This window comes from Rutilus rutilus, assembly GCF_951802725.1.
Source record: "Rutilus rutilus genome assembly, chromosome: 13".
NCBI lineage: Eukaryota > Metazoa > Chordata > Actinopteri > Cypriniformes > Leuciscidae > Rutilus > Rutilus rutilus.
In genome coordinates this window covers 10926413-10998501 of record NC_140218.1, presented here as the reverse complement: position 1 = coordinate 10998501, position 72089 = coordinate 10926413, and the positions used below count along the sequence as shown (strand labels likewise).

Below are 72089 nucleotides of genomic sequence, written 5' to 3'. Positions count from 1 at the left end.
TCATCACTCCATCATTCTCGGTTTTCCCTGGTTATCTACTCACAATCCTCACATCTCCTGGAGAGAAGGTCAGATTATTCAATGGGATACCAATTGTCAAAACCGCTGTTTGTCCAAAGTCACTCGTGTTCCCTGTCAAGTTCCAGATGTCTCCACACCCGATCCAGAAATGGTAGATTTGCCACCCGAGTATGCCGATCTCTCCGAAGCCTTCAGCAAGAAAAAAGCATCTCAACTTCCTGAACATCGACCAACTGACTGTGCCATAGACCTCCTCCCCGGTACCACACCTCCAAAGGGTAGGATATTTCCTCTATCCCAACCTGAATCCGAAGCTATGAAACGCTATATTGAAGAAGAGCTAGTGAAGGGTTTCATCAGACCCTCCACATCACCAGCAGCCGCTGGTTTCTTCTTCGTGAAAAAGAAGGACGGGGGATTACGACCCTGTATTGACTACCGGGGATTAAATGAAAACACCATCAAGTTCAGATATCCACTACCTCTTGTTCCAGCCGCACTAGAACAACTCCGTCAAGCCAAGTATTACACCAAACTGGATCTACGCAACACTTACAATTTGATTCGTATCCGCGAGGGTGACGAGTGGAAAACTGCATTTTCAACCACTAGTGGGCACTACGAATACTTGGTTATGCCCTTCGGCCTAGCTAACAGTCCTTCAGTCTTCCAGTCATTCATGAACGACATCTTCCGGGACATGCTGGATAAATGGGTAATCGTGTACATTGACGACATTCTGATTTACTCAAACTCTATGGAGGAGCACATCCATCAGGTCAGGTTGGTCTTACAACGCCTTTTGCAGTATCAACTGTACGCCAAAGTGGAAAAATGTGAGTTCCATCGAACAAGCATATCCTTCCTGGGATACATCATTAGTCAAGAGGGGGTAGCCATGGATAAAAAGAAGGTAAAGGGAGTTCTGGAGTGGCCACTACCCCAAACCATCAAAGAACTCCAACGGTTCCTAGGGTTTGCAAACTTCTACAGGCGATTCATAAGAAACTTCAGCCTCATAGCCGCCCCTTTAACTGCCATGACCAAACGACACACTACTCGGTTGAACTGGTCCACAGAAGCACATCAAGCATTCCATGAACTGAAAACCCGATTCACAACAGCTCCCATTCTACGTCACCCAGATCCCGATCATCAATTCATTGTTGAGGTGGATGCTTCCAACACAGGAGCTGGAGCCATACTATCACAACGACAAGGTAATCCAGCCAAGATGTACCCCTGTGCATACTTTTCCCACAAACTCTCCAGCAGAACGCAACTACGACGTGGGCAATAGAGAGCTTTTAGCAGTGAGGTTAGCTCTAGAGGAGTGGTGCCACTGGTTGGAGGGAGCGAGTCAACCGTTTGTCATTCTCACCGATCACAAGAACCTTGAATACCTACGATCAGCCAAACAACTAAATCCTCGTCAAGCCCGGTGGGCACTGTTCTTTACAAGATTTAACTTCACGGTAACATATCGACCAGGCACCAAGAATATCAAAGCCGTCGCTCTCTCTCGTCAAACCGAAGAAACCGTCCAAGTTTCTCCCCAGGAGAACATCATTCACGAGAACCTGCTGGTAGCTCCTGTACAATGGGACATCATCACTGAAATTCAACAAGCCAATCAACAAGTTCCAACCCCTGCAGAATGTCCAGCGAACCTCCTCTTTGTCCCAGATCAATTACGCCCAAAACTCCCTGATCAAACCTGCCACGGGTATTACTCCTTTTAAATGCATCCTGGGCTTCCAACCTCCTCTGTTTCCCTGGTCCGGCGAACCCACTGAACTTCCTTCCGTCACTGAATGGTTACAGAAGAGCGAAGAGGTTTGGGATCAAGCTCATACCCACTTACTACATGCAGTCCGGAGACAAGCTCAACAGGCCAACCGTCGTCGCCGTCCAGCTCCAGAATACCACACTGGCCAATGGGTTTGGCTCTCCACCAGAGTTCTGAGACTTCGACTTCCATGCTGCAAACTCAGTCCCAGGTATGTTGGTCCGTTCCAAATTATTAAACAAATATCTCCTGTATCATTTCGATTAGGTCTGCCCGCTAATTATCTCATTTCTCCCACTTTTCATGTTTCTCTACTGAAACCTGCTGGTGGTCCGAGAGGAGAGCCGGAGAAGGGAGCCGCCTTTCAGACTCCCCCACCTATCTTGGTCGACGGCGAGGAGGCGTATCGTGTGCACAAGTTGCTTGACTCCAGACGTCGGGGTAATATTCTCCAGTATCTGGTGGACTGGGAGGGGTTCGGTCCGGAGGAGCAATCCTGGGTCAATTCAGTGGACATCCTGGACCCCACAATCACTGAGGAGTTTCACCGGATGCACCCGGAGAAACCGGCCCCTCGACCTCGTGGAAGACCCCGGCGTCATTTGCCTCCTCGCGTCAGGAGCCGCTCGCAGGGGGAGGGCTCTGTTACAGAGGCAGTTCCCGTACCGCCTCCTCCGCACCACCAGAGGGATCCGTCCCCGGAATATTAACCGTGAGAATTCGTGAGTACGGTTTATAAACTGAGCGCAAGGGATTGCAAAACCGTCGCCACGGATTGTTTTTTTTCTCCCACAGGTGACTTCCCGGGCTCCGTACAGATCAATAATATTGTTGAATATTAAATGTCCCCAACTAAGCAAGCCAAAAGCCAAGGCAATAGTGGCAAGGAACCAAAACTCCATCAGTGACAGAATGGAGAAAAAAAACCTTGGGAGAACCCAGGCTCAGTCGGGGGCCAGCTCTCCTCTGGCCAACGAGCGAACAGTGTATGATTATGATCCAGGCAGCATTACAGGTCAGAAGTCAGATTGGTCGTGTCGATGAGGCCTTCACAGGGCTGATGAGGCTGGCGCTTCAGGGATGCATCATAAGATGGGTCCAGGTGCAGGTCCACCATCTGATCTGGATACAGCCTGGATCCGGCGGACTGCGGTAAACCTCGGATAAAAAGAGAGACTAATATTAGCGTAGACGCCATCCTTCTTAATGATGTAACAAGAACATTAGGATTTATGGGGAGTGTTCCCCGGTTCCGGCTGACCTAAACTATGCAGCCTAACATTGAATTATAAAAGTCTATAAAGTGTTGTGTATGCTAGGTCAAAGAGATGTGTTTTTAGTCTAGATTTGAACTGGCTGGCAGACGGTCGGTTTAGCCAGTCTGTCTGCTTTCTGGCCTGAGCCCCAATTCATGTTTGAGCTCTAAGACTATGTGCCATATTACTAGAGAGAAGAGCAGCACCATCCCAGGAGGGATGAATACCAAAACACAGTGTCATTGAGCCATTGAGTGAGGACAATCTACTAAGATCTATAATCTCATCACTCCTGTGAACAGGAAGGGGGCCAGAGCAAATTACAGTGCCTGACATCGTACTTGTGAGTTCACACACCTCTTTAACGTTAATTTTAGTGATCTCCGATTGGCGGAGTTGAACATCATTAGTGCCGGCGTGAATAATAATCTTAGAGAATTTACGATTAGCATTAGCCAGCACTTTTAAATTTGCTTTGATGTCAGGCGCTCTGGCTCCCGGCAAACATGTGACTATGGTGGCTGGTGTCTCTATTTTCACGTTCTGTGTAATAGAATCGCCAATAACTAGGGCACATTCAACAGGATTCTCAGTGGGTGTTTCACTGAGTGGGGAGAATCTATTTGAAGTTGTAATCGGAACGGAAGTGCAGTGTTTTGTCCCGCGACTACAGCGCCTCACCGTCACCCAATTGCCCTGCTGCACGGGCTCTACTTCAGCCGGAACCGAACAATGTAAAGAGTTCACTAAGCTAGTCACATCCAAAGCAGTATCTAAAGCTGCATTTAGCAGTAAAACAACAAGGAATGATAGTAAATAATGATTAAAAACAGAAAGATATACAAAGCTTTACAGACGCAAACCAACGCAGCAGCAGGAGCAACGAGGTAGACAAGAGCAATCGACAACTACAGTACACTCCAATCAACAACTACAGTGCACTCCTAGAAACTCCACAGATCAGTTAAAACTAAATGAGAAATATTACAGTCAAATGAGGAAGAAGATTACTAGTTGTCAACCAAAAATCCAATCTAGAATGTTGAATGCACCCTGAAAAGGACACCATGTAAAATGTTTTTGATTTGGGTTCTTTACACGCCAAATATCAATCAGATCAAGAAACTGGGATGTATTATTAATCAGGGGGTTACAGGAAAAAGTGTTGAAAGGAATGGGGTATCTATCCTGCCATTCATCTGGAACAGAGTTAAAATCCCCTCCTATAATAATTTTGTTTGTAAAGTATGTGTTCTTCCAGGCTTCAATTTTGGTAGCCATATTCTGAAAAAACAACTTATTAGCGGCCTTGTTAGTGTAACCATAAACATAAATCAAGATGTAATTACATTCATTTGATTCAAGAACCACCATAATCCAGTGACCCTCCTTAACAACTGATAGTTCAGGGTTAATCTTGCTTTCTGGAAAACCCCCAGGAAACTGCTGCCATTAAAACCAGATGTCAACAACCGACGAATTTTCTCACCTTTCCTCTTCATTTGCCTATATCATGATTTTTTTTTTTAACAATATACTGTATTTATAGTTTATATTTTATTTTAACACTGAGAGTTAGCAAACTACTTTTTAAAAACTTTGGTGAATAGCACTTATTTTCTAAAAAGTTTGGTATTTTTTGTGTTCTTAGAAAAAGACATTAGTGTGAAGACAGGTATCATATCAAACACACACCACAAACAGGTTAAGGAATGATGTAAGGAATGATGAAATAAGGAACAGTGACAACACACTAGCCTAGAAATCTAGACGCACCCTAGCAGCAGCAAAATGTATTTTGCAGCCAGGGCAGTCTAGCAACTCTCCATTGACTTTCGAGCTGCAAAAACCTAAATTGCCAATCACGCCAATCACGTCGTGTATAGAGTAGGCGGGGCGGGCTTAACATAATGACGACAGAGTTGCGACGGTTACCTGCCACTTGAAAACAAAGAATGGTTGCTGCTGGCGAACATCCGTGACTCTGGAGGACTTGGAGTTAAGTTTTTCTTTGAGAAAAGAGCATAGAACGGCACTTAAGTCTTTCTTAAAAAAAGGAAGATGTGTTCGTAGTGTTTTGCCGGCCAGATATGGCAAAAGTTGAATCTATCAACTAGCTCCGCTGTTGGGAAAACGCTCTGGTTGGTTGAAGCGCTGTCCTATTGCGTGCAAAGTGAATTTAAAAGACAGCCGTTTATCCCGCCCCTCGGATTGAGCGTGTCTATGGTGAGTTGCCAGACCTAACATCTTGATGTAGGTCTGGTTTGCCAGGCTAACAACACACAACATCTCCAATTGTAATATTTTTAGTGAAAAATATTTTATTAAAATTAATGTGCAAAGGTTTAAGGTACATTTTTTTTTTAATTATTGAATGATTGTCCTTATTTTGCTCATGATTGTTCTTTTATCTGTGCTGTTTTTTATGGGGATCCATTTGTGCCAAAAAATGAGTCGACTACTTTATGCTTTGTACAATACATTTGTCCTTGACCACAATCATTGCCTAGTTGTTCAGAAAGATTAGTATATGTTGATATGCATGTTCTCCGTTAATGTCATCTTGCTCTGTCGTCTGGTTCCATCATCTATCTAGATGTCGTCTTGTTCTGTCATCTTAACTGTCGTCTCTTTCTGTCATTTGGTTCTGTCGTCTCTTTCTGTCATCTGGTTCTGTCATCTTAACTGAACTGTTGAGATGACAGAACAAGATGACAGAAAGAGACAACAGTAAAGATGACAGTACCAGATGACAGAAAGAGACGACAGAACCAAATGACAGAACTAGACGACAGTAAAGATGACAGGACCAAATGATAGAAAGAGACGACAGAACCAAATGACAGAACTAGACGACAGTAAAGACGACAGAACCAAATGACAGAACAAGACGACAGAACCAAATGATAGAGAGACGACAGAACCAGACAACAGTTCAGTTAAGATGACAAAACTAAATGACAGAAAGAGACGACAGAAAGAGACGACAGAACCAAATGACAGAAAGAGACGACAGTTAAGATGACAGAACAAGATGACAGTTAAGACGACAGAACCAAATGATAGAGAGACGACAGAACCAGACAACTGTTCAGTTAAGATGACAAAACTAAATGACAGAAAGAGACGACAGAACCAAATGACAGAAAGAGACGACAGAACCAAATGACAGAAAGAGACGACAGAACCAAATGACAGAAAGAGACGACAGAACCAAATGACAGAAAGAGACGACAGTTAAGATGACAGTTAAGACGACAGAACCAAATGACAGAAAGAAACGACAAAACCAAATGACAGAAAGAGACGACAGAACCAAATGACAGAAAGAAACGACAAAACCAAATGACAGAAAGAGACGACAGTTAAGATGACAGAACAAGATGAAAGAAAGAAACGACAGAACCAAATGACAGAAAGAAACGACAGAACCAAATGACAGAAAGAAACGACAAAACCAAATGACAGAAAGAGACGACAGAACCAAATGACAGAAAGAGACGACAGAATCAGATGACAGAAAGAGAGACGACAATACAAGACGACAGTTCAGTTAAGACGACAGAACCAGATGACAGAAAGAGACGACAGAACCAGATGACAGAAAGAGACGACAGAACCAAATGACAGAAAGAGACGACAGAATCAGATGACAGAAAGAGACGACAGAATCAGATGACAGAAAGAGACGACAGAATCAGATGACAGAAAGAGACGACAGAACCAAATGACAGAAAGAGACGACAGTTAAGATGACAGAACAAGATGACATCTAGATAGATGACGGAACCAGACGACAGAGCAAGATGACATAAACAGAGAACATACATATAAACATATACTAATTTATCTGAACAACTAGGCAATGACTGTTGTCAAGGACAAATGTATTGTACAAAGCAGTCGACTAATTTTTGGCACAAATGGAACCTCATAGTTTTTTTTAAAAAGTGCACAGATAAAAAATAGAGCAGAGATCCAAATCTTTTTTTTTTTTTTTTTTATGTAATCTTTTTTTTTTAATTTGTGCACTTTAATCTGTGCTCTGGTTATAAAAAGTTAAAAGATACAAATAGAGCAGATGGTTCATCGATCCCACTGCTGCTCCCTGTCACTTCTGTTGGTGACACCAACTCTTTGACTTCATTCTCCAGCTGCTCATCTCTCTCTCCACACGCTGAGGTTGAGTCGATCATATCCAAGTCAGCCTGCACAGCGTCGCCCTCTAAAAAGCTGTAAGTGACTAACACGTCCTCAGGCAAATCAACCTCCAGCTGGGCACTGATCACTGCCGAGCTACCGAACTGGTCGTAGATGGCATCGGTGATGGTAAACTCCAACTGCACATCTTCCTCTTCTGGTACCCAGCGACTGTCATCGCAGTAGAACTCGCCGTTGACGTATACCTCCAGACACACCTCTCTGAGGTTGGTAGGCATTTCGAGTTTTGGGTCTACTGCTGTCAAATCAAAGATGAACAGTTGTTAAAACTTGAAAGACATTTCTGTTTGCATCTTATTTGTTCTGAACACACACAGTTCAGTAATTTACCAGAGTGACAACTGCATGTACAAAAATTCTACACAGTGTGTACGGAACCGAACCGGACAACTAGTTGTTAATGACGTACGACGATAGATATGAGAGATGACAGACGTGTATCTCATCTTTATGTGCGGTGCAAGAAATCATAGGGGAAAGTGGGATAAGCCTTGACTCATTCTTGTTGCCAGATCTTGCAAGCAAATTGGTGAGCAAGCCCATAAAAAAGCGAAATAAATGAAATATTGCGACCTGCATCTGCTCACTTTAATAACGCCATAAATTCAATCGCTGTATGAGCCAAGCTTAAACAAAAACGCTTATAAAAAGTGGATCTGGCAACACTGCAAGAGTGAGTCGTGTTCCAAACACACATGGAATGATAATTTAGTGGACTCGCTCGTGCATTTAAATGTGGTTGTCACTCCTGAAACTTTACAGAGTGTACATTGTAATGTTGCATCTCAAATGCTCTGTTGACATTCACCTTTTGGGCTGATCTTTTCAGGGGTTTCAGGAGAAGCATGCATGCCACCCTGATCGATCCCACTGCTGCTCCCTGAAGGCCCTGCTGAGTCGCTCAGGGGTGCGTTTCCCGTACAACTATATAGCTCGCTGCTTAACTACCATAGTACGATGCATCGTTGGAGAAATCAACTAGCTAGTCACGACTGTTTCCCGGAACCATATGTCGCAAAGTATCGTTCAACCACGTTGGTTTATGAGGTCTCGCACGTGGTGGACTAATAACTTATTTTAATTAATCTGTTTGAGATCGAATTAACGCTAGATTTTGTCATATAAGTTACAGACATGGCATCTGAAGACTATTTCTTAATTTTTCTCAGATATTTTGCTTTATTACCAGACTCAATATTTGGCTCGTTCTTACATAGTAGAGCACGTTCGCACATGCGCAGTCTTCAAAAACGGTGCTTTAAATCTCTTGACAAACTAAAAGACATAAATTACATTTGTATGTATTCTAAATAAATAACACTGGTTGTACTGAATGTCAGCTTGCTTATCTTGCTAAAGATAAGGATTTATTCAGTCAACATCTCATGTAAACTAGAAACTATGCTTCTAACAGTTCCAACCACACAAGTTTGCGATGCTGTTTGCGAACGTTCGTTGGAACGATGGTTTCGGGAAACACCAAATCGTTGAACTATGCTGATAATGACGGAACTTGCGACCATAGTTGGCTAACGATCCTTTCGGGAAACGCACCCCAGATCGTCACACACCAATGTAGGGCTTCCTGGACTTCAACTGCCTGACCTTCAGAGGACACTGGTTCTGGCTCAGAACGGTTTAGACCTGGGACACTGGACTCCTCTGGATCAACCAGATCCACTTGAGGTTCCTGCTCAGAAACTCTTGGAACTGGGACACTTGATTGCTCGGTATCGACCAGATCCGTTTCAGGTGTTGGCTGAGGAATGACTGGGACACAGAGTGGCTCTGGAACACCAAAAAACCTTTGAAAGAATCCACTCATTTTCTTCATCATCCACACTTTGGTACTTTTTGAAAAACATAAGTTATTACAAATATCTCAAACCATTAGACATGAAAAATGAGTCTGACTTGAAAGACATTTCTGTTTGCATCTTATTGTTAATGTTACATTATACTCGACGCGCTCACCGTCGTACAGTACTACAAATGAAAACCACACTACAAATGAATAGTGTAAAACCCAGTAAACCTTAAGATTATTACTTGACATTAGTACACAATAAATGGATATGAGAATATATGCATACAACTAAATTAACGATCTCTTAAATAATTTTCTAATTTCACTGACCATTTAGCTTTGTGAACATTTTTTAATGAACTTGGAACTTAATAAAAAAAAAGTCTTATTATTCTATTGTAGGCTCATTTTGTAAATGTGATCAACTAATTTCGACATTCGCAAACTGGGTGCTGGTGTGATGAGACATGCTCGGCCAGATTCGCCTCGAAGTCGTGCATCTTCGGAACCAGAGCCGCGCGGAAAACTTTTTTTAGAGCCCACTTAAACTGTTTATTACAAATATATTACTAAATGCTAAAAATTAATAAATGTAAATTAATTTTTTTCCCACGTTGCGTTTACAATCCTGTGAAAAGCTCCCCCATACTTCCCGCGCCCCTGCCCTGAATATATATATAGAAAATGTATCAGTGGTGCATGTTGACCTGTTGTGCATGTTTAACATTCACCTGTTGGGCTGTTCTCAGGGGTTTCAGGAGAAGCATTGATCCCACTGCTGCTCCCTGCCACTTCTGTTGGTGACACCAACTCTTTGACTTCATTCTCCAGCTGCTCATCTCTCTCTCCACACGCTGAGGTTGAGTCGATCATATCCAAGTCAGTCTGCACAGCGTCGCCCTCTAAAAAGCTGTAAGTGACTAACATGTCCTCAGGCAAATCAACCTCCAGCTGGGCACTGATCACTGCCGAGCTACCGAAATGGTCGTAGATAGCATCAGTGATGGTAAACTCCAACTGCACATCTTCCTCTTCTGGTACCCAGCGACTGTCATCGCAGTAGAACTCGCCGTTTATATTAGTCTATATTAGGTTTATATTAATGTGTTGTAGACTTACTCATTTCCAATGAAGATGTTGTCCCAGACCTGAGTGACAGGTTTCCGATGCTGTGTACAGCTCTTCACACGCTCCTCCAATGGGAAACAGGTTTCTTCTTGAACTAGCTCCTGCTCGGAAGTGCATGCATAAGGAACGCTTGGACCTGGAACACACAATTCATCTGAATCAACCAAATCCAATTCCGGTTCCAGCTCAGGAACTCTTGGACCTGGAACACATGATTCCTTGGGATCGACCAGATCCAATTCAGGTTCATCGATCCCACTGCTGCTCCCTGCCACTTCTGTTGGTGACACCAACTCTTTGACTTCATTCTCCAGCTGCTCATCTCTCTCTCCACACGCTGAGGTTGAGTCGATCATATCCAAGTCAGCCTGCACAGCGTCGCCCTCTAAAAAGCTGTAAGTGACTAACACGTCCTCAGGCAAATCAACCTCCAGCTGGGCACTGATCACTGCCGAGCTACCGAACTGGTCGTAGATGGCATCGGTGATGGTAAACTCCAACTGCACATCTTCCTCTTCTGGTACCCAGCGACTGTCATCGCAGTAGAACTCGCCGTTGACGTATACCTCCAGACACACCTCTCTGAGGTTGGTAGGCATTTCGAGTTTTGGGTCTACTGCTGTCAAATCAAAGATGAACAGTTGTTAAAACTTGAAAGACATTTCTGTTTGCATCTTATTTGTTCTGAACACACACAGTTCAGTAATTTACCAGAGTGACAACTGCATGTACAAAAATTCTACACAGTGTGTACGGAACCGAACCGGACAACTAGTTGTTAATGACGTACGACGATAGATATGAGAGATGACAGACGTGTATCTCATCTTTATGTGCGGTGCAAGAAATCATAGGGGAAAGTGGGATAAGCCTTGACTCATTCTTGTTGCCAGATCTTGCAAGCAAATTGGTGAGCAAGCCCATAAAAAAGCGAAATAAATGAAATATTGCGACCTGCATCTGCTCACTTTAATAACGCCATAAATTCAATCGCTGTATGAGCCAAGCTTAAACAAAAACGCTTATAAAAAGTGGATCTGGCAACACTGCAAGAGTGAGTCGTGTTCCAAACACACATGGAATGATAATTTAGTGGACTCGCTCGTGCATTTAAATGTGGTTGTCACTCCTGAAACTTTACAGAGTGTACATTGTAATGTTGCATCTCAAATGCTCTGTTGACATTCACCTTTTGGGCTGATCTTTTCAGGGGTTTCAGGAGAAGCATGCATGCCACCCTGATCGATCCCACTGCTGCTCCCTGAAGGCCCTGCTGAGTCGCTCAGGGGTGCGTTTCCCGTACAACTATATAGCTCGCTGCTTAACTACCATAGTACAATGCATCGTTGGAGAAATCAACTAGCTAGTCACGACTGTTTCCCGGAACCATATGTCGCAAAGTATCGTTCAACCACGTTGGTTTATGAGGTCTCGCACGTGGTGGACTAATAACTTATTTTAATTAATCTGTTTGAGATCGAATTAACGCTAGATTTTGTCATATAAGTTACAGACATGGCATCTGAAGACTATTTCTTAATTTTTCTCAGTTATTTTGCTTTATTACCAGACTCAATATTTGGCTCGTTCTTACATAGTAGAGCACGTTCGCACATGCGCAGTCTTCAAAAACGGTGCTTTAAATCTCTTGACAAACTAAAAGACATAAATTACATTTGTATGTATTCTAAATAAATAACACTGGTTGTACTGAATGTCAGCTTGCTTATCTTGCTAAAGATAAGGATTTATTCAGTCAACATCTCATGTAAACTAGAAACTATGCTTCTAACAGTTCCAACCACACAAGTTTGCGATGCTGTTTGCGAACGTTCGTTGGAACGATGGTTTCGGGAAACACCAAATCGTTGAACTATGCTGATAATGACGGAACTTGCGACCATAGTTGGCTAACGATCCTTTCGGGAAACGCACCCCAGATCGTCACACACCAATGTAGGGCTTCCTGGACTTCAACTGCCTGACCTTCAGAGGACACTGGTTCTGGCTCAGAACGGTTTAGACCTGGGACACTGGACTCCTCTGGATCAACCAGATCCACTTGAGGTTCCTGCTCAGAAACTCTTGGAACTGGGACACTTGATTGCTCAGTATCGACCAGATCCGTTTCAGGTGTTGGCTGAGGAATGACTGGGACACAGAGTGGCTCTGGAACACCAAAAAACCTTTGAAAGAATCCACTCATTTTCTTCATCATCCACACTTTGGTACTTTTTGAAAAACATAAGTTATTACAAATATCTCAAACCATTAGACATGAAAAATGAGTCTGACTTGAAAGACATTTCTGTTTGCATCTTATTGTTAATGTTACATTATACTCGACGCGCTCACCGTCGTACAGTACTACAAATGAAAACCACACTACAAATGAATAGTGTAAAACCCAGTAAACCTTAAGATTATTACTTGACATTAGTACACAATAAATGGATATGAGAATATATGCATACAACTAAATTAACGATCTCTTAAATAATTTTCTAATTTCACTGACCATTTAGCTTTGTGAACATTTTTTAATGAACTTGGAACTTAATAAAAAAAAAGTCTTATTATTCTATTGTAGGCTCATTTTGTAAATGTGATCAACTAATTTCGACATTCGCAAACTGGGTGCTGGTGTGATGAGACATGCTCGGCCAGATTCGCCTCGAAGTCGTGCATCTTCGGAACCAGAGCCGCGCGGAAAACTTTTTTTAGAGCCCACTTAAACTGTTTATTACAAATATATTACTAAATGCTAAAAATTAATAAATGTAAATTAATTTTTTTCCCCCGTTGCGTTTACAATCCTGTGAAAAGCTCCCCCATACTTCCCGCGCCCCTGCCCTGAATATATATATAGAAAATGTATCAGTGGTGCATGTTGACCTGTTGTGCATGTTTAACATTCACCTGTTGGGCTGTTCTCAGGGGTTTCAGGAGAAGCATTGATCCCACTGCTGCTCCCTGCCACTTCTGTTGGTGACACCAACTCTTTGACTTCATTCTCCAGCTGCTCATCTCTCTCTCCACACGCTGAGGTTGAGTCGATCATATCCAAGTCAGTCTGCACAGCGTCGCCCTCTAAAAAGCTGTAAGTGACTAACATGTCCTCAGGCAAATCAACCTCCAGCTGGGCACTGATCACTGCCGAGCTACCGAAATGGTCGTAGATGGCATCAGTGATGGTAAACTCCAACTGCACATCTTCCTCTTCTGGTACCCAGCGACTGTCATCGCAGTAGAACTCGCCGTTTATATTAGTCTATATTAGGTTTATATTAATGTGTTGTAGACTTACTCATTTCCAATGAAGATGTTGTCCCAGACCTGAGTGACAGGTTTCCGATGCTGTGTACAGCTCTTCACACGCTCCTCCAATGGGAAACAGGTTTCTTCTTGAACTAGCTCCTGCTCGGAAGTGCATGCATAAGGAACGCTTGGACCTGGAACACACAATTCATCTGAATCAACCAAATCCAATTCCGGTTCCAGCTCAGGAACTCTTGGACCTGGAACACATGATTCCTTGGGATCGACCAGATCCAATTCAGGTTCATCGATCCCACTGCTGCTCCCTGCCACTTCTGTTGGTGACACCAACTCTTTGACTTCATTCTCCAGCTGCTCATCTCTCTCTCCACACGCTGAGGTTGAGTCGATCATATCCAAGTCAGCCTGCACAGCGTCGCCCTCTAAAAAGCTGTAAGTGACTAACACGTCCTCAGGCAAATCAACCTCCAGCTGGGCACTGATCACTGCCGAGCTACCGAACTGGTCGTAGATGGCATCGGTGATGGTAAACTCCAACTGCACATCTTCCTCTTCTGGTACCCAGCGACTGTCATCGCAGTAGAACTCGCCGTTGACGTATACCTCCAGACACACCTCTCTGAGGTTGGTAGGCATTTCGAGTTTTGGGTCTACTGCTGTCAAATCAAAGATGAACAGTTGTTAAAACTTGAAAGACATTTCTGTTTGCATCTTATTTGTTCTGAACACACACAGTTCAGTAATTTACCAGAGTGACAACTGCATGTACAAAAATTCTACACAGTGTGTACGGAACCGAACCGGACAACTAGTTGTTAATGACGTACGACGATAGATATGAGAGATGACAGACGTGTATCTCATCTTTATGTGCGGTGCAAGAAATCATAGGGGAAAGTGGGATAAGCCTTGACTCATTCTTGTTGCCAGATCTTGCAAGCAAATTGGTGAGCAAGCCCATAAAAAAGCGAAATAAATGAAATATTGCGACCTGCATCTGCTCACTTTAATAACGCCATAAATTCTTCAAGATCCAAGATGGCGGCGCGAGTACATCGCGAGGCTCGCGGTCTCTCCAGATTCTGTAATTTAGCAGTATTTTTCTTGCTCATTTCGGGTCTGTTCGTCCAGAACAGTTGTGCCTTAACATCGTACACCCAAGGTGAGCTTTTGGATATTGGTTTGCGAATTTCCGACAGTTTTATGGACAACCTTCGACTCCTTCCTGAGATCGCCAGATCACCCGAGGCTATGCACTCTGCCCGGCCGGGCGGAAGTGCTCGCAGGCGGCGGCGAGATCGTAAACAAAGGCGGGGGAAGCGCGGAGGACTAAGAGCTAAGCTAAAGCTAACACCACACCGGCTCTCTTTACCCAGCATTTTCCTTGCCAATGTACGGTCGCTGTTGAACAAAATGGAGGAGATTCGACTCAACATCACATACAGCAAGAGACTTTTGAACTGTAATGTTCTAATTTTCACGGAAACATGGTTAAACAGCGGAATACCGGACAACGCTATTGAGCTAGCGGGACGCCATACATTCCGGGCGGATAGAACATTAGATGGCTCCGGTAAGACCAGAGGTGGTGGATTGTGCATTTACATTAACAAAGCTTGGTGCACAAACTCTGCTATTGTTGGGAGACATTGTTCAGCTAACCTTGAGTTTCTCATGGTTAAATGTAGACCGTTTTATCTACCGCGGGAGTTCACTTCCACTATTATAACTGCAGCCTATATTCCCCCGGATGCTGATGCCAAGTTTGCTATGAAAGAACTTCACGCAGCCATCAGTAAACAACAGACCGTTCACCCGGAAGCTGCGTTTATTGTGGCGGGTGATTTTAATCATTCAAACTTAAAGTCAGTGCTACCGAAATTTCACCAGCATGTTTCCTGTCACACCAGAGGAAACAAAACCTTAGACCATGTTTACACAAACATGGCTGAAGCTTACGTCGCGACACCCCTCCCCCACTTGGGACAGTCAGATCACCTTTCTTTGTTCCTCACCCCCAAATATGCACCTCTGATCAATCGCGTGAAGCCATCAGTGAAGACCATCAAGGTGTGGCCTGCGGGGGCAGATTTCTCACTCCAGGAAAGGTTTCTACACACAGACTGGAGTATGTTTGCTTCTCAAGCCACCAGTGGCTCTCACACGGACATTGACTGCTACACCTCCTCTGTACTGGATTATATTAACACCACCATTGACAGTGTTACAACCCAGAAGCAGATCACCACATACCCAAATCAGAAGCCATGGATGAACAGGGAAGTGCGACTCCTATTGAAGACACGCAATACTGCCTTCAGATCAGGAGATGCACAAGCCTATAGCACATCCAGAGCAAATCTGAAAAGGGGCATCAAAGAGGCCAAGCACTGCTACAAGCTTAAGATAGAGGGACACTTTTCCAACGCTGACCCTCGGCGCATGTGGCAGGGCATTCAGGCCATCAGTGACTACAAACCCTCTCACTCCACCCCCGCAGCCACTGATGTCAACTTCCTGAACGAGCTAAATGACTTTTATGCTCGCTTTGAAAGAGACAACAGAGAAACTGCCACCAAGCTCAAATCCTCAGCTGACCACCCACCGATCACACTCTCCTCCACAGATGTCTGCAATGCACTGAGCAGGATCAGCGCGCACAAGGCTGCTGGACCAGACAACATCCCTGGACGCGTACTCAGGGCATGTGCGGAGCAGCTCGCTGGGGTTTTTACAGACATTTTCAACCTGTCTCTTGCCCAAGCAGCTGTACCAACATGCTTTAAATGCACTTCCATTGTGCCAGTGCCAAAACACTCCAGCCCGAAGTGCCTTAATGACTACCGCCCTGTAGCACTCACACCCATCGTAATGAAGTGCTTTGAGCGGCTGGTCCTGGCACACCTAAAAGACTCTCTACCATCCACATTGGACTCACACCAGTTTGCCTACCGTAGCAATAGGAGCACAGAGGATGCAGTTTCCATGGCACTGCACTCTGTGCTCACACATCTGGACAATAAGAACACTTATGCACGCATGCTGTTTGTTGACTTCAGCTCAGCATTCAACACTGTCATCCCAACTAAGTTAATAGCCAAACTTGGAGACCTGGGCATCAACACCTCCATGAGCAACTGGATTTTGGACTTTTTGACCAACAGACCCCAGAATGTTCGATCAGGCTCCAACTGCTCCACATCCATCACACTCAACACTGGTGTACCACAGGGCTGTGTGCTAAGCCCGTTCCTCTACTCCCTCTTCACCTCCGACTGCAAGCCTGTGTACGGATCTAATTCCATCGTCAAGTTTGCGGACGACACTACGGTGATTGGTCTCATCAGCAACAACGATGAGACTGCCTATAGGGAGGAGATCAAGCACCTGGCCACATGGTGCACCGAAAATAACCAGCTCCTCAACACCACCAAAACGAAGGAGCTCATCGTGGACTTCAGGAAAGTGTCAAGAGGCACACACGACACCATCCACATCAATGGAATGGCTGTTGAGCGTGTCTCCAGTTTCAAGTTCCTGGGGACCCACATCTCGGCGGACATGACCTGGACAACCAACACCTCCAGCCTGGTCAAGAAGGCTCACCAGCGCCTTTTCTTCCTGAGGACACTGAGGAAGAATCAGCTTTCCTCCACTATCCTGGTGAACTTCTATCGCTGTGCAATAGAAAGCATCCTGACCAACTGTGCTACAGTGTGGTATGGGAGCTGTTCTGTTGCAGAGCGCAAGGCACTGCAGCGGGTGGTGAAAACCGCCCAGCGCATCACTGGGACTCCACTACCTGCCATCGAGCACATCCAGAGGAAACGCTGTATGCATCGAGCTCGCAGCATCCTTAAGGACTCCTCTCACCCAGCCCACAGACTGTTTTCTCTCCTGCCCTCCGGCAGGCGTTTCAGGTGCCTCCGGACCAGGACCAGCAGACTAAAGAACAGTTTTTTCCCCAGAGCTGTCTCTTTATTAAACTCTAACCCTCATTGATCCCACTCCCCTCATATACTGATTGACTCTCCTCTCCCTCCACACACCTGCCTCCATTTTGTTATTTGCAATACTATAATGTTCATTTGCACTGCTGACTGTTATTACAGTAACAACTGTTTACATATGCATCTTGCACTACTACCTTGACTGGAATATGCTCATTTGCACTGCCGACTGTTTATTTACAGTACCGACTGTTATATATATACATTGCAATATCGTACCTTAACTGTAATATGCAATTACTTTCCACTGCACTCACTCGGATAGCTTCTGTCCAAACTTTATTTGCACTACTTTAAATCCATTGTTATACTGCTCATTAGCCTAACTATACATATATCTATTTGTAAAATTCTGTTTATAGTAATAGCCATCTGTATATTATGCTCACATTCTGTTTATAGTAACAGCCATCTGTATATATATTCAGAGTACATATCTATCTGTAAAATTCTGTTTATAGTAACAGCCATCTGTATATTATATTCAGTACATATCTATCTGTAAACATTCTGTTTATAGTAATAGCCATCTGTATATTATTATATTCAGTACATATCTAGCTGTAAATTCTGTTCACAGTAATAGTTATCTGTATATTATATTCATAGGACAATCTATCTGTAAATTTTTGTTTATAATAGTATTCAACTCTATATTTATTCAGTACATATCCATGTTCTGCACTTATGGAACCACTGTATATCCTGCACTTGCTGCTATTGCACTTCTGGTTAGACCTAAACTGCATTTCGTTGCCTTGTACCTGTACTTGTGTAATGACAATAAAGTTGAATCTAATCTAATCTAATCTAATTCAATCGCTGTATGAGCCAAGCTTAAACAAAAACGCTTATAAAAAGTGGATCTGGCAACACTGCAAGAGTGAGTCGTGTTCCAAACACACATGGAATGATAATTTAGTGGACTCGCTCGTGCATTTAAATGTGGTTGTCACTCCTGAAACTTTACAGAGTGTACATTGTAATGTTGCATCTCAAATGCTCTGTTGACATTCACCTTTTGGGCTGATCTTTTCAGGGGTTTCAGGAGAAGCATGCATGCCACCCTGATCGATCCCACTGCTGCTCCCTGAAGGCCCTGCTGAGTCGCTCAGGGGTGCGTTTCCCGTACAACTATATAGCTCGCTGCTTAACTACCATAGTACGATGCATCGTTGGAGAAATCAACTAGCTAGTCACGACTGTTTCCCGGAACCATATGTCGCAAAGTATCGTTCAACCACGTTGGTTTATGAGGTCTCGCACGTGGTGGACTAATAACTTATTTTAATTAATCTGTTTGAGATCGAATAACGCTAGATTTTGTCATATAAGTTACAGACATGGCATCTGAAGACTATTTCTTAATTTTTCTCAGTTATTTTGCTTTATTACCAGACTCAATATTTGGCTCGTTCTTACATAGTAGAGCACGTTCGCACATGCGCAGTCTTCAAAAACGGTGCTTTAAATCTCTTGACAAACTAAAAGACATAAATTACATTTGTATGTATTCTAAATAAATAACACTGGTTGTACTGAATGTCAGCTTGCTTATCTTGCTAAAGATAAGGATTTATTCAGTCAACATCTCATGTAAACTAGAAACTATGCTTCTAACAGTTCCAACCACACAAGTTTGCGATGCTGTTTGCGAACGTTCGTTGGAACGATGGTTTCGGGAAACACCAAATCGTTGAACTATGCTGATAATGACGGAACTTGCGACCATAGTTGGCTAACGATCCTTTCGGGAAACGCACCCCAGATCGTAACACACCAATGTAGGGCTTCCTGGACTTCAACTGCCTGACCTTCAGAGGACACTGGTTCTGGCTCAGAACGGTTTAGACCTGGGACACTGGACTCCTCTGGATCAACCAGATCCACTTGAGGTTCCTGCTCAGAAACTCTTGGAACTGGGACACTTGATTGCTCGGTATCGACCAGATCCGTTTCAGGTGTTGGCTGAGGAATGACTGGGACACAGAGTGGCTCTGGAACACCAAAAAACCTTTGAAAGAATCCACTCATTTTCTTCATCATCCACACTTTGGTACTTTTTGAAAAACATAAGTTATTACAAATATCTCAAACCATTAGACATGAAAAATGAGTCTGACTTGAAAGACATTTCTGTTTGCATCTTATTGTTAATGTTACATTATACTCGACGCGCTCACCGTCGTACAGTACTACAAATGAAAACCACACTACAAATGAATAGTGTAAAACCCAGTAAACCTTAAGATTATTACTTGACATTAGTACACAATAAATGGATATGAGAATATATGCATACAACTAAATTAACGATCTCTTAAATAATTTTCTAATTTCACTGACCATTTAGCTTTGTGAACATTTTTTAATGAACTTGGAACTTAATAAAAAAAAAGTCTTATTATTCTATTGTAGGCTCATTTTGTAAATGTGATCAACTAATTTCGACATTCGCAAACTGGGTGCTGGTGTGATGAGACATGCTCGGCCAGATTCGCCTCGAAGTCGTGCATCTTCGGAACCAGAGCCGCGCGGAAAACTTTTTTTAGAGCCCACTTAAACTGTTTATTACAAATATATTACTAAATACTAAAAATTAATAAATGTAAATTAATTTTTTTCCCCCGTTGCGTTTACAATCCTGTGAAAAGCTCCCCCATACTTCCCGCGCCCCTGCCCTGAATATATATATAGAAAATGTATCAGTGGTGCATGTTGACCTGTTGTGCATGTTTAACATTCACCTGTTGGGCTGTTCTCAGGGGTTTCAGGAGAAGCATTGATCCCACTGCTGCTCCCTGCCACTTCTGTTGGTGACACCAACTCTTTGACTTCATTCTCCAGCTGCTCATCTCTCTCTCCACACGCTGAGGTTGAGTCGATCATATCCAAGTCAGTCTGCACAGCGTCGCCCTCTAAAAAGCTGTAAGTGACTAACATGTCCTCAGGCAAATCAACCTCCAGCTGGGCACTGATCACTGCCGAGCTACCGAAATGGTCGTAGATGGCATCAGTGATGGTAAACTCCAACTGCACATCTTCCTCTTCTGGTACCCAGCGACTGTCATCGCAGTAGAACTCGCCGTTTATATTAGTCTATATTAGGTTTATATTAATGTGTTGTAGACTTACTCATTTCCAATGAAGATGTTGTCCCAGACCTGAGTGACAGGTTTCCGATGCTGTGTACAGCTCTTCACACGCTCCTCCAATGGGAAACAGGTTTCTTCTTGAACTAGCTCCTGCTCGGAAGTGCATGCATAAGGAACGCTTGGACCTGGAACACACAATTCATCTGAATCAACCAAATCCAATTCCGGTTCCAGCTCAGGAACTCTTGGACCTGGAACACATGATTCCTTGGGATCGACCAGATCCAATTCAGGTTCATCAATCCCACTGCTGCTCCCTGCCACTTCTGTTGGTGACACCAACTCTTTGACTTCATTCTCCAGCTGCTCATCTCTCTCTCCACACGCTGAGGTTGAGTCGATCATATCCAAGTCAGCCTGCACAGCGTCGCCCTCTAAAAAGCTGTAAGTGACTAACACGTCCTCAGGCAAATCAACCTCCAGCTGGGCACTGATCACTGCCGAGCTACCGAAATGGTCGTAGATGGCATCAGTGATGGTAAACTCCAACTGCACATCTTCCTCTTCTGGTACCCAGCGACTGTCATCGCAGTAGAACTCGCCGTTTATATTAGTCTATATTAGGTTTATATTAATGTGTTGTAGACTTACTCATTTCCAATGAAGATGTTGTCCCAGACCTGAGTGACAGGTTTCCGATGCTGTGTACAGCTCTTCACACGCTCCTCCAATGGGAAACAGGTTTCTTCTTGAACTAGCTCCTGCTCGGAAGTGCATGCATAAGGAACGCTTGGACCTGGAACACACAATTCATCTGAATCAACCAAATCCAATTCCGGTTCCAGCTCAGGAACTCTTGGACCTGGAACACATGATTCCTTGGGATCGACCAGATCCAATTCAGGTTCATCGATCCCACTGCTGCTCCCTGCCACTTCTGTTGGTGACACCAACTCTTTGACTTCATTCTCCAGCTGCTCATCTCTCTCTCCACACGCTGAGGTTGAGTCGATCATATCCAAGTCAGCCTGCACAGCGTCGCCCTCTAAAAAGCTGTAAGTGACTAACACGTCCTCAGGCAAATCAACCTCCAGCTGGGCACTGATCACTGCCGAGCTACCGAACTGGTCGTAGATGGCATCGGTGATGGTAAACTCCAACTGCACATCTTCCTCTTCTGGTACCCAGCGACTGTCATCGCAGTAGAACTCGCCGTTGACGTATACCTCCAGACACACCTCTCTGAGGTTGGTAGGCATTTCGAGTTTTGGGTCTACTGCTGTCAAATCAAAGATGAACAGTTGTTAAAACTTGAAAGACATTTCTGTTTGCATCTTATTTGTTCTGAACACACACAGTTCAGTAATTTACCAGAGTGACAACTGCATGTACAAAAATTCTACACAGTGTGTACGGAACCGAACCGGACAACTAGTTGTTAATGACGTACGATGATAGATATGAGAGATGACAGACGTGTATCTCATCTTTATGTGCGGTGCAAGAAATCATAGGGGAAAGTGGGATAAGCCTTGACTCATTCTTGTTGCCAGATCTTGCAAGCAAATTGGTGAGCAAGCCCATAAAAAAGCGAAATAAATGAAATATTGCGACCTGCATCTGCTCACTTTAATAACGCCATAAATTCAATCGCTGTATGAGCCAAGCTTAAACAAAAACGCTTATAAAAAGTGGATCTGGCAACACTGCAAGAGTGAGTCGTGTTCCAAACACACATGGAATGATAATTTAGTGGACTCGCTCGTGCATTTAAATGTGGTTGTCACTCCTGAAACTTTACAGAGTGTACATTGTAATGTTGCATCTCAAATGCTCTGTTGACATTCACCTTTTGGGCTGATCTTTTCAGGGGTTTCAGGAGAAGCATGCATGCCACCCTGATCGATCCCACTGCTGCTCCCTGAAGGCCCTGCTGAGTCGCTCAGGGGTGCGTTTCCCGTACAACTATATAGCTCGCTGCTTAACTACCATAGTACGATGCATCGTTGGAGAAATCAACTAGCTAGTCACGACTGTTTCCCGGAACCATATGTCGCAAAGTATCGTTCAACCACGTTGGTTTATGACGTCTCGCACGTGGTGGACTAATAACTTATTTTAATTAATCTGTTTGAGATCGAATTAACGCTAGATTTTGTCATATAAGTTACAGACATGGCATCTGAAGACTATTTCTTAATTTTTCTCAGTTATTTTGCTTTATTACCAGACTCAATATTTGTCTCGTTCTTACATAGTAGAGCACGTTCGCACATGCGCAGTCTTCAAAAACGGTGCTTTAAATCTCTTGACAAACTAAAAGACATAAATTACATTTGTATGTATTCTAAATAAATAACACTGGTTGTACTGAATGTCAGCTTGCTTATCTTGCTAAAGATAAGGATTTATTCAGTCAACATCTCATGTAAACTAGAAACTATGCTTCTAACGGTTCCAACCACACAAGTTTGCGATGCTGTTTGCGAACGTTCGTTGGAACGATGGTTTCGGGAAACACCAAATCGTTGAACTATGCTGATAATGACGGAACTTGCGACCATAGTTGGCTAACGATCCTTTCGGGAAACGCACCCCAGATCGTAACACACCAATGTAGGGCTTCCTGGACTTCAACTGCCTGACCTTCAGAGGACACTGGTTCTGGCTCAGAACGGTTTAGACCTGGGACACTGGACTCCTCTGGATCAACCAGATCCACTTGAGGTTCCTGCTCAGAAACTCTTGGAACTGGGACACTTGATTGCTCGGTATCGACCAGATCCGTTTCAGGTGTTGGCTGAGGAATGACTGGGACACAGAGTGGCTCTGGAACACCAAAAAACCTTTGAAAGAATCCACTCATTTTCTTCATCATCCACACTTTGGTACTTTTTGAAAAACATAAGTTATTACAAATATCTCAAACCATTAGACATGAAAAATGAGTCTGACTTGAAAGACATTTCTGTTTGCATCTTATTGTTAATGTTACATTTATACTCGACGCGCTCACCGTCGTACAGTACTACAAATGAAAACCACACTACAAATGAATAGTGTAAAACCCAGTAAACCTTAAGATTATTACTTGACATTAGAACACAATAAATGGATATGAGAATATATGCATACAACTAAATTAACGATCTCTTAAATAATTTTCTAATTTCACTGACCATTTAGCTTTGTGAACATTTTTTAATGAACTTGGAACTTAATTTAAAAAAAAGTCTTATTATTGTATTGTAGGCTCATTTTGTAAATGTGATCAACTAATTTCGACATTCGCAAACTGGGTGCTGGTGTGATGAGACACGCTCGGCCAGATTCGCCTCGAAGTCGTGCATCTTCGGAACCAGAGCCGCGCGGAAAACTTTTTTTATAGCCCACTTAAACTGTTTATTACAAATTTATTACTAAATGCTAAAAATTAATAAATGTAAATTAATTTTTTTCCCCCGTCGCGTTTACAATCCTGTGAAAAGCTCCCCCATACTTCCCGCGCCCCTGCCCTGCATATATATATATAGAAAATGTATCAGTGGTGCATGTTGACCTGTTGTGCATGTTTAACATTCACCTGTTGGGCTGTTCTCAGGGGTTTCAGGAGAAGCATTGATCCCACTGCTGCTCCCTGCCACTTCTGTTGGTGACACCAACTCTTTGACTTCATTCTCCAGCTGCTCATCTCTCTCTCCACACGCTGAGGTTGAGTCGATCATATCCAAGTCAGCCTGCACAGCGTCGCCCTCTAAAAAGCTGTAAGTGACTAACATGTCCTCAGGCAAATCAACCTCCAGCTGGGCACTGATCACTGCCGAGCTACCGAACTGGTCGTAGATGGCAAACTCCAACTGCACATCTTCCTCTTCTGGTACCCAGCGACTGTCATCGCAGTAGAACTCGCCGTTGACGTATACCTCCAGACACACCTCTCTGAGGTTGGTAGGCATTTCGAGTTTTGGGTCTACTGCTGTCAAATCAAAGATGAACAGTTGTTAAAACTTGAAAGACATTTCTGTTTGCATCTTATTTGTTCTGAACACACACAGTTCAGTAATTTACCAGAGTGACAACTGCATGTACAAAAATTCTACACAGTGTGTACGGAACCGAACCGGACAACTAGTTGTTAATGACGTACGACGATAGATATGAGAGATGACAGACGTGTATCTCATCTTTATGTGCGGTGCAAGAAATCATAGGGGAAAGTGGGATAAGCCTTGACTCATTCTTGTTGCCAGATCTTGCAAGCAAATTGGTGAGCAAGCCCATAAAAAAGCGAAATAAATGAAATATTGCGACCTGCACCTGCTCACTTTAATAACGCCATAAATTCAATCGCTGTATGAGCCAAGCTTAAACAAAAACGCTTATAAAAAGTGGATCTGGCAACACTGCAAGAGTGAGTCGTGTTCCAAACACACATGGAATGATAATTTAGTGGACTCGCTCGTGCATTTAAATGTGGTTGTCACTCCTGAAACTTTACAGAGTGTACATTGTAATGTTGCATCTCAAATGCTCTGTTGACATTCACCTTTTGGGCTGATCTTTTCAGGGGTTTCAGGAGAAGCATGCATGCCACCCTGATCGATCCCACTGCTGCTCCCTGAAGGCCCTGCTGAGTCGCTCAGGGGTGCGTTTCCCGTACAACTATATAGCTCGCTGCTTAACTACCATAGTACGATGCATCGTTGGAGAAATCAACTAGCTAGTCACGACTGTTTCCCGGAACCATATGTCGCAAAGTATCGTTCAACCACGTTGGTTTATGAGGTCTCGCACGTGGTGGACTAATAACTTATTTTAATTAATCTGTTTGAGATCGAATAACGCTAGATTTTGTCATATAAGTTACAGACATGGCATCTGAAGACTATTTCTTAATTTTTCTCAGTTATTTTGCTTTATTACCAGACTCAATATTTGGCTCGTTCTTACATAGTAGAGCACGTTCGCACATGCGCAGTCTTCAAAAACGGTGCTTTAAATCTCTTGACAAACTAAAAGACATAAATTACATTTGTATGTATTCTAAATAAATAACACTGGTTGTACTGAATGTCAGCTTGCTTATCTTGCTAAAGATAAGGATTTATTCAGTCAACATCTCATGTAAACTAGAAACTATGCTTCTAACGGTTCCAACCACACAAGTTTGCGATGCTGTTTGCGAACGTTCGTTGGAACGATGGTTTCGGGAAACACCAAATCGTTGAACTATGCTGATAACGACGGAACTTGCGACCATAGTTGGCTAACGATCCTTTCGGGAAACGCACCCCAGATCGTAACACACCAATGTAGGGCTTCCTGGACTTCAACTGCCTGACCTTCAGAGGACACTGGTTCTGGCTCAGAACGGTTTAGACCTGGGACACTGGACTCCTCTGGATCAACCAGATCCACTTGAGGTTCCTGCTCAGAAACTCTTGGAACTGGGACACTTGATTGCTCGGTATCGACCAGATCCGTTTCAGGTGTTGGCTGAGGAATGACTGGGACACAGAGTGGCTCTGGAACACCAAAAAACCTTTGAAAGAATCCACTCATTTTCTTCATCATCCACACTTTGGTACTTTCTGAAAAACATAAGTTATTACAAATATCTCAAACCATTAGACATGAAAAATGAGTCTGACTTGAAAGACATTTCTGTTTGCATCTTATTGTTAATGTTACATTTATACTCGACGCGCTCACCGTCGTACAGTACTACAAATGAAAACCACACTACAAATGAATAGTGTAAAACCCAGTAAACCTTAAGATTATTACTTGACATTAGAACACAATAAATGGATATGAGAATATATGCATACAACTAAATTAACGATCTCTTAAATAATTTTCTAATTTCACTGACCATTTAGCTTTGTGAACATTTTTTAATGAACTTGGAACTTAATAAAAAAAAAGTTTTATTATTCTATTGTAGGCTCATTTTGTAAATGTGATCAACTAATTTCGACATTCGCAAACTGGGTGCTGGTGTGATGAGACATGCTCGGCCAGATTCGCCTCGAAGTCGTGCATCTTCGGAACCAGAGCCGCGCGGAAAACTTTTTTTAGAGCCCACTTAAACTGTTTATTACAAATATATTACTAAATGCTAAAAATTAATAAATGTAAATTAATTTTTTTCCCCCGTTGCGTTTACAATCCTGTGAAAAGCTCCCCCATACTTCCCGCGCCCCTGCCCTGAATATATATATAGAAAATGTATCAGTGGTGCATGTTGACCTGTTGTGCATGTTTAACATTCACCTGTTGGGCTGTTCTCAGGGGTTTCAGGAGAAGCATTGATCCCACTGCTGCTCCCTGCCACTTCTGTTGGTGACACCAACTCTTTGACTTCATTCTCCAGCTGCTCATCTCTCTCTCCACACGCTGAGGTTGAGTCGATCATATCCAAGTCAGTCTGCACAGCGTCGCCCTCTAAAAAGCTGTAAGTGACTAACATGTCCTCAGGCAAATCAACCTCCAGCTGGGCACTGATCACTGCCGAGCTACCGAAATGGTCGTAGATGGCATCAGTGATGGTAAACTCCAACTGCACATCTTCCTCTTCTGGTACCCAGCGACTGTCATCGCAGTAGAACTCGCCGTTTATGTTAGTCTATATTAGGTTTATATTAATGTGTTGTAGACTTACTCATTTCCAATGAAGATGTTGTCCCAGACCTGAGTGACAGGTTTCCGATGCTGTGTACAGCTCTTCACACGCTCCTCCAATGGGAAACAGGTTTCTTCTTGAACTAGCTCCTGGTCGGAAGTGCATGCATAAGGAACGCTTGGACCTGGAACACACAATTCATCTGAATCAACCAAATCCAATTCCGGTTCCAGCTCAGGAACTCTTGGACCTGGAACACATGATTCCTTGGGATCGACCAGATCCAATTCAGTTTCATCGATCCCACTGCTGCTCCCTGCCACTTCTGTTGGTGACACCAACTCTTTGACTTCATTCTCCAGCTGCTCATCTCTCTCTCCACACACTGAGGTTGAGTCGATCATATCCAAGTCAGCTTGCACAGCGTCGCCCTCTAAAAAGCTGTAAGTGACTACCATGTCCTCAGGCAAATCAACCTCCAGCTGGGCACTGATCACTGCCGAGCTACCGAAATGGTCGTAGATGGCATCGGTGATGGTAAACTCCAACTGCACATCTTCCTCTTCTGGTACCCAGCGACTGTCATCGCAGTAGAACTCGCCATTGACGTATACCTCCAGACACACCTCTCTGAGGTTGGTAGGCATTTCGAGTTTTGGGTCTACTGCTGTCAAATCAAAGATGAACAGTTGTTAAAACTTGAAAGACATTTCTGTTTGCATCTTATTTGTTCTGTACACACACAGTTCAGTAATTTACCAGAGTGACAACTGCATGTACAAAAATTCTACACAGTGTGTACGGAACCGAACCGGACAACTAGTTGTTAATGACGTACGACGATAGATATGAGAGATGACAGACGTGTATCTCATCTTTATGTGCGGTGCAAGAAATCATAGGGGAAAGTGGGATAAGCCTTGACTCATTCTTGTTGCCAGATCTTGCAAGCAAATTGGTGAGCAAGCCCATAAAAAAGCGAAATAAATGAAATATTGCGACCTGCATCTGCTCACTTTAATAACGCCATAAATTCAATCGCTGTATGAGCCAAGCTTAAACAAAAACGCTTATAAAAAGTGGATCTTGCAACACTGCAAGAGTGAGTCGTGTTCCAAACACACATGGAATGATAATTTAGTGGACTCGCTCGTGCATTTAAATGTGGTTGTCACTCCTGAAACTTTACAGAGTGTACATTGTAATGTTGCATCTCAAATGCTCTGTTGACATTCACCTTTTGGGCTGATCTTTTCAGGGGTTTCAGGAGAAGCATGCATTGCCACCCTGATCAATCCCACTGCTGCTCCCTGAAGGCCCTGCTGAGTCGCTCAGGGGTGCGTTTCCCGTACAACTATATAGCTCGCTGCTTAACTACCATAGTACGATGCATCGTTGGAGAAATCAACTAGCTAGTCACGACTGTTTCCGGGAACCATATGTCGCAAAGTATCGTTCAACCACGTTGGTTTATGACGTCTCGCATGTGGTGGACTAATAACTTATTTTAATTAATCTGTTTGAGATCGAATTAACGCTAGATTTTGTCATATAAGTTACAGACATGGCATCTGAAGACTATTTCCTAATTTTTCTCAGTAATTTTGCTTTATTACCAGACTCAATATTTGGCTCGTTCTTACATAGTAGAGCACGTTCGCACATGCGCAGTCTTCAAAAACGGTGCTTTAAATCTCTTGACAAACTAAAAGACGTAAATTACATTTGTATGTATTCTAAATAAATAACACTGGTTGTATTGAATGTCAGCTTGCTTATCTTGCTAAAGATAAGGATTTATTCAGTCAACATCTCATGTAAACTAGAAACTATGCTTCTAACGGTTCCAACCACACAAGTTTGCGATGCTGTTTGCGAACGTTCGTTGGAACGATGGTTTCGGGAAACACCAAATCGTTGAACTATGCTGATAACGACGGAACTTGCGACCATAGTTGGCTAACGATCCTTTCGGGAAACGCACCCCAGATCGTAACACACCAATGTAGGGCTTCCTGGACTTCAACTGCCTGACCTTCAGAGGACACTGGTTCTGGCTCAGAACGGTTTAGACCTGGGACACTGGACTCCTCTGGATCAACCAGATCCACTTGAGGTTCCTGCTCAGAAACTCTTGGAACTGGCCCAGATCCGTTTCAGGTGTTGGCTGAGGAATGACTGGGACACAGAGTGGCTCTGGAACACCAAAAAACCTTTGAAAGTCAATTTTCTTCATCATCCACACTTTGGTACTTTTTGAAAAACATAAGTTATTACAAATATCTCAAACCATTAGACATGAAAAATGAGTCTGACTTGAAAGACATTTCTGTTTGCATCTTATTGTTAATGTTACATTTATACTCGACGCGCTCACCGTCGTACAGTACTACAAATGAAAACCACACTACAAATGAATAGTGTAAAACCCAGTAAACCTTAAGATTATTACTTGACATTAGAACACAATAAATGGATATGAGAATATATGCATACAACTAAATTAACGATCTCTTAAATAATTTTCTAATTTCACAGACCATTTAGCTTTGTGAACTTGGAACTTAATTTAAAAAAAAGTCTTATTATTGTATTGTAGGCTCATTTTGTAAATGTGATCAACTAATTTCGACATTCGCAAACTGGGTGCTGGTGTGATGAGACACGCTCGGCCAGATTCGCCTCGAAGTCGTGCATCTTCGGAACCAGAGCCGCGCGGAAAACTTTTTTTATAGCCCACTTAAAGTGTTTATTACAAATATATTACTAATTGCTAAAAATTAATAAATGTAAATTACATTTTTTTTCCCCGTTGCGTTTACAATCCTGTGAAAAGCTCCCCCATACTTCCCGCGCCCCTGCCCTGAATATATATATAGAAAATGTATCAGTGGTGCATGTTGACCTGTTGTGCATGTTTAACATTCACCTGTTGGGCTGTTCTCAGGGGTTTCAGGAGAAGCATCGATCCCACTGCTGCTCCCTGCCACTTCTGTTGGTGACACCAACTCTGAGATGACACGTTTGACTTCATTCTCCAGCTGCTCATCTCTCTCTCCACACGCTGAGGTTGAGTCGATCATATCCAAGTCAGCCTGCACAGCGTCGCCCTCTAAAAAGCTGTAAGTGACTAACATGTCCTCAGGCAAATCAACCTCCAGCTGGGCACTGATCACTGCCGAGCTACCGAAATGGTCGTAGATGGCATCAGTGATGGTAAACTCCAACTGCACATCTTCCTCTTCTGGTACCCAGCGACTGTCATCGCAGTAGAACTCGCCGTTTATATTAGTCTATATTAGGTTTATATTAATGTGTAGTAGACTTACTCATTTCCAATGAAGATGTTGTCCCAGACCTGAGTGACAGGTTTCCGATGCTGTGTACAGCTCTTCACACGCTCCTCCAATGGGAAACAGGTTTCTTCTTGAACTAGCTCCTGCTCGGAAGTGCATGCATAAGGAACGCTTGGACCTGAAACACACAATTCATCTGAATCAACCAAATCCAATTCCGGTTCCAGCTCAGGAACTCTTGGACCTGGAACACATGATTCCTTGGGATCGACCAGATCCAATTCAGGTTCATCGATCCCACTGCTGGTCCCTGCCACTTCTGTTGGTGACACCAACTCTTTGACTTCATTCTCCAGCTGCTCATCTCTCTCTCCACACGCTGAGGTTGAGTCGATCATATCCAAGTCAGCCTGCACAGCGTCGCCCTCTAAAAAGCTGTAAGTGACTAACATGTCCTCAGGCAAATCAACCTCCAGCTGGGCACTGATCACTGCCGAGCTACCGAAATGGTCGTAGATGGCATCGGTGATGGCAAACTCCAACTGCACATCTTCCTCTTCTGGTACCCAGCGACTGTCATCGCAGTAGAACTCGCCGTTGACGTATACCTCCAGACACACCTCTCTGAGGTTGGTAGACATTTCGAGGTTTGGGTCTACTGCTGTCAAATCAAAGATGAACAGTTGTTAAAACTTGAAAGACATTTTCTGTTTGCATCTTATTTGTTCTGAACACACACAGTTCAGTAATTTACCAGAGTGACAACATATTCTGGGCTCATCTGATTTTTTATACATACTATGGTTTATAAATATGATGTTTACTGAGTTTGGTCTTTTAATATCACTGTATTAGTACAGTAAGCCACGTTAAGCCTTTTCTTATAACGGTTTTCTATGGGAGGAAAACGCTTAACAAATATGATGTGTACTGATTTTGGTCTTTTAATATCACTGTATTAGTACAGTAAGCCACGTTAAGCGTTTTTCACGTTAAGCGTTTTAGAATGTCCCCTCCGGTAGCCGCGTCGCAGCCGTAACACGCCACAGAGTGTAAATAAGGGGTTATAGTAAATAGCCTACGAATGGAATGTTATTATGTGTCATGAAACAACTTGCGAAAGGTCGGATTTGTTCCATCTTTTGATGATAAGTTTTGTTTAGAAAACCTTGAATCCATGTAAGACACAATGTTATTAGACACAATCCATGTCATTAGAATCAATGAATCCATGTCATTAGACACAACGTGAACACATGTGAAGGCCAGTGTTTAATTTTTATTTTTTTTTTATTTTTTTTGCGGTGATGACGGTGACTAGCTCAGACCCGCGGTAGGTGTCACGTGACCGCGGTATTGCGGTAATGCGGTAACCTAGTAGTAACGGTTTCACTCGGCTCTTTCTCCCATGGGAACCTCAGCTTCTTCACAGCAGCAGTATTGAGGATGTAAGTAATACCCAACTCCTTCATTTTCATTCGGCCCCTTGCTATCTCTCTGCACAAGAACACAACAGCCAAGATTAGTCTTTCACTGCATAGGATTTACAATGTAGAAACATAATTGTGTTTGATCCCTGTTCCTACTCCAGCATTACATTATTAATCACATGGTTTATATTAGTCTATATTAGGTTTATATTAATGTGTTGTAGACTTACTCATTTCCAATGAAGATGTTGTCCCAGACCTCAGTGACAGGTTTCTGATGCTGTGTACAGCTCTTCACACGCTCCTCCAATGGGAAACAGGTTTCTTCTTGAACTAGCTCCTGCTCGGAAGTGGACCGAGCAGGATAAGGAACGTTCCATAAGGAACGCTTGGACCTGGAACACATGATTCTTTGGGATCGACCAGATCCAATTCAGGTTCATCTTCCTCTTTTGGTACCCAGTTACTTCTACTGCTGCAGTGCCCGACATTGACGTGTAGCTTAAAGAGGACGGCGTGTTGTTTGTCTACTGCTGTCAAATCAAAGATGAACAGTTGTTAAAAACCACAGATTAAAAGTGAATAATTAGTCCAACTTGAAAGACATTACTGTTTGGAACTCATTTGTTCTGTACACACACATTTCAGTAATTTACCAGAGTGACAACTGCATGTACAAAAATTCTACACAGTGTGTACGGAACCGAACCGGACAACTAGTTGTTAATGACGTACGACGATAGATATGAGAGATGACAGACGTGTATCTCATCTTTATGTGCGGTGCAAGAAATCATAGGGGAAAGTGGGATAAGCCTTGACTCATTCTTGTTGCCAGATCTTGCAAGCAAATTGGTGAGCAAGCCCATAAAAAGCAAAATAAATGAAATATTGCGACCTGCACCTGCTCACTTTAATAACGCCATAAATTCAATCGCTGTATGAGCCAAGCTTAAACAAAAACGCTTATAAAAAGTGGATATGGCAACACTGCAAGAGTGAGTCGTGTTCCAAACACACATGGAATGATAATTTAGTGGACTCGCTCGTGCATTTAAATGTGGTTGTCACTCCTGAAACTTTACAGAGTGTACATTGTAATGTTGCATCTCAAATGCTCTGTTGACATTCACCTTTTGGGCTGATCTTTTCAGGGGTTTCAGGAGAAGCATGCATGCCACCCTGATCGATCCCACTGCTGCTCCCTGAAGGCCCTGCTGAGTCGCTCAGATCGTCACACACCAATGTAGGGTTCTTCAGATCTGAGACGGTATCCCTGACTTCAACTGCCTGACCTTCAGAGGACACTGGTTCTGGCTCAGAACAGTTTAAACCTGGGACACTGGACTCCTCTGGATCAACCAGATCCACTTGAGGTTCCTGCTCAGAAACTCTTGGAACTGGGACACTTGATTGCTCGGTATCGACCAGATCCGTTTCAGGTGTTGGCTGAGGAATGACTGGGACACAGAGTGGCTCTGGAACACCAAAAAGCCTTTGAAAGAATCCAATAATTTTCTTCATCATCCACACTTTGGTACTTTCTGAAAAACATAAGTTATTACAAATATCTCAAACCATTAGACATGAAAAATGAGTCTGACTTGAAAGACATTTCTGTTTGCATCTTATTGTTAATGTTACATTTATACTCGACGCGCTCACCGTCGTACTACAAATGAAAACCACACTACAAATGAATCATGTAAAACCCAGTAAACCTTAAGATTATTACTTGACATTAGAACACAATAAATGGATATGAGAATATCAGTGGTGGAATGTAACGAAGTACAAATACTTCGTTACTTTACTTAAGTAAATTTTTCACGTATCTGTACTTTACTTAAGTAGAATCAACAGTGCATACTTTTGACTTTTACTTCGTTACTTTTTGCAGCAATTATTATACTTTCTACTCCACTACATTTCTACAACGTTTCGTTACATACCCCATTAAACTGCACTTGGACCTTACCTTTTTGTGTGTGCATCCCGTGACATGTGTATTTCCCTCATATTAAATATAAAACGCATGTGTCTGTAGACTGATATTATTCTAATGTCTGGACTCCTTTATTAAGGGAGTATGGATACAGTGATATGCATAAGTTTAGACACCCATGCTAAAGTTGACTAAAAAGAGGAATAAAAAAATCATCTTTTGGAAATTGAACTTAATGCCTTCATTAAAAAAACGAGGAAAAATCCAACCTTTAAGGACACCAATTTTCTTTGTGAATGAATAATGTATCGTAAATAAATAAATGTTCTTCCTTAAAATACAGGGTGCATAAGTCTGGACACCCCTATGTTAAATTCCCATTGAGGCAGGCAGATTTTTATTTTTAAAGGCCAGTTACTTCATGGATCCAGGATACTATGCATCCTGATAAAGTTCCCTTGGCCTTTGGAATTAAAATAGCCCCACATCATCACATAGCCTTCACCATACCTAGAGACTGGTTAGGCTAATAGCTGGTTTGATTTGCATTGAGAGATCTTATGGAAAGTACTCCATGCCAATCTCTAGGTATGGTGAAGGCTATGTGATGATGTGGGGCTATTTTAATTCTCTCCTATGTTTTGGCAATCTAAGAAAATCAGACGTGTGGTAAGAAGCACGCTGGCAGCAGAAACCCTTGCAATGTCAGATGGTAGGACAATGCTATGTTCTTGGCTATGCTCTACTCTGAGCTTACCACTGGTAAAGCTGATCTTAATGCTCTCCCCCTTATTTGTGTTACTGATAACCATTCCCTGTTTGACGCTCTTAAGTCTACAAAACATGTCACAGAGAAGAGACTAAGGCCCCGATCACACCTAACGCGTTTTTTGCAGTGAGAGGCGCCTGTTTTCAATTGGTTTCCTATGGCAGCGAGCGTTCTGCGTGCTGTTTATGCGCCTGCTGCGCCTCGCGTTTTACCGCCCGCTGCGCCTCGCGTTTTTGAAGTTGAAAAAAAAGCAACTCCGAGCGGAAAAAGCGCCCGACGTCATCGCGTTTTTTTTCACTGTCCAATTGAATGAAGTGAGAGGCGGGCCTTCCGTTTTAGTGATAAAAGCTACAGTTGCTTGAACGCCAGGAGAGTGCGATGATGGAGGATAAACTTGTGGTGCTCTCGCAGGTTACCAGGAACTTAACGACTTCACGACCGTAACTACCACAATGTTAACAGAAAGTAAATATATTTAATAAAAGGCTGATATGACGTTTACTTGACTGACAGGATAGTTGTTTCAGTGGTTGCCTAGCAACATAAAAAACGCAGCGCACTGCTCGTTCTGTGTGATGGTAAAAGCTGTGCACCTCGCGTTTTCGAACCTGAAAAACGCGTTAGGTGTGATCAGGGCCTAAGATTAGAAATAAGCGGTGTCAAAGAGCTCCTCCATGCTAACAAAATCAAAGAGGTGCGTTGGTCAGAAGCCAAGTCACAACTTGCTGACTGTTTGACGAAGAAAGGTGCTTCCTCACTTATGCTTCTTAAAGCGCTGTATGAGGGTCTATGGAAACTGTAATATCTGGACCATTGAGCATGTATCTTGGTACAGGTTTTTTTTTTTTTTTTTTTTTTTTTTTTTTTAATACTCAAGCTCACTTAAATGTTACTGTGTTCTGAAAATCGTTTGTATTTGGTGACAATGTTTTATATGTCAAAGTCACCCGTTCATTCGTTTTTTTATTCAAAGAAGAGAAGGAGATTGTTAACTTCATGTGCTCGGGAATGTATTATCGCGAGAGTCGGCGAGACTTGTTGTTCTTCTCTGTTTTTTTTTGCTCGGGAATAGAGAGTGGTGGAGTAATAAAACACTTTCTGTGGAACTATGTTGTGTCTTTGGCTATTCTCACCTGCCACTTCTGTTGGTGACACCAACTCTGAGATGACACGTTTGACTTCATTCTCCTGCTGCTCATCTCTCTCTCCACGCGCTGAGGTTGAGTCGATCATATTTAAGTCACCATGCACAGCATCGCCGTCTAAAAAGCTGTACGTGACTGACATGTCCTGAGGTAAATCATCCTCCAGCTGGGCACTGCTCACTGCCGAGCTACTGACCCGGTCGTAGATGGCATCGGTGATGGCAAACTTCAACTGCACATCTTCCTCTTCTGGTACCCAGCAAGTGTCACTGCTGTAGATCTCGCCGTCGACGCTTATCTCCAGACACACCTCTCTGAGGTTGGTAGACATTGCGAGTTGTTTGTCTACTGCAGTCAAATCAAAGATGAACAGTTGTTAAAAACCACAGATTAAAAATGTATAATTAGTCCAACTTGAAAGACATTTCTGTTTGCATCTCATTTGTTCTGTACACACACATTTCAGTAATTTACTGGAGTGACAACTGCATTTACAAAAATTCTACACAGTGTGTACGGAACCGAACCGGACAACTAGTTGTTAATGACGTACGACGATAGATATGAGAGATGACAGACGTGTATCTCATCTTTATGTGCGGTGCAAGAAATCATAGAGGAAAGTGGGATAAGCCTTGACTCATTCTTGTTGCCAGATCTTGCAAGCAAATTGGTGAGCAAGCCCTTAAAAAAGCGAAATAAATTAAATATTGTTACCTGCGGTTAAGGCATATTCCAACTGCACATCTTCCTCTCCAGATACCCAGCAAGTGTCACGGCTGTAGAACTCACCGTCGACGTATACCACCAGACACACCTTTCTGAGGTTGGAAGACATTGCAAGTTTTGTGTCTAATGCTGTCAAATCAAAGATGTAACTGTTACAGTTGTCAAACTAGCATATGCCATACACACTGTGCGTGACTCTGTAAGTTACAGTTTGAGTCTATGAACTGAGAATGAGTATAGACTCCGTCTGTAAAGAATGGCGTTTTACAGTGTTTCTAAAGTTTGTATCTGTAGGTTTTTGCTGTCATATGTATATATTTAACTTAAAAAACAAATATATTTTGCGCAATAATTTTTACTTCTGCTCGGAATATCGCTCTCAACTGTGTGACGTAACCAAACACTATGACGCGCCTTGCTCTCAACTGTGTGACGTAACCAAACACTATGACGCGCCTTGGTTGCTATAGAAACAGATTGTCTGGCAAAAGTAGCTGTGCCGTGGTTTATGTCTTCGCTTATATATATATATATATATGAATTAAATGTGGCCAAAGTGTTTCAGTGTTTGCCATGCAAATTCTCCAGTGCCACACAATAATTATTATTTATTTATTTTAATCATATTTACCAGATTTTTAAATGTAGTTTAAACCCCCTACCAGGGATAGGGTCGTCACCACTTTTGAATAAGAAACAATCAAGACTATAAAACTCGTTAAAAAACGCGCGCACACTCAAACCACCTGACTGCACATTACATTTTTGACTTTATTGATTCTGCTTTTATTCGTAATGCAATGGACCGGTCAACGGGACATAAATTAATCCTTAAAGGATGGGACTTTATGGGACATTTGCACAAAAAGAATAAATAACTTACCGTAACCTAAGAGTATAAAAGTACCAAGAGGCGAAACTCAATAGAACATTCCATTGCAACAAACTCACCCATGCGCAGCTCCGCCATCTTGGACTGAACGAAACACAGCTGTCATAGAATTGAACGATCCCGGTTCAAATTCAAAAGCGGTTAAATGAACTAAAAAGAAGTTTCTAGTTTTTAATATCTCTAGAGCAGACATCCCATGTCTCCCGGAAGATACGGGAGTCTCCCGCATATTGATAGCGGCTCCCTGATGCCCACAAATTAGCTAAAATCACCCAGAATCTAGAGCGAGCGAGCAAGAGCGCGCAGCTCCAAACCGTGTAACGTTAGAGCACACGGCAGAAATTGTGAGGAAGCGAGATATCAACATATCAACCTAAAATGTGGAACACAACTTGTTCAGATTTTTTGCTTTCATTTTCTTGCAGCTCTAGAGTAAAATATATTTTGTAATATATATATTTTATATAAAATATAAATATATTTTTAAATGTGTACATTTTAATAAACTCAAACTTATATAACTTTTTTCTGTTTCACTTTAATAATTTATTTCACTTCAACAATAATCTGACAAATTAAAACAAGACCAACCATAGGTCTAAATTCCAAAGCATTCTTGAATTACAACCATTTAAGTTTGGATAGTGATTTTCATGTTTATGCGAAAAAAAGGTGACACTAGTTAAAGGGTTAATTTAGTGATAACAATTAATTAATAAAGCGGTCATTTGCCAGGTTAGGTGTTCATATATCTCTGAAAGTATGCGATTTAAAAAGCCCATTTCGAGTCTTGACAATTTCGACCAAATGCATAACATTAGCAAATTGTTACTGCGGTTATGGGATAGCTTACATTAACATTACAGCACCTGTTATCGTTGACGTTAGCTCACTTTAAAGTTAATAAAACTTTTTCTACTTTACCTTTCTGGATCTTTGGGGAATCTATGAAATGCTGGTTGATTGGTTGTACACTGGTAGTTGTTGCAGTTGATGGTAGAACACTGTTTTCTTTGTTTCCAATTATTTCCAGAGATAATGTTAATGCTGTACGGTAAGTTAGTTGTGCTAACGGTAAAGCCGTTGGTTCAGTCCAAAATGGCGAGAAGGGTCTGGCTGCAGACCTGCACTTGCACTCCCAGACTTGCACTCTCAGACCTGCACGCTCAGACACCAGCGCTTCCCATAGACAGTATATAAACGGCGCTTCCTCTGCAAGTGACGCATAGTGTGGTTTGTGTCGGATTGAGAACAGCTCCCAATGTCGTTCAAAAATCGTTTCTGTAAGTAGCCTATATACATATAACGTTAAATAAATATATGTTGTCGCTGTCTGGCGGAAACCTCGTATGTCCAAAGTTTGTCAATTTCATATTTTTTCACAAATCGATGCTATTGGTCAGTCCCCACGTGGTTCTGTTATTTTCACAAATTATTAACCAATCTAAAGTGTTGAAAATAGCTAGAGAGCAAATCTCTTAATTCCATTGGATACTTCAACTGTCTGAGAATCCTCATAACTCCACCTCTTCTTCACTCCGCGGCATTTTGTCTCCTCAGGATTGAAAGTCGCAGCGATTAATCCTCGTCGAGAAACACGTAAAGCAAGCCTTAACTCTGATTTTATCTGTGTTAAACTATGATATCAGTTATTGATGTATTTTAAATGTCTACTTATTACACGTGTGCATTGGAGGTTTAAAAGGTATCTAATTTAATACTTGAATTGAATTAAATGGTTTGGATACCAGCATTAAATTATTGTTTTTATTATTATTTTACTGACTCGAAGTTGGCACTGTGCATGTAAAATACCCCAAGTAGCAGGTTTTATTTATGGGAGAAAAAAGGTCTGCCTAAGTTACTGGCGCCAAGCCTATCTTTGGATAATTCTGTATGTTTTTTAGACAATAATGAGTGAAAATAGTTAGGTTAGATACATTTGAGTAGGCATGTTTTGTTAAAAATCGATAGCTGTAATGCTTCGGTGCAGAAGGAAGCCCGTGAGCCACGAAGGTAAGTTTGCGTGCAGATTAGGCTAATTTCCGCCTATTAAACAGCCTAGTATTTAGCTATTGCATCACTCATATCTCTTAAACGTTTAAAATGGAGTTTAGGAAGATGTATATAACCACAATCATTAGATTTGAATAGCTCTTAAAGCCTTATCTCTTGTCAAAAGGCTCAACGCGACCGCAGACTTTGATGAAAATGGCGGCCGCGCTACCGAAGCGCCACCTAGTGGCTGTTGTCAGAACTGCAACGGAGTTTCGCCTCTTGTTACTTCTATACTCTTTGGGGGCGCCAAAGAGCCACAGGGGAGGCGCGACACGCAAAGAAAAAATAACTGTATGCAGCTCTATTGAGATCGGTAATTGTGTGTGCGACGCGAGTATTAGCTTTAAAATGCGTCGTTTCCTTGTCCCAAGTCAACAGAAGTCAGCATTAAGGGAGGATACGGAGCCCGGGAAGTCACCTGTGTGAGTAAAAAAATGATCCGTGGCGACGGTTTTGCAATCCGTCCGCTCAGTTTATAAACAGTAGCCTACTCACGAATTCTCAAACTGTTCCCTCGGTTTAATAAACCATACCCACGAGTTTCTAATCCGCGCTCTCAGACTTGTTAACCAGTTTTTGCAATCTGTACCCACAAATTCATACACCGTGCCCACGCTTTCGCAATCCATTCCCACGTAGTATTGCATGACGAGTTCATAATGCGGTGAATTCCCGCTCCCTTTTACTTCACAATCACCGTATTACGGAGCCCGGGAAGTCACCTGAAAAAAAACAAACAAAAAAAACAATCCGTGGCGACGGTTTTGAAATCCGTCCGCTCAGTTTATAAACCGTACTCACGAATTCTCAAACTGTTCCCTCGGTTTAACAAATCGTGCCCACGGATTAATAAACCGTGCCCACGAGTTTCTAATCCGCGCTCTCAGATTTGTAAACCGTGCCTTCAGTTTTTGCAATCTGTACCCACAAATACACAATCCGTTCCCACGCTTTCGCAATCCGTTCCCACGGGTTTGTAATCTGTACTCACGGATTTGTGGCTCACTCTTATTTTAGAAGAACACGTTAACAAATCTTATTGTATATTGTTTTAAATCAAATTGTCTTAAATGCGTCTGCATGCTTAAAGTGATTGTATAGCGGGTATGGGGTGGAATATACGAATTAATATGAATGACATCTGTGCACTGCCGCGTGTCGCGCTCGCCATGCAGCCAGATTCAGTATCAGTGCACCTTATGAACCATGGCATTAACTTGAACTGCATTTCTGTCAGTGCGTGACTACAGCTCGTTAATAAACTACAGCTCGGTTTTTTTTATTGATCCATTTCATACAATCCGTCTTCATTTGGCAAGTTCACTTGCGCAACGTTTTTCATGTTCAACTGTTTTTTTGTGTGTGGATGCTGCTGATAAAATAGCTTCGCCGAGACTACAAAGAGACATGCATTTGTGTGTGTGTGTTTGTTTGTTTGTTTGTTTGTTTGTTTGTTTTGTAAAAGTTTCCCGGATATAACTTCCCTATTTAATGCACAATTTTCCTTACAAATTATATTTATCAGCATTACAATGTGAGTAAATGTAGCCGTGTAAAATGTAAGGGATGATGCCACCCTTATAGAACAATGTGCATTTACGTTTAAATTGTAACATATTTAATAGCATGGAATTACAGTGTAATTAGTGTTAGCCTGCTATCTTAGCCTTTTTCAGTGCATTAGGTGAGGTAATCTGATAATATTAGTGATTCTCATTTATCAGAACACTAAAACTGGTACCGTTTTGGAGAGAAATTGGGTCTTTTTTAATCTCTCTTTTTAACCCATCTCATGTGTGTGATGCTAAACTATCATATGAGTTTCTAAAGGTTTTTGAATTCTTTGCACAGTTATGAATATTGATATTTTATGTGCAACAATAGCATGCTCAGGCTCAGTGGCCTTTTGACTAATTTTAAATGCCTTTTTTTTCCCCAAGTACTGTAATATGATTTAACCCTCAGACGGTCTTCGTTTCGGAGTCACATCCTGGGCCTTCCCGGTCAGAAGTGACCGGAGGCCTAAAAATGAAACTTCCTCCATCCCAGTAAAACCAATGCAATTTATTTTTGTTCTATAATATTTATTCTTTTTAATTTAGTATTTTGAGATCATTTTATTGAATTTATTAATATTTATGCAATATTTATGGTCTATTTTTGCCATTGAAAATAATTTAAAAAATTATATAAATATATGTATTAAAAAAAAAAAAATTATACAGTATTTTAGTTTAATATAGAGTCTAGGCCTTCAAAAAAAAATGTTTGAAGCAGATTAGCACCATCTGGTGAGAGTATGGAGAGAAAGCGTAGGAGCATGGTGTAACCACTAGATGGCATCTACAGTTCTCTATGGAGAGGCATGTGAATTCCCCAGCTGTTTATGGACACATTTACTTTTTTTGTGTACAGAATTTGTAACAAAAAATGCAATTCATTCAATTATAACACTTTTTGTAAAATAATATTAAGGTTTTTTTTTTTCAATTTCCCATTCATTTTCTATGGGGGTCATTTTTGACAGCAGACCACAAGTGTGACACTTTTTTTTTTACGACCACTTAGCATGCTCAAATCATGACCTCAATTTTTTTGTGCGTGCACATACCTAATGCCATACAAGTCATCAAGTTTCGGAAAATTCCAATGAAGCTGTGATTTTTAAAAATTCAAAACAGATTTTTTGTAATCAAAATTTATTGGTATTTATGTGTGTGTGGGGGTGGGTGTGTCTTTTTTGTACTCTTGATGTTGTAGAGTGTCACCCCTTTACAGCGGTGTACTTTTTTTTAGGATTGAGGCCGATTTGTAGATTGTACACACAAAAATTCGGAGAAATTTTTTATTTTTTTTAAATTTCCCATTCATTTCCTATGGGTCGGTCATTTTTGACCGAAGACCAAAATCGTCACTATTTTTTTTACGACCACTTAGCATGCTCGGATCATGACCTCAATTTTGTTTTGTATTCACATACCCAATGCCATAAAAGTCACCAAGTTTCATAACATTCCGATGAAGCTGTGATTTTTAGAAAATCAAAACAGAAAATTTATCGGTCAGAAATGACCGAGGACCGTCTGAGGGTTAAATGGTGATGAGTGTACTGATTTGATGCATTTTAAAAAGATGGACGTTAGATATTCTTTAATCTTTCTGACAAAGAACAAAATATAATGTGAATTACAGCATGTGCAATTTTTTTTAATTTATAAATTGTAGTGCACAGTGTTTATTCTGTTCTTTTAAATAAGCTACTTTTTTACTCTTACTCAAGTAGTTTTTTGGACAAGTACTTTTTACTCTACTCACTACATTTTTTGGAATGTAATGGTCCTTTTACTTGAGTATGTTTTTTTCAGTACACTTTCCACCACTGCTGATTTTGTTCGAGATGATGTGCATCTCCTTCAAATGTACGTGCCGATTTCAGCCATCAGGTGTCGTCGGCAGTAGCTTGGCGCCGATTGCACATGTTAAGCATGTTTTGTTGACTTGTGGTTAGGCCTACTGATGTTCAGTGAATTTTAAAAGTAGCCTCAATTAGGCATGCATAAAGTTGTAAATTATTTGCTGTTGCAAAGAATCGTTTATGAATGCACTTTTAAGAAAGTTGTGGAAATAAAATAATATTTACATTTTATCAGTTGTTATTGAAACTTACATTGCCTTGAACACACAAAAGATGGCATTTACTGCAGAGGCGTGTGTGGGTTAGGGCAAGCGGAGGGATTTTGGGGAAGGGGGGCTCGGCTGTCCTTACCTACTCTAAGGGGAGGCTCACATTCACCCAATTTGAAAACCCCACTCTAGCCGACACTGACATAAAAAATAACTGTTTTATTAGTAAACAATTAAAATGTCTCCTGCTATATTTTACATATTTGCCTGTTCCTTACAAAACACTGACAGTGGGGTTTTTGACTGGGTTTTTTTTTTTTTTTTTTTTTTTTTGCAGTTGCGGACAAATTCTTTCGACACACACACACACACACACACACACACACACACACACACACACACACACACACACACACACACACACACACACACACACACACACACACACACACACACACACACAATATTACATAACACTCTGCGCTTATGTTTTAAAAAGATAATTTAACATATAAATAACAATTTGTAAATAGCCCACTTAAAGTGTTTATTACAAATAAATGACTAAATGCTAAAAATTAATAAATTTTAATGAACAAACATATGCGTTGCATTTACAATTCTGTTAAAACAGAATGGGTATTTTTTTAAAGAAACATATTTGAATGTCATAGTTTATTTACTGAATAAAAGTACACTATTTATCAAAATAATCAGAATATGGTTGCTGAATTGATTGTTCTGAAAAAGTCTTAAACAAAACATGAAAATGCAGAAAACAGAAAATGTTCATAATGCTCAACTAGGATGATTAAACTTCACTGTTTAAATGGGAAAATGTGACAATAATAAGACAGTTTTTTTGTGTTAGAATAGAAATAGATAAAACAGTATTTATTTATTAAGTTATTTCATTGCAGTGTTCATGACTAACAAAATCAAAAAGGTCTACCATTACATTGGAAATAATCACAAGGAATGACCATTATTTTTCAGTACTTCCATCAAAATGTGTATGTGACAAACACTCCAGCTAGTAAGCACTGTGCGTGACAAAGTTATAACAACCACACTTTCCTGTTTTAATATTAAAAAGCAAGCACAAACTACTCAAAAGCGACGCAATCGATGCCTGAATTCGCACTACAGTATGCCTCTGCCATCTTTCATTTCCTGCTCGAATGAAATGACATGTAATATCATGGATGTTACAGATGATATCCCTCTCTTGCTCTTTCCCTCTCTTCAGGCGTGTTTGATTACACTCTCTTCTGAGCCTGAAGGCCGTGGTGTGAGGACAATGCCCATCTGAAGCGTCCGCCACAGGAGGCTGAGAGGAACTGGGTTGCTAGGAGACATTCAAATTCCACACTCATCTTTGAAGAAGCTGCTATTGATGCATTCCTGGGAAAGCTGAAGTAAACAGACATGAAAGTGAAGCACTAATGATTTACAACCACCCTGATGTGTTGTGAGTAATTATTCACTCATTCTCAACCAATCATTCATAGATAATGTCACTGGTGAAAATATGTTAAGCTGTCAGATTTGTGAAAGTTGATGATTATAGTCACTCATTACTCAAGGCTTTAAAAGGCTTGATTAACCCTATAAAGTATCAAATTTGATACTCACATTTTTAAAACCTCTAAATAATCAAAACTGCTGAAAAACCTGTTGCACACAATAACTTGCCTTCTGTCGTCTGATTGATATCTATTCATTTTTATCAAGTAAAAGGTCATTTAGTAGAATTCTGTAACTTTTAGGTCAAGACCTGCCTGGAACTACTTGGAACTACCGTGCGTTTCCCTGAAAATAATAGAGGATATGCGAGTGACGTCACCGTCAGCCGGAGTGACTGTGGTTACATACGCACGCTGAGTGGCAAGCACTGGTGAATGCCGCAAAAAACACACAAAACATCTAAAACGAGAAAGAGCTTTGAGATTGACTGTATAAACAGATTTGACAAGAAATCTGAGGTATATTTTTTACAGACTTCTGAAAGCTACAGAAAAGAGACGCAAATGGACTGCTGCAATTCACAGAAACAACTGGACTCCAAGCAGCGAAAGGTGGATTTACATTTATCATTTTGTCTCAATATGCTGAATTTTGGGGTAAAATCATACCCTATATATTGTATTGTTATATATTGTATCGACAACTCATCAATTCAATATTTACCATCATATATTTTGCCTAATTTGAGGTTTTCTTTTTAAATAAACACTGACAAAAACTATAGGCTACAAGTTTAAGGGCTAGACGATATGAAGATATACACTCACCTAAAGGATTATTAGGAACACCTGTTCAATTTCTCATTAATGCAATTATCTAATCAACCAATCACATGGCAGTTGCTTCAATGCATTTAGGGGTGTGGTCCTGGTCAAGACAATCTCCTGAACTCCAAACTGAATGTCAGAATGGGAAAGAAAGGTGATTTAAGCAATTTTGAGCGTGGCATGGTTGTTGGTGCCAGACGGGCCGGTCTGAGTATTTCACAATCTGCTCAGTTACTGGGATTTTCACGCACAACCATTTCTAGGGTTTACAAAGAATGGTGTGAAAAGGTAAAAACATCCAGTATGCGGCAGTCCTGTGGGCGAAAATGCCTTGTTGATGCTAGAGGTCAGAGGAGAATGGGCCGACTGATTCAAGCTGATAGAAGAGCAACTTTGACTGAAATAACCACTCGTTACAACCGAGGTATGCAGCAAAGCATTTGTGAAGCCACAACACGCACAACCTTGAGGCGGATGGGCTACAACAGCAGAAGACCCCACCGGGTACCACTCATCTCCACTACAAATAGGAAAAAGAGGCTACAATTTGCACGAGCTCACCAAAATTGGACAGTTGAAGACTGGAAAAATGTTGCCTGGTCTGATGAGTCTCGATTTCTGTTGAGACATTCAGATGGTAGAGTCAGAATTTGACGTAAACAGAATGAGAACATGGATCCATCATGCCTTGTTACCACTGTGCAGGCTGGTGGTGGTGGTTTAATGGTGTGGGGGATGTTTTCTTGGCACACTTTAGGCCCCTTAGTGCCAATTGGGCATCGTTTAAATGCCACGGCCTACCTGAGCATTGTTTCTGACCATGTCCATCCCTTTATGACCACCATGTACCCATCCTCTGATGGCTACTTCCAGCAGGATAATGCACCATGTCACAAAGCTCGAATCATTTCAATTTGGTTTCTTGAACATGACAATGAGTTCACTGTACTAAAATGGCCCCCACAGTCACAAGATCTCAACCCAATAGAGCATCTTTGGGATGTGGTGGAACGGGAGCTTCGTGCCCTGGATGTGCATCCCACAAATCTCCATCAACTGCAAGATGCTATCCTATCAATATGGGCCAACATTTCTAAAGAATGCTTTCAGCACCTTGTTGAATCAATGCCACGTAGAATTAAGGCAGTTCTGAAGGCGAAAGGGGGTCAAACACAGTATTAGTATGGTGTTCCTTATAATCCTTTAGGTGAGTGTATATAACATTGATAGCCTATAAGTGATCACCCGGATTTGACCTACCTATATTATTTTTATATAAAGCGTTCACAGGCTAATTTGTTTTATGTATTTCCCTAGTGTCGAAATCAGGCACGTAAATGTCAGGAAACATGTTTCCTGGCTGCATGTCAATATCCATGGATCACTGGAGCTTTGAAAGTCAATGAAAACAAACTAACTGAACATAACTGTGAGAGTCGTGTTATTGTATGTTGAATTTGTAATGAAACTAGGCTTATTTATTGCCGGTAATTTACAGTAGTTACTTCCCAGTCTGCTCCACAGCTTCCTGAATCTACATTACATTTCGTTTTCCCCCTTTGGCCTGTAGTGTGTTAAAAATGACAATAAACCTCCATTTGGTATTAAGTAAGAGCTTAAGGGTAAGAATTTTGTAGAAACACCTTTGAAGAGATACCTTCAGGGATACCCTTCGGTCCAACTTCTTCAGGCATTTCATGATGAACATTAAGCTCAATGAAAAGACCAGTTTTAACCAGCCTAGGTGGTTTGCTGGTCTAACTAGTCTGAGTCTTCAGCCTATAAAGTGCCCAAAAATCCTCAAAAATATATATATTTTTATGTTTTTTTGTAATTTCTTTACATTTTGACTTTTTTTTTTTTTACCACAGACAGGAAAAAACCTGCCAACATAATTTCAAAAACACTCTGCTCTGCAACACCTATGACGTTATAATACTTGACCTCCAGACCATCACAGCTGCTGGCCATAATTACTGCCTTCATCTGATTGGTGCAGAGGGAAGGACGAGGCTGTAATTGAGGGTCATCAGAGCTGCGGCTGATGAACTGAATTTAATGACCAACTTGATAATGTTCAGTTGTGAGGATCAAATAGGCTTCATTCATTCCTGCTGATAATGTTGTGATTTTAAAATAATTTTGGACAACCAACAGAAAACTTTCTTGAACTGCAATAAATACCCATTATGCTTCACACATCCTTAAACGCCCCAGTGAGATTCAAAGAGAGTCATTTTTTAATTATTAAAACAGATTTTTAGCATTTTTGGTGTGCGAAGGTCATATTGAAATGGTCTTGTCTTCATTTATTTTTTATTTTGCTTTTTAAAAATGCACTTTATGTATATATTTTATAGTTTTTTTTGCCTTAGATTTTTATATTCTATCATACAAATGTGAATAATTATATAGTAAAAAATATATGATTTGTTGTTTAAATGTGAAATAATTATAAGCTACTTCAAAATGTATTGTTTGAATACACTCCTTTTACAATACATTCCCGAATACATGTTTTAGTGACATTACCACTAGTCTAGAACAAACAATTTTGCCCCTAATAAAGTTTTTTTTCTTTTTTTCCCTCAGTGTACTTGATTATCAAGGAGACAACAGTGTCAGTAAGAGCCTGAGATGGAATATCACACAACAAAGAAAATGCAAGGTAAATCTCACAGCTTTTTTATTGTGTAGTTTCCCAGCACTCAAGCTGTACGTTTGTCAAACTATGCAAAAAGTTTTAAGATATGGTTTCATTGTGTAGGCCTACATTTCGAATACATTTCATTCCAAACAGTGTTTAAATGGTCATTTCAGTGATGTTATTGTAAATCACACTGCATCATTTGAGATGTGGTGGAAATGTTCGTTACTTTCAGGGGGGAAAAAAAGAAACAAGTTTGCTTTAAGATATCATTTCTTTGAACGACAGCCTGCAAAATGGACATTACAATGTTCCTTTTGTCTTTTGAACGTTCAGAACCGACGGCTCATTTCAGGACCCTTGAACAGATGCAGATTGAGCTGAGATTGAAGAACAGGATGTTCACCCACTGCTCGTCGTAATGAAATTCTGGCGCAATTGCAGGTTTAAACAAGCACACTTCATTCTCACTTCACGGATCTTTGCTAAGTGAATCTCTCTTTTCATTTCCGTCTTTTTGTCATTCATTTCTCCTAAGTTCACTCTGCCTTTCTCCATTTGATCTGTCAGACAGAGTGTTGCTGCATTTCACTGTTTCTACATCACGTCCTCTTTCTCTGTGCTTTCACAGCAATTCCCAATTCTTACTGTCATTTTCCTCAGATGGATTCACCTGCTCCCGCTGAGATTTGATTGACATGCTCCTAAGTTCAGATGTTGCCGACTAAACAGCCTGTCCCTCTGCGAGCTTCCCTTTGAAGACATCCGAATCTGTAGAGTATAGAAAGTACACGGAAATATAAAAGAACTCATTGCAAAGTTTTCCGGCACGGCGCAGGTTTATGTAACCGATTTGGGTACAAATCTAATTCACTCCCCCAACAGCACACACACACAAAAAAACATTATCTGTTAATCTTCCTGCAGAGAAAAACTTTAAAAGTGATTCTGAGGGCAAGCGGGCATTTATTTGAGAATTACATTTTTATTTTTATAGCCTCAAACAATGCAGCTGTGCGTCAATCTAATCAACGCTCGGATCTCATTCATAATTCCCCTCTTATAACGAGACATCTGTAACAATGGTTATTGTAATACTTACGGGACTAGTGTATCATCATCTCAAGCCTTTATGGTCCCCCAGCAGGAATTTGTTTTACCTAACCGTGTATATTCATATTCAAACAATAATCAACGAATCCCCGCAGGGAAGAGTATTCGCAAATGAGACCTTTTTAATACCGCAATCATTTCTTCAACACAGCAATTCCACAGTTTAGTGTTCAATTTTGCAATGAAAAAAAGATCCCAGGATTCTTACACGTCTGCTAGACTTTCAGAAAACGTCTCAAACTTTGCTCAGATATGCCGATATAAGTCAGCAATCAAAAGTTAATTTGAACTCAAACATTTCTCATCCGATTTGTCCAAGACCATGTTATCGTAAAACATACATTTTATTAATGTTAATTGGAGCTGCATGATTCGGGATGAATTGAGAATCACAATTTGTTACAGTTATTTTTGTTACAATAGAGATCACGATTCTGGAATATTCTGAAGAACAAAATGTTTCAGTGATTTACAAAAGCTGCACTAAACATAGTTGTAGCTCTTTTAATAATACAATAAACAATGAAACAATGTGAATCAAAAATATAAATGAAAGTTTAAATAAACTGTTTAGCTGTTAAACCATTTTAGAACGCCAGACTCACTTTCAAGAGATTAGTAGACATTGAAAAGACTTTTACACAAATATTTATTAATTTGAGGTAATTAATTCTCAAATAAATCAGCTGTATGAATGTTTCAGTGACTCATTTACTAAAGCTCTGTAGTCAATAATTGTATCCTTTAAAACTCATCTTTGATCACCAAAATGACATATTTAAACGTTTTTCCTTGAAAAAAAGTTATTCATGCCTTAAAATATCTTGATTGTAACTCTACACCATTGCCTCATTTAGTATACGTGGTTCTATGAATATGCAAATGAACCCTGCCTCCACTCACTCACAGCAGCTCAGAGATCCACTCGTTGACGATCACACGTTGATCTGATTGGTTACAAGGTAGTTTGTGACGTCAGAAACACCAGCGATTTCAATGCGTCATGGCGCTCTCGTTAACTCACTCAGACCCACACAGAAGAAAATGAAAGGTTGAATAAAGTCGCTATTTTTTGCGCACAAAAAGTATCCTCTTTTTTTTTTTTTTTTTTTTTTACAGCGGCAGCCTGCCCTATTTGCAGCCATTAAAATAGGTCCGTTTTGTTAGTTATGTTTCCTTTCTTTTCATTTCTTTATTAAAGGGGCATTCCACCCATTTGAACATTGTTTTTTATTTAAAGTGGGTCATATATGTAGCCGAAATGTAAAATAAATTTTGAATTTGGTGCCTTCGTGACCGAGGAAAGACAAAAAATAACTTTTTTTTTAAACTAAGACAACAACTCCCACAATGCACCACATTGCACAGCTCCGCAAGCCACTCCCACTAATCCAGAAAGCGCATATCTGCCTATAAGAGAAATCAATCTTCCCTCTACAAGGCTAGCTACCACCAGAGCTTGAAATTCATTTAACACAAAATGTCTAGTTAGTTGGCGAACTCATTAGTGCATTACTCCTCGTTTGTATTTCTTTCGAAAAGGTGAATTATTGCATGGTACCTGGATGTTCAGTCAGAACATATGCGGTGCGAAACTAGGATAGTTCACAACACAAACGTCCGTGTCCTCGTCTGATTCAGAGATTTCGTCCAGGAGAAATTGTCATCGTTGAAATTCTTTGCCGCAGACGGACTCTATCTCTGTGTTCGTAGTTGCATCTTACAGTCTATGAGTTGCATAGTGAGATCACCGGCGCCACCAGTCCGCCAGTCCGCCCTAACTCGAGTCAGTCCGGGCTCCTCGTCCGCGGCAGGCAGGTCTTCTGCCTCGGCTGCTCTTCTGCCTCGGCTGCTCTTCGCTATAATGCGGCTTGTAAAGGTAGCCACAAACACCTGATTCAAGCATCAGACTTCCGAAATCCTCTTCCTCTAGTCTATATCATATTGAGCACTCTCCTCCGCTATTGTCATAACTTTTCATCTGCCTCCACAGCGCCTGTTAGCTTAGCTTCAAACAAGATGGAGGATATTGCTTTCAGTTTCAGAGAGTAAAGTCCCACCCACTGATCTGTAATAGGTCTGTAGCGTGAGCGGGTCCCGCCCCCTGGGAAAGATGAGGAACGAGTGTCTGTAGTCTCAAAAGAAATCCCCCCCCTCTTACACTTCCTCCTACAATGACGCAAAATGACGATTTTTGCGTCATTGTAGGAGGAAGTGTAAGAGGTAAATAACGGATTTCTCCCGTCTCAGGGGAAAATGAGAGAGTGTTGCACAACCATTCAATAGTATGACTGGGTTTCTAACAATGCAAAGCTTAATGCAAATGGGTGGAGTGTCCCTTTAAGTTAATTTAGACAAATGTTTGGAGCGTAAAAAAAAAAAAAAAAAGACGACCAAGCAAGCCGAGCCGACAGCGAGTAAAGCATATTTGATCAATTTAGCCTCTCAAATCAACGCTAATACTTTACTTGGCTACAATAAAATACATAGATATAAAACACTTCAAGCATATCACACAGACAGTTAGTTTAATGTATATTTATTAAACCACAGTGAGTCAAACAACATTTTTTTGAAATACTGAGGCAGGCTCAGGCTGCTCGCAACAGCGCTCGCAAATGAAATGAGCAATAGCCAATCTAAACAAATAAAATAAAATAAATCAGAAACAAACTTGCAGGTTATCTTACCTCAAAAATGCACCACAGAACATGGCCATTCTTTTTTCCAGTAGTTTCCAACAGTTAAACGGAAATAAAGTCCAATCAAACGAAAAGTTAGAACAGTCTCTTACAGAGCATCGTGGAGAAAAAGAATAGCATCCACAGTGGAAGGTTTTAACCCAGTCCTCCTCTCTTCTATCACTCTGCGATTTTTCTCTTAATATTCTCCATTATTTGCACATGAGGTGAATTGTGGGTCGCGCTGACGGGAAACCTTCTGTGTGCGTGCGTGCATGAGACTGTCATGTCAATCATATGTCAGTGTAATTATAAGATTATGAAAGTTATGAGGTTATGAAATGTCTTTCTATGTTTGTTTGTTTTATCGTCGACGTCAACTTCTCATATTTCTTAAATTAATGTCTAAAAATATTTAAAAAAGGATAAACCAAAAAAGGCCAGAGGCCCGGCCCGGCCCGCATGTGAACTATGACGTGAAAATTGGCCCGAAGCCCGGCCCTAGGGGCATAAAAAAGTCGGGGCCCGTCGGGCTCGGGCTGAAATGCAGGGCTTTAATGAGGATGAGTAATTACTGACAGAATTTTTCGGTGAACTAACCCTTTAATGTCTTACTTATCTTTATTTTAAGGGTCAAATTGCTTTACTATATTTTCATCGCTATCATGTTTAGATTTTATCCTGGTACTTCTCTGTTTATTTGAATGTTTGAGGTACTGCGTTTGTGTGTTTGAAAAGTAGCCTACTCTCTCTTTGTGTCCGCTGCAGGTCGAAGGCAGATTTGAATGTTGAGGTGAGATCGGACGTGTCGGCGAGATCTCTTCTCTTGAGATGTCTTTCTCTGACGAGGGCGGGACAACCTGTCACTCACATGAGATTCACCAATAGCAAACCACAACCATCCAAACCACCCCATGGACAAAGTCACTCAGATGTTCATCACAATAGGGAAGAAAAGGCTATCGCAACTTCTGTTTCATACCGAAAGTTTCTAGTATCTAAAAAGTTTATAAAATCATAAAGTGAAGTTCATCATTTTAGAGTAGCTGTACTCTTAGATTTGTGTTTCCCTGGGGAAATACACAACATTTGCTTAATTATTTCTAAAGATGCCAAAACAACAGACAGACTGTTAAATCGCCAATTACGCTGGTTAATACATTTATTTATTTAGTGTTTATCCATTTATCCTTTCAAAACAAGGAAACCGCTGTCTTCATGGTTGCTAAGTGAAAAAAAAAAAAAAAGAATCTGAATAATTGCAATTGACCTCAAAAGTCAGTCATCACAACTCTTAGTATTCAGATAATTGTTAATCTACCACAGCTTTCCTCAGGGATGCTTCTTTCAGAAGATGTGCTTCTCCATCTGAATGTTTAAATTATGACAAAAAGTTTAGGATAGGTGCTATGATTGAATATGACTAGAAGTTTTAACAACAGTCTAGTAAGATAAATGATCATCTGTTAATGATTTAAATAGTTATCTTGTGTCAGCTGGCAGCAAGGGTTCGGCAAGCCTGCAACTAATTTTCATGATGGATGGTGGAATTCAATTACCCTTAATCTGTAATTAAAGTGAGAAGAGGCAGCCAGGGCCCGTGATTTATCACATCAGAAATGTTCGAGACACAATCAGGATAGCAATCTATAATTGTATATGTGAGATGGGTCACTCGCCTTATCCGAGGTTTTTTTTGTTTTGTTTTTTTGAGTAAAACCCTTTTTATGATCTACACTCTTACAAATAAAGGTTCTTACTGGCCTTTAACATTGATGGAACCTTTCAAAAGCTCAAAGATGCTTAGATTATTAAAGTTGCGATAGTCTTTTCTTCTCTATTGTGACACATATCAGAGTGAAACTGCCCTTTGAACAAGAAAAATTGTAGGGCGGGACTTGATTTGTCCATGGGGAATTGATTGGAATGATTGTGGTTTGCTATTGGTGGATTTCATGTGAGTGACAGGTTGCCCCGCCCTCGTCACTGAAAGAGGGAGAGGAAGTTTTATTGATTAAAGATTACGAGGCACATGAATTAAAAATAATAATGATGTACACGGATAAAACATTTATAAGAAATATTCCATAATTGTCAACATAATCGGTTCTTTTAAGAACTTTTCACTGAAACTTTTGGAAACTTAGTTGAGAAAACATCTAGTACCAGTGCTTTAAAGAACCCGTGAACTAATATACTGATCGGAAGAAGCTGTAATGTCACATCAAGAACTTTTTTAGCTCTACAGAACGTCATGACCTCTATTCAGTGAAAAATTAGGTTGCGATGAGTCCTTATATAAGACAAGAGTGTGAAGAACGTTCCATGATGCCTTTTCAATTCTTTATCGAAATGTTCACCACATGGAAGTTGAAGAATAAAGAATGAGACGTTTTTTTCAATATCGTGGCCAATTTTGGAAGATTTCTAAGTGCATAAATACGATGTCTTGCCAGGTCTGGGATATCTAGCTCTGAGCAGGCACTGCAGATTTGCAGTGATGTCAAATGATGTCAAGCCACTGGCTTATTTCACCAAGGTGTTTCACCAAGTGCTGCTGGGATTTTTTTCTGCCTGCTGTCATCCGACTGTACAACGCCTCCTCATCTTCCGGTCCTCGCAGGAGTCTGGGCTGCCTCCCCAGTCACGATTAATGACGCTGTCTCTGCTCCTGGTGCTTGTGCAGTTGAGGACTGAGCACTTTACAATCATGCTGCTGTTTATGCATCACACATCCTTTTGGGGTTCAGTAACGTCAGATTCAGTCTTGTGAATCACTTTGCGTGGACATGCACTGATTCAGTGAGTCTTATGTTTTTTTTGTCTTCTTTTTGTACTATATTTCAGTGCTGTCGGATGGATGAAAGCATGGAACGACCGGGCCGACGTCCAAATGAACGAGCAATCTCAACCAAAAACCTCAATTACGGTGACAGAATTAAACTTGCACATACTGTACACTACTGTTCAAAGGTTTGGGGTCTTTTTCATGCATTAAATTGAGCAAACATGACAGACATGTGACAACATTACAAAAGATTTCTATTTCAACTTTCTGTTCATCAAAGAATCCAGATTTTTTAAAATCAGCGTTTACACAAAAATATGAAGCAGCACAACTGTTTTCAACATTGATAATAATAAGAAATATACCAAATCATCATATTAGAATGATTTCTGAAGGATCATGTGACACTGAAGACTGGAGTAATGATGCTGAAAATTCAGCTTTGATCACAGGAATACATTTCATTTGAAAAATATATTCAAATAGAAAACATTTCTTTTAAATTGTAATATAATTTCACAGTAATATTTTACTGTATTTTTGATGCAGCCTTGGCGAACAAGAAAAAAATCTGAATTTTTCCAAACTTTTGACTGGTATATAGAAAATGGAAATAATAATAATAATAAAAAAAATATGCATCCCATTCTTTGAGAATGGTGTGTAATCATATGCTAACTAAATATATATTGCGAGATTTAATATTTGGAGCCATTTGAGATCATATCTGGTTCTCAAAGGCCAGAATTTAAATCTCTAAATATATATTTAGTCAGCTGGCGTATGATCACACACAATTCTTGGTGTGTGATCATATGCCAGCTGACTAAATATATATTTAGAGATTTAATATTTGGAGCCATTTGAGATCATATCTGGTTCTCAAAGGCCAGACACAATAGCAGGTAAATCCTTTTAATGGTCACATAACGCCGGGCAGGTAAATGACATTATATCTGTTTCAGCTCAGTCCGTTTAATGTCATGGTTTATGAACACGGCGACATATCTCCTCATTTTATGTTTATTTGATGACTCATAATAGTTAAAGATCTTCCCAAACTCATTTGCGTTATAATGGCTACAGAACTTTGTCCCCTGCTGTTCTCGGGGTAAAACGATAGTGTGCACGTGCTGTGACTGGCATGCACTTATTATAGCCATATTTTCAAATATCATCTTTTTCACCGTGATTAATTCTAGAACTGACAGTTTCCATGGTGATATTCAAATGACTTGACATCAATTTTCATAACTTTTCTTTGATGCTACATCGTTAAAAACCCATAGTAACCTCCGATACCTTTGAGATCTTACTGCGTGTTAACTGTTGTTTCATAGCAAAATGATTTAACATCAGGTTAATGTGTAACCAAGTTTAGTTCTCATCCCCGTGGAACTAACGTGTGCGTGCCATCTAAACTTTAAAAAAAGGTCGTGACATTCTTGAAATTGATTCGAAAAACTCTCTTATTGCTTTAATATAAGCACAATCAACTTGTGTTTTGATTCTTTTTCTCATTTTAATATGCCGTTTGATCCTGTAAATTACACTGTAAGTGAGTTTAGCCAACATCACATGCTTTTAAAATAGAAAGGTAAATGGCAATTTTACAGGTTATTGTTCTTATTGCAAAAGCAGAGGTGGAAATGTCAAACACATGCTGCTTTAGGCTGAGATACGCTTCTTAAAGAAGATTAGGCGACTAGATTAGACACGGTCAATTAAATGCACTTTAAATGCTATTATTAATGCAAATGCACAAGCACAATCCTTCTGGCAGACGTACAGTGGGAAGAATACATTATGTATGCGTGTAAAAGAAAAACAATCAAAGGGTGTTATTCATTAGGATGCCAGAAAATTCTGTTTTCAGTGTTTATAGCTTTATCAAAGAGAGCAAAAACAGAATGTGAGATTGCATAAGCCTTGACAAGTCATTTCAACTATGTATTGAAAAAAACAACAAACAAATTGGGATACGAATACAAGGAAGGTGAATCACGTAAAATAAAACCCATAAATTCCAGCTATGCGTCTTTTAGAAATGACAGATGTGGTGCTTGCCAGTCATCAGCTCCGATGGGAGTTTAATGTTTTTCTGTGCAATCGGTTTTATCTCCTTCGCACTCGTTAGATTCTGAACATTACCTGTGCATTTTTCTTAACTCTGGAAAAGTACAACATCAAAGCATTGACACATTCAATTTATATATTAACAATGCTGGGTAGATTACTTACAAATTGTAGTCCCTTTATGAATACAAACTACATGATGAAAGTTAAAGTAGTTAGTAACAATCTATTACATTACACATTTTAGGTAACATAATCAGACTACTTTTTGATTACTTTTAGATTACTTTTGACCTAGCGAGCAGGGTTGCCAGGTGCCAGCAAGGTTTTCCAGCCCAAAACCTCGTCAAAAACCGCGAGAATGCACAAAAAACCGCCCACATTTTTTTTGTGGCTTGTTTCTCGTTTAAACACATTGAAATCATTAACAAGCTTTAAAATTACCCATTTTTCGACTTGGCCTATTCGATTTTAGAAACAATATTCAATCAAATGAACGCAAAATTAGGCTACTGACCTCAGTCAGAATATTCTACTATTAAACTATAAAGCTTATGTTATGGAAAATAATGCGATTAACTTAGTAGGCTATCGATGAGTCTGTTTATTGTCAATAAAAGTCGCTTGGAACAAAAGCATTCAGTAACATAAAAACATTGAATGGATATATAGACATAAAAAATAACCCACTTTAACATTTCAGTTATTTCAAATGGCAACATGAAACATGCATATTAGGGCTGGGAGAAAAAATCGATTCACCTAGGTATCGCGATTTTTTTTATTTTTTTATTTTTTATTATTATTTTAAAATAAAAATGTTTTATACAGAATATTACAGATATTAATTCAAATTAAATTGCTTTATTTTTGCCCTTGCTTATAGATGAGGTTGACAGAAGTTAGCCACTTTCGTTTCAACAGAGGATGAAATGTGTCGTTATAGAGCTGCACCATTCATCTTTGTGATCTCGATTCAAACACCCACGCGATCTTGTTCCATTTCGTCTGTCTATTAAACCTTTGACAAAATCATATTGCAACATTCAAATCTGTGTTGGCGGCGCTGCCGCTGACCCGGAGAGAGTGTCATGAAACCGCAGTGTCAGTCAGCTAGCTAAGTTTGAAAACCCCACGATCTAGTGTGTTGTTTGAGGGGCGGGCGGTGCCGGCGTTCGTCACTTTAAGGTAGTGGGAGGGAGTGTCTGTTGTGAGGTCAGGGGGCAGTCAGCCAGAGTTGTAGTGGGTGTGTGTGAGTGAGTGAGACTGCTGTCTGCTGAACATTGGGTCGCAGGAAGAAGGATCTGAAGTGCCGGTGTTTAGGCAACAAAAACCCGCCGAACTGATCCGAAACCAGCCCAATTTTTATCCACCCGCACAAACCCATTTTTGCCCGCAAAATAGATAGCAAAACCGTCCAGTTGGGCGGTAAACCACCCAATCTGGCAACCCTGCTGGCGAGCTTATCACATAGATTTAAATAGGAAAATCTTGAACCATTTTGATATAAAATACAAAAAATAATGAGAAAAAAATAATGTTGAAAATTTGTTATCAACAACAGGAAGTGCATTAAACATTACATTGCATCAGGGTTTTGGTGAGGTAAATAAAAGTTGATAAAAAGGTAATAATTAAGTAAGAAAATAATTTATTTATTAATAATAACTAAAGTAATTATTAAAAACATAAAAATGTGCAATTAAAATACATTAAAAAGTGTATTTAACTATTAAAAATGTTTTATTTTTTCTAAATAAAACAAAAAAGATGAAACATTTTGTTTGTTTATGCCTCAATTTTCTGCAATAGGCTGTTTTAAAATGGAAAGAATCAATTAATTATGAATAATTTACTACCATTTTGTGAATATTAAGTAATCATGTAATCAATAAAAATGTAACTTTAGTCTGATTATGAGTGTTTTTAAAACATCTAATTACATTTTGGAATCTGATTATGTAATCCAGATTACATGTAATCAGTTGCTACCCACTGCACTGTATATGAACAACCTTAGAGACGTACAAATGCAACACTAGAGGTTCGATTCCCAGCTGCTAACAAAATCTGTGTAAATCATTTTGGATAAAAGCATCTGCCAAATGCATAAAAACTAAAATGTCAGACATGATGTAAAACTTCAAAATGGATGAAGGATGGAGAGACTTAGTCAGAGAAGTCATGATGGAGAGACTTAGTCAGAGAAAGATCTTTTTCATGGTAAATTTATTCGTAAATGAAATCCAGATGGGCTGTGTAATTGAATTAAAGTCATTTGCACTCTTTATATGGTGGAAGTTGTTCATCATTAAAGCTCTTCAAGTATAAAATATAAGCGAAACACACTGATTGTTATGAGAAAAGCAAACTATTGTGACCAGTCTAACCATTAAAAAAAAATCAATCATAAAACACAAAATAAAACCGTTTTAATACAAAATGAGATGTTAAATAAATTTACTAGCATTAAAAATACTTTGATTAATTATAAATACAATAAAAATTAGTCTATGAATTCCATATTATTCAATATTGCATGAACCCCACTAAATATTTCATCGTTTTTCTAAAGTTAGATATGCAAGTATTTACATTTTAATTGCTGTCAAAACAAAGATTTTTGTATGCTTCAGTGTGTATCCTAACATAGAAATGACAACATTAAACAAGTTTAGCTATTACAAATTCGGAGGTTTGAACCTTCGCCCTTTTAGTTAGCAGCCGAGTTCATTAACCACTACCTGAAGAACTTATTAAATTCGGCAGTAGGACTCTAGTGATGATCTATTGTATTGGTCTATGTATTCTTACAGGGCATCAATACAGTAATGAGCTTTCTTGTGATATCGGTCCAATATCTCCCTGTGACTGTAGCCCTGCGTGCGGCTCCTGAAGATAGAGGATCCAATTAGTGGAAGAGCGCGCCGTAAATCTCAAGATAGAAACGTTCTCAGAAGTTCAACATCTAATATTCCTCGGGGAGATCTTCTCTTAATATTCTTCAATCTTCTTTCTCACTCAGTGGAGGATCAAATCAATTAAAGTAGTTCAAGTGTGATGGATGCACAAACCCACATATCATAAGGGTAAAAAAAAAACCCGCTTGTTTTTGACACTAGAAAATTGCCTAATCTGTTACTGTGTGGAAGCGTATCATATTTTCATAAATTATTGATTCTCTCTAATAATTCATTAAACAATGTTGCTGAATAAACAGGCAGATGAGAGCATAATTCAGACGTCAGCATTTGCTATGGATTACCCTGTAGCATTGTCAGCTAAATTAAAAACCTCATGAAATGCTTTGAGCACAGTGTTTTTTTTTTTTTTTTTCTGGATTCAATTATTTTCTATTTGAACTGGACGTAGAGGGCAAGACATATTGCCAAAAAAAAACTTGTGTCAGCTTTTAGTAGTACACTAGTATATTGATCTGTCAGCCTTGAAACTAACACCCAGCTAAACAGGGAACGTTCTGGAACTTTGAACTCAGAACTCGGAACGCTCAGAAGTTCCAGAACGTTCCGGCAAGGTTCTCTCAAAGTTAAGAACAAACATTCGCTCAGTAACGTTAATAGAATGTTCGTTCAAAGTTAAACTTTAATGACGTTTGCAAAACATTTCCACGAAAACATACATTGTTCATGGAACGTTTTTGTCTGAAACGTTTTGTTAAACTCATTTCAAAACGTTCAGAGAACATTCAAAAGTAACATTCCCATAATGTTTGCTCAATTATAAACTGGACTGTTTAACATTCACACAACCAAGAAAAAACATTATTAAAACATAAAAAAAAAAACTAAACATCAGAAATAATATTTTCATATCTTAATGGGAACATTAGCAAAACGTTCTGTTAGCTGGGCAGTAACGCAATATTAAAATACTCAAATAATTGTACTTCTGTGCAGGACAGGATAGTCTTGAGTATCCACCCTTTTTCCTAACAAACCCACTGTGTTTTAGATTATGGGAAGCACTTCCGGTTTGGGGAAGTTCCACTCAAAAAGACTGAAACAAATCATAAGGTTGCGCTACAAATGATCCTTATCCGTCAGTTTGACTGAATGAGCTGTACAATTTCCTTCATGTTCTATTTTCAGACTTCAAGTCTTCAGACTTCATTGTGACACACGGTATAACAAGAATACCTGTCAAGAACTCTTTTACAGTCGCTGGATTTTTTTCCTCCTGATTATTTTCTTTTTTTTCCTTTATATTCCGCTGTAACAGGATGAAAAATGATAACATACACTGTGCATTTATGATCTGCTCTCCCGATTTAATTTACGATATATGTCATTAATAATTCACTGAAATGCACTGAGAATTTCTTCTCCTCAAATCCTCACGTCTCTTTCCAGGTTTGTTTTCACATGGATGCTTTCAAATGTAATTGGTCTCCCCTTTTCCCTTCTAATCTCATATTATTATTAACAATGTTTACTTGAATGTTTCTAGAGCAGGTCAGTATAATTTTTATTGTCTGTCGCATTTGAATTATCACTCAATGTTCCAGTTAATGAACATTTTTGATGAAGGCAACGTATGGTAGATAATACAGACATATATTACTATAGTGATATTTATTTATGGTCTGTGGTAGTCATTTGTTAATGCTTTTACATTTTTAAATGTCCTTTTATTGTTCAATGGTTGAAGGGTGTGTAGAATAACGTCATCTCATTTTACCCAGTTTTTGAAAATGCTTATTACATTCATAGAGCGAATCTTTCGCTGATCGTTTACAGTTTAACGGAATTTACTCCCAGAATTTGTGCAAAGCATCATGGGTCGTAGAAAAAAGGTGAATAAATGAATATCATTCTTTGGGATATCTGAGGCATTTTAGAGGTTATGTGATACTGAATGGCTTTACTTTTTCTCTGTGTCTACAGCTGGGTGAAGCGGTCGTCGTTTGAGAACGCTTGATTATAGACACCGCCAAGGCTTGAAAGTGTGGTTCCGTTCTCTTTGACTATTCCGCCATCCTCTTCTGCAAAACCAGCAGCTTTGTCTTTGGCTCTGTGGTGGGTAAAGCATCATAAACAGGTCAGATCAGAATACAGGGAAGGTAACATCAAGGTACGTTGGTATCTAAGGCCATGTTTACTCCTGGTATTAAGATGTGATTCGGTCGATCGGATCACAAGTGGACGACGCTAAATACAGGTGTAAACGGGGTCTAAAACGTTTTGAGCTTGTCCACTTTCAACCACTTCCAGAGGTCGTCGAAAACGCATTCGACCGGATTGCTTTCGTAGTGTAAACGCTCGCGTGGTCGAATGTGTTCAAACAGAGGGAGGCGCGCTAGCCAGATGGGATTTAAAGTATTTTGGCTGAAGACCCAAGTTTGATTTGAAGACGAAAATGTACCAAGCACAATGTTCTCACACCATTCCGTGATCTCGCGGCTCAGAGAAGACTAACTAAAGCTGCTGCTCTCTGAATGTTTCCGTTCATATGTAAATTGCGTGAGCTTATTTCGTCCACAAACAAAACATACATTTACCCGCCCATAGACCCTCCCCTCAAAGAAATCAGGACAGAAGTGGTTGAAAGTGGACAAAAAAGACGGATTAAAACACCAGGTGTAAACGGGTTTGTGTCTCCCTCGTCTACTTGTGATCCGATCGACCGAAACACATCTTAATACCAGGTGTAAAGTAAACAGGGCCTTGAAGACATCCAACAGTTTTACACAGGGATCATCGACTTTACATTTTCACACCCCTAAACATGACGCATTAAAACATTTTACCAACCCCACATTTTTTAATGGTAGAGTTGAAACAGAAATGAACAACTGCAACCAAATATTTTGGTATAAAATAACAACTTAAATGATTCATTGGAATGAACTGGGAGAAAAAAACTATATAGACCTTACGTGGCAGAGACAATTCTATAGAAATTTGTCTTTAAACTTGTTTTTGCAGTAGCTCTGAATATTTCTATGGCATTGCTGTCGAAGAGCAATTTGCTAGTGAAGTGGATTTACTTATTGTAGAGTTAACGAAATTTATCATGAGCATAATGTTTGAAACGGATGTCATAACAAATGTCAGTCGACCGGGAAGATTTTAAAGCGAGCGCTTCATTCATAAATCCGTAAGATCTTACCTTCATGCTGTGAAAATACAAACCGGAAGACTGAACACAACGAGCGCAGCGCTGAAAAGGGGCGGAGCTACAGAAGGTCTATACAGTACATATGAGAAAGGACAGTTTAAAGAGGTCATGACATGAGAAACCAAATTTGACGACTATTCTGGGCCTAACAACGACGCCGCAAACTGTAAGTAATGTATTTCATCTTAAAACTACTTTTAGCCAATGACGTTAGCCAATCAAAACAGTGGGCGTTAACACTGAACTTTTAAAGGGGAAACACCCCCAAAACAGACTGTTTGAATCAGAGGATGAGAAACAGGGTGGGAAAAGGTCATAAATCACTCAAATGTAAAAGTTTTTTTGTCCAAAAAACTATAGTAATACTATAATTGCACCCAAAGGAACATAATAAAACAAAAAAAACAAAAACCATGTCATGACCCCTTTAACATTTATTTTAGTTTGCTCTGCTGTAATGTGATCACACATACGAAAGCTTAGACAAAATCTGATCACTTGTGGGCACAGGAGATTAAATGTGTGGTTAAAACTCAGTCTGTCTTGTGATCAGATCACCTGAGATGGATGTTAATAATTTAAATGAAATGGTCTGCCAAAAGAACATTACTGACCGTCGTCTTTTGTTAACTGAAGACATCAGTAAAGCCATGATCCCCACAAGCACAGCACCTATGACCACACCAAACACGATGAGCCATGGCGGAGTGTCGTATACGATCGGGGTCGCCAGCGTCGGCGGGATTCCCACGAACTCCAGGGTCATGTCCGATAACAGGAACGCATTGTTTATGCGATGCTTACTCAACCTGGAATTATAAATCATGTGTTAGGGAATCTGGCAAGCTAAAGGATAATCATGACAGATCTAGATGACCCATCCACCTTATTTTGCAAGACGGAAGTGAATGTGCGAGACTTTCAATGAAAAAAGGTTCAATGAGGTTCTAATTAAAACCCTAGGGTTCATGACTCAATTTTAAAGAACGCTTTATGCCAAAAAGGTTGAGAAAAGTCTTAAAATACTATTTTCTTCTGGTGATAAAGCATGTCACGAGCTGTTTAATTCACACACAAAAAAAAAACAGCGGTCATTTTTGCAATAGCATGTCACGTTGATGCCCATGTGCAGTCAACCAGTTAGTGAGCTATCTGCACATAAAGTCTAGACCTATAACCTGCAGCACAGCATTGACTCACTTCACTGCTTGCTCCACTTGTTCTCTTGGGATCAGTTGGGTTGGATCATCTGGCGACGTCACCACGAACACGAACGACACTCTTTGTGTATCATTGCACACCAGTATGTTTGCAGTACTGGAAAAGATTATTTAAATGAGAAAAATAGATGTAATCATTATTTTTGTGAGGCTAATGGTGTGGCTGGTGTTTGTTATGTGGGGATTTTGGTTGCAGTACAGGAAAAAATGATTTTTTTTGGTAATAGAGGGCATAGAAGGTGCACTGGAAATGATGAAACAGCCTCACACAAACACATATACACGTACACAGCGAAAAACAACAACATTTTTGTCATTGATATGAGAAGCAAAATTGTGTGAGAATAATAAGGCTTTTTTCTTTTTTTGAATACATTTTTTATTTTGTGTTTTAACTATGTTCCTTAACTAATTGTTTTTTCATGTTTTAAATCTAATTTGTCTAATTTAAATCATCCAGTGTAAAATTGTGTGAGATTATAAGACTTTTTTTAGGGAATATGTTTTAAATCTTTTGTTTCGTAATTGTTTGTGTTTTTCTAAATAACTGTTTTAATTGTTACCTAATGTTTTAAATCATGTTTTAAATCCAATTAGTGTACTCATCTAGTATACGTCTCAAAGTTGACAAAGTTAACTTTTATCAGTCACAAACATTTAAAATTTACAGAAAAAATTGATGACACTGATTGATCAAATGAGCTTAATAATAAGATTGTCCCTTCTACTAATATCACCTGTGTGACTGTGATGCTAAATCCTATTGTGTGTGTGTGTGTATGTATATATATATATATATATATATATATATATATATATATATATATATATATATATTTGCCAATTTCAACGTAATATGATGCGATGATGATGATAATCAGAAATGTTTTTTTTTAGCATCAAATCATCATATTAGAATGATCATATTAGATTGATCAAATGCGCTTAATAATAAGATTGTCCCTTCTACTAATATCACCTGTGTGACTGTGATGCTAAATCCTATTGTGTGTATATATATATATATATATATATATATATATATATATATATATATATATATATATATATATATATTTGCCAATTTCAACGTAATATGATACGATGATGATGATAATCAGAAATGGGTTTTTTTTGCATCGAATCATCATATTAGAATGATTTCTGAAGGATCATGTGACACTGAAGACTGGAGTAATGATGCTGAAAATTCAGCTTTGCATCACAGGAATAAATTACATTTTAAAATAAATATATTACATTATTTTTGTTCAAAAAAATGCTGCTCTTACCCCAAAATTTTGAACGTTAGTGTATATATTCTCTGAAATCTGAAGTCTTATTATTTGATGCAGTTTTGCTTCCCAAGTAAATAAAAAATATATAATTATCTTGTTTTAAGGATGCTTATAGTTATTAATAAAATAATTACCAATAAATCAGTAAATCACATAATGTCAGTAAACTTAATTTCCCGGTTGTATACTGGTTGCAGCCAGTGAGAATCAAGCAGACGCAGGCGTCTCATCATTGTAACTTGATGCTGCAAAAGAACCACACGCTCCCTATCCAGCGTCCCGGCATCAATCAATACTGCAGTTCTCTCACTAACAAGCCTCAAGCATCTCTGCAAAACTTCAGCTGTGAGATTTCACAATCGTTAGGGGCCAATCTCTGGCTGGGAAAGGTTAACCGCAATCGATTTCCCCTGACCCATTAGCATCTCGGCCCGTAATTACACCCGTAAAATTAATCAGTCTTGCTTTCCCTACAACTGAGAGCGGCTCAATTGCATGAATATAATTAAGGGGAAAAACATTTAATCCCCTAAAACAGGACAGTCCTAAAATGACATCATGCGTTTTTCTGTTCACCTGTAGATGATCACTGTTATTATTAAATGTGTAAAATTACTGCTAGATCATAGGGCTTTGGAAATAATCCGTTATTACACAAAATTATATCTATACTCATTGCAGATCATACCTCATTCGGAGAAAAAGCATGTAGATTCAGCGGACAGCACAGTTACCTGATATGTGATATTTTGTCAGATTTCATTTTAAAACACATCATTTATCTCATCTTAATATAATCTTAACGAATGTCATTTGAAATGTCATTTCACTTTTTTAACTTTAGTTAGTGTGTAATGTTGCTGTTTGAGCATAAACAACATCTGCCAAGTTACGAAGCTCAAAGTTCAAAGCAAAGGGAGATATTTGCTTTTAAAGAAATTGCTTTTTAAGGACTACAACAAACGGCTGGTAGGGACTACACGACATTCCTCCCGGGTTAGTGACGTCACCAACCCTAGAATTTACATAAACCCCGCCCCCTGAACACGATTTATAGATTATCAAGACAGAATATGCTAATCAATGACTAGAAGGTAACTACACGTAAGCTACATAAATTCATCAACTAACCGTTCAGAAATGTTGTCTACATGTTGTCACTTCTGCTTGAGTCTCTCCATCTTTGTCTGACACGGTTTGAACATTAAAGGCTAAATGTTTTTGAAATTTCCATTGCATGTGTGTGTGAGGTAAAAGGACACTAGCTGTTGAAGCTCCGCCCTCTGTGCCGGGAGCAGCAGCTCATTTGCATTTAAAGGAACAGACACAAAAACGGTGCGTTTTTGCTCACCCTCAAAAAGTGACAACTTTAACATGCTATATAAAAATATCTGTGGGGTATTTTGAGCTAAAACTTCTCATACACACTCTGGGGACATCAAAGACTTATTTTACATCTTGTGAAAAGGACATTTAAACCCGCTAAGCGAAAATCATAGGTCTGAGCACAAATTATTGACTTATCCTAGGGCAAACAGAGTGGGATGAGAAACATGGCAAAGTTTGCTACTTCGGCTTAGGAGTTTGTACAAATTCCTAACTCTCAGTGAGAAAAAGAAAAGTAACTGAAAAAAAAAAAATGCTACAACAAAGGCAAGAAGATAAGGAAGGCTGTTGAAATGCTGGTCTGGCCTGGAAGCTGATATAGATTTGCGTGTCAGCAGCGAAGCAAAGGATTCTGAGACCGTGCCATCAAATTATTTGCCGAAGGGGAGGCATATAAATTGGAAAGAGGAGAGGGCCGTGATTGGAGCCTTGGGGGACACACCGCGTTAGACTGGAACAGTACATGATGTATGTTCCTCAATAGATACAAATTACTGGCTTGTGCTAAGAAATGTTAGCCAGAGGAAAACTCTGCCAGTGATGCCAATGGCTGATAAGCTGTGAGTAGAATATAACGGCAGACAAGCTCCAAAACTGCCGGATATTAAGATTTCATGCTTTAAATGGAAAACACCTCTGTCATTTTTACACAAAAAGACACGTTACACAATTTTTACATTTTACAGTGCAAAGCAATATAACATTATATAATCTTGGTTAATCTGAAATTGTTAACCCCTCTGTCATTGTGTAACACAATGCAATGTAATGCAAAGCAAAGTTACAACATAAAACAATGCAAAGCAATGGAGTGCAACAAAAGCAATGCAATGCGAAGCAACATAAGGTAATATAAACTCGCTTTATCTGAAAGAATGTTCTCATTTGAATATTTATGAGATTAATAACACTGATAGAACAAGTACAGCATGCAACAATCAGGCCAGTTTTAATAACATGCTTTTCCATCTAGAAATGTTGCCAAATAATTCACTTCAGTTGTCTCAAGTCCTCTGAAACATACTACCAGTTTCCCTCAGGTACTAAAAGTGCACACAGCATTTGAAGTGTCTGCAGCTGTGCAAAGCACATGCATATTTAATGAAGCAAGCATCGAGGAAGCTTCTGATTGGCTGTCTGAGTCTAAACAACCCATGTTGCATTTTAGCACCTCAATGTTTCACACTGTTGCATCTGTTGACTGGTTTATAGCCTTGTCGGGACATTTGTTCCTGACGGTGATGACAAAATCTGACCCACTCCCCCACATGCATGCATGACTAACAAAGAGATATGACTCTACTAAACGCCTGTGGTCAATCCATTCCACTCACGTTTTCAAACACAATCAGAGTGGTCCATACACACACACAGCCAGACCAGTTTTGGTGTTGATTATCTTTGGTTAAGTGTGTTCATCATGTCGTGTGTGTGGGAGAGTGGCGGTCTACTCACTCGTAGTTTGTGTCCTGATTAGATTGATTAGCGCGTCTCATCGCAAACGCCAGAGTAGATTTGAAGAGAAACATCTCACTCTTATTCCACTCATACTGAGAAAGAGAGAGAAAGAGAATGAAAAAATGTTTAATTATTTAACATACTGCACAGGAGATCAATATGCCTGAATAAAATTATGAAACTAAATGAAAAGAGATGAACCAAAAGCAAACCCTACTGCTTTATCTCCGAGGGCCGCCTTAATGCTGAGTCTGACTTTAAATCCATCTTTGCTGTCTACAGAGAGGGAGAGAGATAGAGAGTTTATTCACAAAGTATCTTGTTGTGTTGTTGTTGTGTAGATCCGTGTACTTCCTGTTCTTTCTGGGCTGATAAGGTTTCTGCAGTGTGTGTCCTCCTAAAAGATCCTCGTTTGGGAATTCATTCGTCACTTTTATTTCTCAGTGGTTTCTCACGATACTGAAGAGGATGAGATAAGCTTAGATGCCAAATAAGAAACCGAGTCTGCATTTTTGGTCAGACAACAAAGTGGCATAATCAAGTTTTGGATGTTTAGACGCTTCAGAGATGATTTTTTTATTTTTTATCCTTATTTAAACTCTCTTGAAGTTTCATTTCACTGCAATTTCACACTCCCTCTGAACCGTTTCACTTTCTTCTTTCCCTAAAATGTATCCTGAATCGAGTTCCCCTTTTTCCAGGCGAATATCTCAAAAACATCACAAAAAAAGTTTTGTATAAAGACAGTGAAGTCTATTTTAGGAGCATTATGATTTTTGAATTAAAGGCAGGATTATTATTTGTTAACTTAATCTGAACCCATAAACAATGTTTTTATTAAAACAAAATAAATGTTAAGTAAAACAAAATATTAAAAATAAAATAAAACAAGGTTACATCTCATTTAGTGTAACTTGAAGTACTAAAATAACTAATAAATACATTTAATTATTTAATATTATATAGACATATTTTAAAAACCTAATAAAATAACAAAGTTAAACACAACAAAACTAAAAGCAAAGTGAAAACATACAATATAAAAAAATAATTCTAATCAAAATATTAATAAAAACTATAATAAATGACATTTAAGCACATTTCCTGTAAAATTCTCATTATAATGCGTACAGATATTTTACTTTTGATATTTTTAAGTGTTTTATTACATAAAATTTAAATACATTACATTTAAAAAGGCAGTACAAAATACTTGCAATTTAAATCATATATAATTGTTATTTTTTGCATTACTACTAGTAACTACAATGAGATGTTTTCCCAAAAAGTATTATAATGAGATTTTTCAAATGAGAATTTAAATTTTTTTGCTTGTAATTATGGCTGAACGATATGCAATATGCAATGCTACAATAATGTACAAAACAGAAATTGAATAATCAAATGTAAAAATAAAACCCTGTATGAATTAAATAAACACTGATTCTTATTAAAGCTATAAAAGTTATTCAGTCAAAAGCAGCGAGTGATTTTCTCTTTGATTTTCTCATAACCGACTCGAGTATTCATATCGCGATATGCACACTTATGATATTTCGATATATTGTGCAGCCCCACATGAAATTTAAAAAACATATAGGCTACATTTTCTGTATTTTTCTTATTTCTGTGTACTGAGTTTGATCTGAAACATGACCCGGAATCTGTTCTTGGCATGTTTTTTTTTTTTTGAGATCCTCCAGTTTATTAATTAAACTGAAAAAGGAAAACATTATTATCTATAAATTCTCAATTGTAACTAACTGAACACACTTTCGATTATATTCATCTTTACCGCTACTATTCCGCCTCTGAAACGGCTCAAGGTTTTCTTTCCACTGTGAAAAAAAGACAGTGAGATTTAAAAATGTCTGAACTGAGAACATGACGACCAACCCTCGGCAGGCACAAAGATCGCAGGAAAACAGTTCAGTTTCTCACACAATTTTACCTTTACAAAGATCTTGGGCTACCATGGGCGGCAGGAGTATCAGAAGAAGAACTGCGGTTCGCATCTCTCTATCCGGATGAACTTTAACACATATGACACAGAATTCAGCGCTCAGAGATTATATACCGGTCAGAACATGAGATACAAAGGGCTGGACAGAGCCGCTTAATGGTTAAGCAATGACTAGACCTTCCTCCAGAGTGAGAGAGAGAGAGAGAGAGAGAGAGAGAGAGAGAGACAGACAAACACCATTATATTCACACACAGTAAAAACAACATAAATGTGCTTTTAAAAGGAGAGCTGCTTGCTCGGCTGGCTTGGATCGTTTCTGCTGTGAAATTATAATGGGAGTGTGTAAACAGCTCTACTGTTTGCTCTCAGGTCTGTGAGTGCATACAGTATGAACGTGAATGCGTATGATTTCTCTTCATCATAACAACAGATGTGTGTGCGCTGACCTGCGTTGTTTTTTCTTCTTCTGTTATACCCGTCTTCCCGTCTCAGTATGTAAACACAGGCTGTTTACAGCGGTGCAATGTGTGATATCTGAATGTCATTTTGACTTATGACTTTCTTCTGTTGTTTAAAGTCGCCTTGTTTTGTTTTTATGATGCGTTTCCGAGTATGCCGTCGGTAACAGCACTTCAAAGTGAAGGCGTACTCTCCAACGTGGGTCAGACATGGGTTGATTCTGACAAATACGAGGGAAATCAGTTCTCAGATGAAGGCTGTTCTTTCTGTGAACCCCTGGTGATTGAAACAAACCACTTCTCCTGCATCTTTCCTTTGCTTGTTGAGATGAAAGCTTTTCCTACAAGACCAGAAAAAGACACGTTAGACAAGAAAGAAGTTTGATGGTTAACCGATCTTCTGACACTGCAAGATGAGGAGACGTTCAGTGCAGTTAATTTGTCACCTAATAAAGAGACCAGGTTTACTCATTTATTGTCACACCTCAAGTGTCATATGAAGAGTTCAGATGCAAAAGCCTCTATGTGTCATCTGAAATTTTCTTCTGGAATGATCATTTTTATCAAGCTCGTATATTTAAGTTCAGTAATTTCACTTAAATGGCAATGAAAATGACCTATTAATTGTCATTTAAGTGAAATTGCTGAACTTAAATATACGAGCTTGATAAAAATGATCATTCTAGAAGAAAATTTCAGATGGCACGTAGAGGCTTTTGCATCTGAACTCTTCATATATACAGTGCCCTCCACAATTAATGGCACCCCTGGTAAATATGATCAAAACTGGCTGTAAAAAATAAATCTGCATCGTTTATCCTTTTGATCTTTCATTCAAAAAATGTGCAAAATTCTAACCTTTCATTGAAGTAAAAGAATTGAAAGTGGGGGGGAAATCACATTATGAAATAAATGTTTTTCTCCAAAACATGTTGGCCACAATTATTGGCACCCCTAGAATTTTTTACGAGTAAAATATCTCTGAAGTATATTCCCATTAATATTTACCTTTTTTAGCACACCAGGGTGACTAGGAACATGAAACTGTTCAGCTATGACTTTGTGTTTCACAGGAGTTTAAATATGAGGAAACACAAAGACCAAATCCCCTTAATCATCCATCACAATGAGTAAAACCACAGAATATAGTTCTGATGCGTAGCAAAAGATTGTTGAACTTCACAAAATAGAAAGTGGCTGTAAGGCAATAGCTAAAGAATTGAAAATCCCCATTTTGATCATCAGGGCAATAATTAAGAAGTTCCAATCAACTAAAGATGTTACGAATCTGCCAGGAAGAGGACGTGTGTCTATACTGTCTTAATGCACGGCGAGGATGAAAGTTTGAGTGGCCAAAGACTCTTCAAGGATCACAGATGGAGAATTGCAGAGATTAGTTGAGTCTTGGGGTCAGAAAGCCTAAAAACAACCCCTACATCCCCACATGTT

At 39.9% G+C, this 72089-nt stretch overlaps 1 protein-coding gene across 1 annotated transcript; it reads right to left on the bottom strand.

Annotated features, from left to right (window-relative positions):
- Positions 1 to 61510: 61510 nt before the first annotated feature.
- cltrn (collectrin, amino acid transport regulator) lies at positions 61511 to 70666 on the bottom strand. The gene is made up of 7 exons (XM_084427237.1): positions 70629 to 70666; positions 70170 to 70250; positions 68436 to 68494; positions 68216 to 68310; positions 64057 to 64173; positions 63471 to 63665; positions 61511 to 61749 (listed from the first exon to the last, which is right to left on the bottom strand). Exons 2-7 carry the CDS (start codon positions 70231 to 70233, stop codon positions 61617 to 61619), a joined length of 663 nt encoding a protein of 220 aa, XP_084283363.1. The 5' UTR covers positions 70234 to 70250; positions 70629 to 70666; the 3' UTR covers positions 61511 to 61616.
- Positions 70667 to 72089: the final 1423 nt, after the last annotated feature.

What these genes read in the sequence shown, in the direction of transcription:
- cltrn (XM_084427237.1), bottom strand. Translation starts at nt 70,233, where the DNA reads ATGCGAACCGCAGTTCTTCTTCTGATACTCCTGCCGCCCATGGTAGCC. An exon ending in AGCCCAAGATCTTTGTAAAG is followed by an intron (nt 68,495 to 70,169) that starts GTAAAATTGTGT and finishes CCCTCTCTGTAG; the next exon opens with ACAGCAAAGATGGATTTAAA. An exon ending in CAAGTGGAGCAAGCAGTGAA is followed by an intron (nt 63,666 to 64,056) that starts GTGAGTCAATGC and finishes TTATAATTCCAG; the next exon opens with GTTGAGTAAGCATCGCATAA.